At 36.8% G+C, this 72089-nt stretch overlaps 1 protein-coding gene across 1 annotated transcript; it reads left to right on the top strand.

Moving 5' to 3' along the window:
* The first annotated feature begins 20083 nt into the window (after nt 1–20083).
* On the top strand, nt 20084–52505 carry GPR174 (G protein-coupled receptor 174). The gene is made up of 3 exons (XM_058536246.1): nt 20084–20513; nt 32512–32604; nt 48524–52505. Exon 3 carries the CDS (start codon nt 49076–49078, stop codon nt 50075–50077), a length of 1002 nt encoding a protein of 333 aa, XP_058392229.1. The 5' UTR covers nt 20084–20513; nt 32512–32604; nt 48524–49075; the 3' UTR covers nt 50078–52505.
* Nucleotides 52506–72089: the final 19584 nt, after the last annotated feature.

Consider the following 72089-nt stretch of genomic DNA (forward strand, 5'->3'; position numbering starts at 1 on the left):
TATACGTGAGGCTTTCATCCTCCAAAGAGTGTAAATCCTGAAGTGGAAAGAAAGGGCCTATGAGGACTTGAAAGAGTGGAGAAAGACAGCAGCTCACAGCTGTGGGAGAAATGCAGGGTTATGCCTCAAGCTTGGAATTTCACAGCTCTGGGGCCAAATTTGCAGAGGCTGTGGCCCAAACTGGGTGATGGGAATGGAGCATGGGGAATGTATACCTTGGGCTCTTTGTGCTGTTGGAAAAATCCCCCTCCCGTCTGGTAGGAAGCCCTTCCAAAGCAAACCAACCCAGAGAACACACCTGGAAAAAAACCTCAAAGATTTAGTAGATTTCAGAAATTGGTGGAGCTGGAAGTGGCCTCAGAAATCATCTAATCTAACACTTTCTTTTTATAGAGGAAGAAACAGGCTTGGGTAGATGGAGGCAGGGGTAACTAGGTTACACACTGAGTTAGTGGGAGAGCCGGGGCAAGAGCCCAGCTCAGCACTCCTTGTCTGTAGTTTTTTCCATTTTACCCTACTTCCAAGTCAGCTATAGTCTTGTAGCAAGAAAACAGCCGTCTGAGTAGAGACACTTTGCAGTTAAAGAAGGAAGACTCCATTATAAAAGACTACTGTCTGATTTCAGCTTTACAGATTACCTAAAAAAAAAAAAATAGGGTTCCCTACTCTCCAGTTGCCTGGAGAGCCTGAAAAGTGAATGACCTAGGTGTGCCTGTGTGCAGAGGGGATTTAGTCATGGACAGAGTACAAATACCTAGGAGGAAGACAAGAGAGCTTTCCATAGCAAGGGAAACAGCAGTGCACAGCTGTGGGATAAGAGAAGAGTTACAGATCATGCTTGGAATTTCACAGCTTTAGGGCCAAATTTGCAAAAGCTGTATCCCATCCAGGGAACAGTGAGTGGAGCATGGGAAACATGTACCCCCGTGTGCCTGGAGCTCCAAGGAGAAGAGGGCTATGAGCTTGCTGGGGGACACCTTCTAAAAAGCTAATAAATATCTGCTTCTGCAGTGTTTGATATATTACCAGTTAGGTAATTAAAAATGTGCATTTTTCGTGTAAATTGCCTGAAGGGAGGAAGCATAATGTTGAAAATATAGAAGTCAGCAAGCAAGAGTGATTCAAACTGTATCAAGGGAACCTGGGTGCATGTACCTCTCAACACCTTTTTAGCACTTCAGTGAATCTTCTCTTCCATCACTCTACTCACACTCTATATCCTCATTTTGCCCTTTTACTACTCAAAATTCCCTTCTTCAGTCCTCTATCCAGGTCTTCCCTCCTCTAAAATCCTCAGAATCCCTAGGTATTTCTCAGATCATAGGCACCAGCTCCCAAATTGGAATTCCCATTCCCTAAGAGCAGCTGATCATACTAATTTATAACATGATTTGGATCACTGGTCAACCCAGCTATACCACCCACCCCCACAGCCCTCTGAGATAGTTTGCATCTTAAAAGAGAAGGCTGATTGACTCAAAGGAATGTCTATTTCAGTAAGGGGTTGGCAAACTTCTGTAAAGGGCCATATAGTAAATACTTTAGGCTTTGCAGGCCATGTGATCTCTGTTGCAACTACTCAACTCTGCCTTTTAGTTCAAAAGCAGGCATACATACATACATTCATGAATGAGTTCATACATAAATGAGCATAGCTGTATTAAAATAAAACTTTATAAAAACAGGCTGGTAGTGTGAGGAACTCAGAAGACTTTCTCACTAGAGCAAAAAGCATTTAACTGGTGAAATTATAGAAAACAACCATTTAAATTATGTGAAAATTGATCTAAGAAGCACACAGGAAATGGTGAAACATTTATCCAAGAAAATCTACTAAATCTAGTAAATCTCAGCAATAAAAGTCAGAATCTGTGGCATTTGAGCGATGAACATCTCCCATTCTCTGCCCTACTCAGCTCTGTGTTATGGAAGCTTTACTCTGGGAACTCTACAGTTTCACCTGATGGGGTCAGGGTATATGCTTATCTCATGCCTTCCCCCAGATCTGTGTTGCTCAAGATATATTCCCAGAAGACATGGCTGAGAGGTCTGGAGGTCCTTCCTGACACCCAACTCCTACTCATATGGCTAGGACTTTGCCCCAGCAGTCACAGAAAATACTGGTGCCTGATTGGCCCCAGCCCAGTTTGATCATAGAGCAGAGGATCCATTCCAGGAAAAGCAAGCTGAAAAATTTTGGGGCTACTGTACTTCTCCCCTACTCCCCAGACACCACTGCTAGAGCAGGGATGTACTCCAAGAGAAGCAGTATGTTGTCTCCACCGTTGGCTACTGTGCAATGGCATAGAAGATTTGCCCAAGAGAAGAGGCAAGCCGCAAAGACAGCTCTACCTGAGGAGACTGACTTTTTTGGAATAGAGAGTGGAGAATTCCATGTCTAAGGGCCTTGTCAAAACAATGGAGATTTTGGTGGAGATAATTAAGAGGCAGCCATTAGCTCTGATATAAGCAAAACAACAGAGCAGCCAGAAGTTTAGTAGAGATAATTAGAGAAAGAGATGCCCAAGAAGAACTCTCCTGGGAATACAGTCAACCCTGGGTATTGGAAAGCCTGTGTGCATTTACCACTCATGAGCAGTCAGAGCAGGACATGGGGTAGACTTGAAAGCATTCCCCAAGTCAATCATCAAAAGGTGGAAGCCTTATTGGCTCAAGGGGCTTAAACACAACCTCTGACAAAACACTGGCAAAATAATAAACTATTCTGACCCCAGAGTGACTCCTAAGAATCTAGGCAAAAAAATAAGATCACATTCAGCTCTGGTGGTCTGGAAGACTGCACACACCCAAGGTTGTGTGACCAAGGAGGGAATTTCTCTCAGGGGCAACCATAGAAGGAACTTCTGAGCTACTCGTCCCAGGCTGAAAGTGAAGCAAAATCCAAGTTCTCTGAACTGTAATAACAGTCTACCAGCCAAACACACATCCAATAGTAAAGGGAGAAAATCTAACTGGCTTAATGAGCTTGAACACAATCTTTGACCAATAAGTGACTTATGATGCACCAGGGGTGAACCAGAGGATCCGGAATGTAATTGAAAAAGGGGTGGGGGGGGGAATAATCTGAGAAGGAACATCAGAGGCTACACAATACAGGATAAATAGACTTCACAGAAGTAGTCCAGCCAAGTCATCAAACAAATAAACAACAAAAACAATAAGCCCTAGCAAGGGAAGGGGCTCAGTGTCCCGTTTTCAATTAGAATGCAAGATATGTAGAGAAACAGGAAAATTTGACCTATACACAGGAAAAAAAGCAAGCAATAGAAAGGACCTTTGAGATGGCCCAGATGTCGGACTTAGCAGACAAAGATGTCAAAGCAGCTATTAAAATACATACAAAAAACTAAATGAAACCATGTTTAACAAGTTAAAGGAAAGCATGAAAATGATATATCATCAAATAAATAATATCAATAGAGATGATAAAAAATAGAAATTCTGAAGATGAAAAATACAATAAGCAAAGTGAAAAATTCAATGGAAAGGCTCTAAAGTACACAGTTTTCAGAATAAAGAATGAGTAAATTTGAATATAGATCAATAGAGATTATGCAATCTGAAGAACAGAAAGGAAAAGGACTGGAGAAAATGAACAGAGTCTCAGAGAAAAGTGGGACAAGATGAAGCAGAGTAACATATGCATAATGGAAATACCAGAAGAAGAGGAAAGGAATAAAGGGTCAGAGAAAATATTTAAAGAAGTGATGGTCACAAACTTTATCAGTTTGGTGAAAAACACTAATCTTAATATCCAAGAAATTTAAAAAAAATGTCAAAATCAGATTAACACAAAGAAGTCTACAACCAGACACATAGTCAAAATACTGAAAGCCAAAGATAAAATCATGAAGGTGGCAAAGGAAAAACAATGATGTACTGGGAGCCACAATAAGATTAACAACTGACTTCACACCAGGAACAATGAAAACCACAAAGCTCTGAGATGATATATTCGAAGTGTTGAAAGGAAAGAAAATATCTATTAGCCAAGAATTCTGAATCCAGAAGTAATATGTTTCGAAAACGAAAGAGAAATTAAGACATTCTCAGATAAACTAAAGCAGAGATTTTCTTGCTGGCACACATGCCTTGCAAGAAATAATAAATGAAGTTCTGTATGCTGAAAGGAAGTGATACTACAGTATAATTTAAATCCACATGAAAAACCAAAGAATTCAAGTAAAGATAATTATTGAAGTAATTATAAAAGACAGCATAATTACTTGTATATTTCCCTTTCTCCTCTAAAGAAATTTAAAAAGCAAGTGCATAAAACAATATGCATACAATTGTATTTTAGAGATTATAACATATATTTATTTAACATATTGATAATAATATTACAGTAAGAAAATTACACTAGGTGGTAATTTGAATCCACAGGAAGAAATGAAAAGACTCAGAAATGATAAAAATGGAAGTTAATTTATCTGTGCTCTCCTTTCTTCTAGTTTCTTTAGAATAAATAAGATTTTATAAAGTAATTTTAACAGAGTATTGTTGATTGTTCATATATATATATATATAATCTTATTTCTTCTAAAGAACCTAGGAGATATGTATATCTCCTATATATTTTGTGCTAATATATATATTAGCAAAATATAAAAATGAGAGAGAAAATGGAGCTATATAGGAATAAAGTTCCTTTATATTACTGCAATTAAATTTGTATAAATCTGAAGCAGATTTTGATAATTTAAAATATGTTTTTTAAGCCTGAGAACTACCACTAAGATAACAACTAAAACTACAGGTAAAAATCCTTAAAGGAATGAAAATGGTATATTGGAAAATATTCACTTGGGTACAAAAACCAGTAGTAAAAGGAAGGAGAAAGGAATGCAAATTCAGAAGACACATAGAAAGAAAAAAAATGCAGACAAATATTCAAATATGTCAATAATAAAATTAAATTTAAATTAAATTTAAATCTAATCAAAAGGATTGACAGATTTAAAGAAATAGAAAGAATATCCAACTATATGCTGTCTACAGGAGACACACTTTGGATTCAAAGCTACCAAAAGGTTGAACGTAAAAGGATGGAAAAAGGTATACCATACAAACAGTAACCAAAAGAGAGCTGGGGTGGCTATACTAAGATCAAACAAAATAAACATTATTACAAACACTGTTACTAGAGATAAAGAGAGACATTTATAATGATAAAAGTGTCATTTCATTAGTAAAATAGAACAATTATAAACATGTTTGTACCAAACAAGTGAGCTCCAAAATACATGTAGCATGAACTGATGGAACTGAAGGGAGAATTAGACTATTCGACAATAATTGACGGAGATGTCAATACCCCACTTTTAATAATGAATAGAATGATTAGGCAGAATATCAACAGGGAAATATAAGATGTTAACACTATAATAGACATTTACAGAAAAATCCATCAAACAATAACAGCACACACATTCTTTTCAGGTAGACATGGAATATTCTTCAGGATAAACCTATGCTTGGCCATAAAATAAGCATTAACAAACTTGAAATGATTGAAGCTATACAAAGTATGTACTTTGACCACAATTAAATTAAATTAGAAATGAACAACAGAGACAATTTTGTAAATAACAGATATGTATAAATTAAGCAACAGATCTGTAAACAACCAATGGGTCAAAGAGAAAAACATGGGAAAGAAATTAAAAAATACTTTGAGTTGAATAAGAAAAACAACCCACAACACACCAAAGCTTATGAGATGGAGCTAAAGCAGTGCTTAGAGGGAAAATTTTATCCATAAGCAACTATATTAAAAAGGAAATTTCTCAAATCAATAACCTAACTTTCCACCTTAAGACATTAAAAGAGCAAGGTAAACCCAAAGAAAGCATAGGGAGGAAAATAATAAGGATTAGAGTGGAAATTAATGAAACAGACAATAGAAAAGTAGAGAAAATTCATGTAAACAATAGCTGGTTCTTTGAAAAGATCAACAAAATTGACAAACTTTTAGCCAAACTAGTCAAGAAAACAAAAGAGAGAAGACTCACATTACTAAAAATCAGGAATGAAACAGGGATCATTGCTACTCAATTACACAAATAAAGAAGATTGTATAGGAATACTATGATATACCTTTATGCCAACACATTACAGGATGTCAACAAATTAGATTACTTAGATGAAATGGACCAATTCTTAGAAAGACAAACTACGGCACTGACTTTGGAAGAAATAGAAAATTTGAATGGACTTATGTAACAAATTTAAAGATTGAATTAATAATAATAATAAATAACTTCCCAAAAAGAAGAGCTCAGGATCAAATTCTTCCAAAAAATAGAAGAGGTGAAAATACTTCCCAACTCATTCTATGAAGCCAGTAGTACCCTACAAGCAAAGTCAGAAAAAGACATCACAAGAAATGAAAACAACAGGCCAATATCCCTTATGAATATAGATGCAAAATTCTTCAAGAAAACACTAGCAAACTGAATCGAGTAAAATATAAAATATATTATATACCATTAACAATTAGGACTTATCTCAGGATGCAAGGCTGTTTAAACATCCAAAAATCAATGTTATACATTGCATTAATTAAAAGAGAAAATACATGATTATTTTAACAGAAGAATCATTTGATGAAATCCAACACCCTACCATAATAAAAATGTTCAACAAACTAAGAAGAGAAGGGAATTTCCCAAATCTGTTAAAGGACATCTATCAAAACCCAAAACTGGGGGCTGGCCTCATGGCTTAGCGGTTAAGTGCATGCACTCCACTACTGGCAGCCTGGGTTCAGATCCCAGGTGCACACCGACGCACAGCTTGTCCATCCATGCTGGGGTGGCATCTCACATGCAGCAACTAGAAGGATGTGCAACTATGGCATACAACTATCTACTGGGGCTTTGGGGAGAAAAAGGGAAAAAGAGGAGGATTGGCAATAGATGTTAGCTCAGGACTGGTCTTCCTCAGCAAAAAGAGGAGGATTGGCATGGATGCTAGCTCAGGGCTGATCTTCCTCAAAAAAATAAAACAAAACAAAACTAACATCATATGCATGGTGAAAGTGTGAAAATGTAAATGGTTACCCCCAATATTGGGAACAAGACATGGATGTCCACTCTCACCACTTCTATTTAACATTGTACTAGCCAGCGCAAATAGACAAGAAAAAGAAATAAAACTCATCTAAATTAGAAAGGAGGAAGCAAGCTATCTATATTCAGAGATGAGATAACCTTGTGTAAAGAAAATCTTAAGAAATGTACTAAAAGACTATTAGAACAAATATTAGAACTAATTGCTCTAATAGTTAAAACTAAGAAACAAGTTCATCAAGGTTACAGCATACAAGATCAATATACAAAAATCAATTCTATTTCTATACCCTAAGAATGGACAACCTGAAAATGAAATTAAGAATATAATTTCATTTATAATAATTAACATTAATATAAAAATAAACAAATTTAATGAAGTGTAAAACTTGTGCACTGAAAACTAAAACATATCATTGAAATAAATTAAAGATGATCTAAATAATGAAAAGACATCCATGTTCTTGAAAATAAAGAACAAATTTGGAGGAGTGACAATTCCCAATTTCAAAACTTAATACAAAGCAACAGTAATCAATATAGTGTGGCACTGGCATAAGGGTAGACATATTGATGAATGGAATAGATTTGAGAGTTCAAATATAAACCCATATATTTATGGTCAAGAACTGGAAAAAGAATAGTCTTTTTTAACAAATAGTGCTAGGAGAACTGGATATTCACATGCAAAATAATGAAATTGGACCCTTACTTCAAACCATATGCACAAATTAACTCAAAATAGACCATATACCTAAATGTAAGAGCTAACACTATAAAATTTTCAGCACAAAACATAGCAATAAACCTTCATGACTTTAATTTAGGCAATTTATTTTTGATTATAACAAAAAATGTATAAACGATAAAAGAAAAGATTGACAAGTTGGACTTTATCAAAATTAAGAATTTTTGTGTTTCAAGAGACACAATAAGGAAAGTGAAAAGACAATCCATACACTTTGAGAACACATTTGTAAATTATATATCTGCTTAACATCTTGTATCCAGAATATATAAAGAGCCCACATAAATCAATAAAAAGACAAATAAACCAATAAAAAATGAGCAAAATATCTTAACAGACATTTCTCCAAATTAGATACACAAGTAGGCAATAAGCACATGAAAAGATGTTCAACATCACTGGCCACTAGGGAAATGAAACTCAAGACCACAATGAGATACCACTTCATACCCACTAGGATGGCTATAATAAAAAATGACAATAATAAGTGTTGACAAGGATTTGGAGTAATAGTTGCAACACTTATATATTGTTGGTGAGATTGTGAAATGGTGTAGTTTGGAAAACAGTTTTGTTGTTCCTCAAGAGGTTAAACACAGAGGTACCACCAGATCTTGCAATTGTATCCCTACATAGTTGCTCAAGAGAAATGAAAACTTACACGTATATAAAAACTTGTACACAAATGTTCATAGAAGCGTTATTCATGATAGTTCAAAAGTCAAAACAATCCAAGTTTTTATGAACTGATGAATGAATAAACAAAATGTGATATACCCACACAAGGAAATATTACTTGGCAATAAAAAAATATTGAAGTACTGATACATACTACAACACAGATGAATCTGGAAAACATTATGTAAATTGAAAGAAGCCAGTCACAAAAGGCCACATATTTTATGATTCTATTGACATAGAATGTTCAAGATAGACAAATCTGTAAAGACAGAAAGTGTGTTAGTGATTGCCTAGGGCTGGAGGCATGAGGGGAATGGGGAGTAACTGCTAATGGTTTCTTTTGGGGGTTCTGGAAATGTTCTAAAGTGTTCTAAAATGTGATTATAGTGATAGTGTACCACTCTGTAAATACTCTAAACAGATGAAGTTAATGGCACATAAAAGTTGGATTTGACCTGCATGCCATACTTTTCCAATTCTTGGTTTAAGTGGTGGAATTCCAATTTGTGGGGCAGGGAAGAATGGTAGGAAGGGATGAGGCAATGTTTTTGAAAAGCCAATTTTTTAGTCCTTTTCTAACACACATCACACAGGAAAATCTATACATATTTGGAAAGGGAGTGAGGACAGGCAAATTTTCTTATTTTTCCCCAATAAATATACATCCAGCATTACACTTACTACCTGTTTTTTTTAGTTCCTTTACAGTCCTGAGCTGTTGAAATACAAGCCCTTCCTTGTCAAAGGAAGATGATGAGATCTCTGTATATGGCAGCATACTATTATACTAGTGTTGGATACCTGAAGAACGAGAAATTTTGTAGCCACACTTTGAGAGTGAACTTTGATCTTCTTATAAACTATTATGGCAGCTTTTCATATAATAATGTTAACAATAATAGGTAACATATATTGAAAGCTTGCTAAGTGCTTTGATTATATTAACTTGTTCATAACTCACAACATCCCCATATAGTAGGTTCTATTATCTGCATTTTACAAACGAGGAAATTGAGGCACTGAGAGGTTAAATTTCACGTCCAAGGTTAAGGAGATAGTGAGTAGCAGAACCAAGTTTATAACCCAGGTGGAACTCTAGAGACTTTGCTTTTAATGATTGTGCTATATGGCATTTGATCTCAAGTTTGGAAAGGATAGGAAAGATTAATGGGTTCAACCATTTTTTCCAAATATTTTTAAAGCATTCAAACTATTTATCAAATGAACTTTTACAAAGGAATTCTATATTAAAAATATTTTAACATGGAACATTTTGAGTTGTGTGCCTGGAGTCCTGCCTTTGCAGATCCTCCAGGGCTTTTTCAAATAATTTTAGAATCTTTGGTGTAGCCTAAGTCTTCTTCCTTTGCTTAAATCTCTTCTGCAACATCCCTGTCTTAGTCTGCTTGGGCTGCCATAACAGAGGACCATAGACTGGGTGGCTTAAACAACAGAAATTGATTTTCTAATATTTCTGGTGGCTGGAAAGTTCCAGATCCAGATTCCAGCAGGATTCAGTTTCTGATAAGAGCTTTCTTCCTGGCTTACAGATAGCTGCCTTCTCACTGTGTTCTCACATAGGGGAACGAGAGAGAGAGAGAAAGAGAAAGAGAGAGAGAGCACTCTGGTTTCTCTTCCTCTTCTTATAAGGGCACGTGCTCTATTGAATTAAAGCCCTATTCTTATGACTTCATTTAACTTTATCACCTCCTCACAGGCGTCATCTCCAAATATGCTTACATTGGGGATTAAGCCTTCAACATACAAATTTGGGGGAGGACACAATTCAGTCCAGAGCAATGCCCATCATGAATAGTCAAGCTTCTGGTTTCATAATTCCACGGGGACAGGGAACTCATTTGCTTGCCTAGGTTGTCTTTTTTAACTATTGACATCAACAATTGCTTGAATGTTTTTTCTTACATTCAGCAAGCATATGTCTCTTGGGAGTTCATATCTACTGCTTCCAGTTCTCCCTTCAGGATTATGTTGATATATCTGCTCATGTAAAGGGCTTGGTTCTGTAGCTGGTGCACAGTAATTACTGAATAAGATTTTGTTATTATTTTGTATAACAGCTACTGAGTTATCTAAAGGTAGAGATTATGTCCTCCGTTCCAAACTCCCAGATTCTGCACACTAAACATTCTCAGTTCTTTCAACTGCTTTATCTTGTAAATACCTTTTTATCACATTAGAAGCTCTCTTCTCATTGTATTCTCTCCTCAAGTGTGACTGCCTGAACTTCACAAACTATTTTAGGAGTGCTCTGACTAAGCTCAGAGTACACTAAAATTATCACCTTCATCATTCTAGATAGTTTATTTCCATTAATTCAGCCTAAGATGACGTATATTTTTTGTTGTTGGTAGTGATTATTGCCCAGTGTTCACTGAGCTTGAGCTAACTGTCAGCTGAAATGCATCAATCTTTTCTATGTGTGATGCTACTTAGCCACATCGCTCCTGTTCTCTAAGTTGCTGATTGCATTTTATAAGAGTAAGGCAAGGCATTTTTCCTATTTAACACCCATCTTATTAGAGCCAGCCCTGTTTAAGCACCTGTTGGATCTGCAATGATGAAACTTTCCAAAGCTCTGTCACAGTTCCAAGTTTTCCAGTAGGCATCTCATGCAGCACAGAGAAATCCTGAGTCAAAAATGAGAGATATATATGGTGTGGTAGAGGTACAATGTCAGGTTAGATCTGTCTACAGCTGGTTACTTCAGCAACAACTGGAGTAAAATATAGGTCTGAAAGGATGTGAGGTGTCTGATACCGTCACCTACCTATTTGCTATGTGACCCTGAGCAATCCTTTCATGTATTTAAATCTTCTGTGTTTCATTTTCCTCATGTATAAGAAGAGTGTTAAAATGCCTCTCTACTTATCTTGCAAAACTGTTGGGAGTACAGCTTATCACCACTTGTGAAAAGCCTACCGAAGAATTAAGCCAAGCCAGAGGAAATAAGAGACAAGATATTACAAGAAACATATTTCTGCTTCCACTGTCTGAGAACCTAGCTCCAGCAATGCTTGAAGTCCTGGAAACTTCAGGCACATGAGCTAACACTTTTTTTTTTTTTTTCTAAATCAAGTTTGAATTCGGTTTCAGTCACTTGCATGTGAAAGAGTCCTGCTTAAAACATCTAGGGTAGGGCAGAGGATGACTTGGTTAATGTGATAATAATTCCTGAGGATTAAAATGCCTACACTTCTTTCTCTTACCCAGGTCATATGGAAGACAGAGGGAAAGGAACAGTAATGAGACACAAGGGAGAGGCTCCAAAAAAGGGCAGATGGCTTGGAAACTGCCTATTGCATATTTGATTAATTACTTGGGAGAGAACATGGCCTTTCAGGATGGTGGACCAGGGACTCAGCTACTCCCTACATAGCAGCAAAGTGAGCAGTTTAGTCACTACTACATCACTTGCATCTTGCTGGCCTAATAGAGAACTGAGTTGATGTTATTCCTGTTAACAGTTCAGTTGATGCTTATGGTAAGCTGGAGATATGACCTTTTTTTAATAAGTGATGGCAAGCAAAAATAAAAAGGCAATGGCTGATAAATGCTTTCAAGTACCTTTGATCTGACACGAATTAAAAAGCAAGTCAACATTAAAGACTCCATTTGTTGCTGAGTATAATTTCTAAAGCTAAACAACTGGGAAAATGGGATCAAAACATGTAGACACATTCCAGATTGGAGATAGATGGTGTGGCACGTGAAATCTGCACAGCCTAATTAAGAAGAAATAGAAATAACCCACCTGAGTGTGGATATTCTGCTCTGATAGATGGTTTCAAATTAATTTCCTGTTCCTCAATCAGAAGGAGCTTCATCAAACCCTTGAGATTAGAAGGGAGTGATGGAACCAAATTAGTTCAGTTCCCTAAGCCAAGGAAAAATTGCTCCCTACTGATCATTCTTGCTTTTCTACTGTATATGAGTAATCTAGAAGATTACACCTACAAAAGACTTCTCCTCCACATGTCCCAGAAAAGAAAAACATCTTCGTAATCTACCAGCCTCTGCCCCTTTAAGTCAGAGCCGAGGTACTGGGCAGGAAAATCAATATACTGTGGCCTCCAGCTGGCTTCACCTCTTTGGTCCCCGAAGACTACTGTATCCTTCCAGAATTCAGCACAGACAGAGAATCTTGCTTACGGACTGCTCATACTTCACGTTAGTTGAAACATGTCTCTTCACTACCTCTATCTTTAATCCATCTTTCATTCTTCCTTTCCTCTCAACTATCATCAGTCCCTTTGTTTTCCCTCTATACCTAGCACACAATTATCTATCCCCATTCCATTTATTTTAATTTTAATTTAATTTGTTTTTACCTCACTGTGCTCTTTAATCAAGACCAGGCATTCCTGAGTTGGCAGGGTCCCACTCCTTAGTTCCTTCAAACTCCTGATATAGTCAATTCTCTACAGGAACATGCAGAAGCCCAGACAACTCCTAAAACAGGCATTCCAGTTTAAGTACTGCAGACATGGCTTTAGGGTATTTTACCTTTTTGAATATTTATCTTCTTAATGTCATTTGGCTTAAACTCAAATTCCAAAGAGTATCACACCAATTCACTATGAAGTTAAATGGTTTAGGAGTATCCTAAGGGGTCTCAACACGTCAGTTTTGATTTTAAATTTTTCCTCGAGTAACTTTTATTTTCCCACCAATCCTAGCCTCCTTTGCGTACTATGATATAAAATAGTTTACCAATCTTACCTTCTATGGAAGATGTTCTATTTGGGTCACCCAATACCCATTCCAGCTCTTTTCTTGTTTGGTTTCCTGTACTATTAAGTCTGGAACACTACAATCTACATTGCATGTATGCATACATACACATACATATATTTTTTAAATTAATTTTTTTGGCAGCTGGTGTACAGGCACGTGACCCGGGCTTGGTTAAGCAGATGAAACTTCATGGTACTCGGAAGTAAAAGAAAGCAATATGAGGCTAGGGCCATAAGGAGGGGTGTGTCTTCTGGAAATCATTATGGCAGAGGCATCTGATTCTTTGAGAGAATCTGGGCAAAGTGTCACATCCAGTCCCTAATGTCATAAGTACTGAGTGGTGGATGGTGGCTGTACTGGTGTTTCTGCTAGAATATTTTCATGGTGTGACTGGGCATTGCTCTTGGCTGAACTGTCCTTGGCTGTGTGGTATCTAAGCCTCATTCATTGTCTCTCCTGGAGATCCAGTGATTTATCTAATAATCTTTAATAAATTTAATTCTATCTAAATTAAGTAGAGTCAATTTTAGAGTGTCTATAACAAAAAAAGTAACCTATGTATCTTAGACTTCTTACCCTAACCACGGTGGCTAGATCCATGTGAAAATACATTGTTTGAATGATTTAGGGCTCAGAAGACTTCTTTGCACTCGTTTAAAAAGCTCTCTCTGTATTGGGTCTACAGTGTCACTGGTCTTGAGTATATCTGATCAGGTCTTTCCCATAGGTATTAAACAGGTGAAAGACAAAAATGCATCTTATTTAGAAAGATAAGGTGGTGAAGAAAGAGATTGCTTGGGGGCAGTGCAAAAAACACTGAACCAAAGTTGAGAGATTGGGTTCTAGACTTAGCTTTTCTACTTCATAGCTATGAGAGCATGTGCAAGTCCCTTACCCTCTCTGGGCCTTAATTGCCTTAACTGAAAAAATGAGGTCAGTGATTTTTAACTTTTTTGGGGGTCACGGAAAGCTTCTTAAGAACCTTATGAAAACTATAGAACGTTTGCAAGTAAAATACACACACATACATACACTCACACAAAAAATTTCATATAATTACAGAGATTCTCTGGGCTGAAGAACTTGTGCTTTAAAATTTCATCAAATATTATGGTAATAGCCCTGGTATTAAACATTTCCCATTTTAGCATCTCTCCTCTTCTTCCATCACTCAGATCTGAAAATACTAGCATAAGTCTGTATCCAACACACTAAGCACCCTCTTTTCCACCCACAGTGACCCTCAGAAAAGAAACATCAAGGAAAATAGAGAGAAGATAAGAGAGATCATCTCTTATTAGACTCAAAATAATTTCCACTGAGCTCATCCCGATTATACTATATTGGACAAGATTTGTAACTCTCTGGGCTTCAATTTTCTCACCTGTAAAATGGGGAACTTGAACATATCAGCAGTTTGTAACCATTTGGGAGATTACTATCTGAAAAACCTCATTTGCTGGACCTTTCCTGCCAGGTTTCACTTCCTGATAGCAGAGAGAATCTGAGGTGGCAATGCTCATTAGTTCAGTGGTTCTTAATATTTTTTGGTCCCAGTTCCTTTCAAGCATTAGATTAAAATATGGACCTTCTTCCCCCCCAAAATGGCACATATGAGTGCACACAGAAAATTTCATAAATGCTTTCAGAGATTCCAGGGCCTTCTGAAGTCCATGCATGGCTCACCAGTAAAAACTCATGCACAGGAAGCTGTCTAAGAGTCTTTTTACTTCCAATACTCTGTGAGTCTCTTATGTGGTCAGCATATTTGACCCAAGGCAAAACTGTGTGGTGGCTACTTCCCCACATCCTTCCCATTCCTCTTCAGCATTCCTTTCCTGTTAATTGTCCCAAAATGGCCGAAACTGCCGGGGTCTCTACTGAGAGTAGATTTACCTGATAAACTTACACTAAGTAAGGAATTTGAGGCTATACAAGTCACGCGTCTCAACAGAGTTTATTTTTGCAAAAAGGACACAGAAGGGGAAGAACCAAAAAGAACACACCCGAAATACTGACTTTTCAGATCTGGCAGCAGGTATGTGAATGGGCTTTTGGTGGGTATAACACTTGCATTGAGTATTGTATCGTGTGGGATAAGTGACCTTGTAGTCTGTCTATGGATAAGGGTGTTTCTTTCTCTGTAGGGCTTTGTCAACATGTGTATATCTGAATACAGACTGTATAAAGTGACCTTTGCGGGCTCCAGTTGAATCTCCTATCACCAAGGATTTAATACAGTAGATACTCTCACTAACTACTTATTGATAATTATAAAGACTTAAAATCAATAACAATAAAATCAGTCTTTCCTTGGATTCTCGTCCGAGCATACAGATCCAAATAGCACCACTTTGCTCTTTTCCCTTGAGTGCTATTTTTGGGAAATCCAAGGTTCATTTGTACTTACACTGTGACTTTTAGTATAATGTTCTCTGGACATTTTTGAAATGACAAATTAGGCCTCCTTCAGGACCCGACCTTGTCCCAATACATAACACCATTATTTCTTATTTTGCACACTGTATTCCAGACCACCTATTTTTTCTTTTAGTTTCTAGATGAAGAATAAAAATTCAATGAACAAATTAAACTTTACTATATTGGTTTTGCAAATGAGCATGGGCTTGAGTAAACCGGCTCTTTGCATTTGGCCACTGGGCTATTTGTCTGGAATAGAAACAACTTTTCACAAATTCCCCTTCACTTTTTTCTAGATTCAGTGAATTTCTGTAAAGTGAATTCTGTTTTCCCACCTTCTTCCATGATCAAGTCAGAAACTCTCTCCCAAGAAAAAACAAAACACACAGGTATCAAATATAACTGAAAACTTTGGCAAAGAAGGAAGGAGTCGAGCAAGTAATCTACCCTGGGATTGCATGAAATTTTGGTACTGAGAGATATTTAGAGATATTTGCAGTCTATTTAGGACTATGTGGGAGTTCCCTAAATACAGAATCTCTCTTATGCCATTATCTCATAGTCTCAATGCTGTTAGAATTTTTCTCTTGGACCTGTGCATCTCCTCAATTTATATTTATAAGTTTTTCTTTTACTGTCTGTATATTTATAATGATTAATAGAATTTGGTTGCAATATTATACTTTACTAATAGTTACCACCTTAGCCTGAGAATTGGCAATGATATTCTCTGTCTTGAAATCTTAATTTCAGCACTCCAAATCAATTCTCACCATATGTTGACTATCAAAGCTGTGTAACTTGGGAAAGTTACTTAACATCTCTGACCCTGTATTTTCAACTATAAAATGGGGACAATTAGTACCTAAACATAGGATTATTTGGAGGATAAATAAATAAGATAATGAATGTATAACCGGTAGCACGTCTGGCACACTGCCAACTCTCAGACCATAAAATACCCTCCCCTTCCTCAAAAGAAAGTGTTTTACTTAAACAAGTAATGAGCATAATTAGTACTTTAATGGTAACTCCCCAAAGAAAGTAATTTAGGTAACCTATTTTTTAAAACATATTTTAATCTGTTAAGCATAGCACTCTGATGTTTAGTGATGATGTTGTGTTAATTCTGTTCAGTTACATAACAAGGCATAAAGCACTTTGCAGATTATAGAGTGCTAAACAAATGTTAGTCATGATTAAATCACAACCAATAAAACTTTAAACTATAAAAAATTCTTGGAAAGGGAGAACTCCTGGAATTTAAAATCACAGGCCTGATGGTATGAACATGTTTAGTAAAACTATGTTAATGATAATCTATATTATATCATGTAATATTTATGTACAACACAACAAAGAAGCTAAGTTGAAACTTAGTAATTTTAGAATCATGAGGTAAACATTAGATGATGAGACATTTATTGAAAAGAAAATTCTCTCCTCAAACCAGTAATAAAAGCTCAAACCTTTCCTTTATTTCCACTTTAATATATTTTGTATTTCAGAATTACGCTATCGAGAAAGGATAAAGGAATTGTCTTGGTCTGTATCCTTCATTAGAGTGGGCTCGACCATGTTTTATTTTAAGTAGATCTAAGTGAGTCAAAATGTCCACCCTTTTATGTATAAAGGCAGAGCCATAGAACTTAGCTTTTGAGTCTATTTGATATTTGACATTTCCTCTGTAACTAAACAAGACAAAGCCTTGCCACAGATGATACAACTGCAAATAAATCACCCATTTCATACATGCCATGAGACATTGGCCAGATGGAAATGACTTGGATGGGGACATTGTCTTAAAAGAATGAAGAAAGAAAGAAGGAAAAAAAAAAAGAAAGCTGTGTTTAGGTCCCAATTTTACTATTAATTCACTGTGAAACATGGACAGGGTTCCTTCTCTCTTACCTTCTTCATCTTTGAAATGAGAGCTTAGACTAAATTATTGCTCATCCCATTCAGCTCTAATATACTATTATTGTTTGACCAATTTGGAGTGGAATTTGACAATGTTCTTATAGGAGTATTCCTTTGATTCTAATCAGGCTAAAGTTCCTTGACCTAAATAGGAAAGGTAAGTGCAGTCTAGCTCAGGAAATTTCATCACTGTGTGTTTTATTTCAAAATACATGAAGATTGGCTCCTATGAGTTCTATCTGAGGCAGCAAGCTGAAAACTCAAGGAGACTGATATGCCTGCACCCAAAGCTTATTTGGTGGAAGCAAACAGGAGGAAAATGAGGAAACTAAAAGGTGAGCCTGTACAAAGCAGCAAAATTTATGAGTTTTTAGAAATCTGAATAATATCTTTCTGTTCTTTACCTGCTGAAACCCTGCCATTCTTTTTTTTTTTGTGTGTGTGAGGAAGATTGGCCATAAGATAACATCCATTGCCAGTCTTCCTCTTTTTGCTTGAGGAAGCTTGGCCCTGAGCTAACATTCATGCCAATCTTCCTTTATTTTGTATGTAGGTTGCTGCCACAGCATGGCTTGATGAGTGGTGTAGGTCCGTGCCCAGGATCTGAACCCATGGACCTGGGCTGCTGAAGCTGAATGTGCCAAACTTAACTACTACACCACTGGGCTGGCTCCAAAATCCTGCCATTCTTAAATGGCCCAGCCCAAACTCTCTTTCTCCGGGAAAACTTGCCTGACTTCCATCTTGAAATTCCATTTCTTACCCCAGCCCTCTGGGATCCCTGACTTCCTATGTGAAACTTTACAGCACTATATATGACATTCTTAGGCCCTCATTATGTATATGTCAACTTATATTTGAGGTAATTGCATAATGTCTTAGGTGCTTAACTAGATTCTAAAAAGCTGCTGGGAGGTGGCACCCTTTCCTTTACCATTATCCCCCTTCCACTCTTATTCATTCTCTCCTCCCCAACTGTATTTGATCCACTGGTCTGTATTTAGCAGTTATTCAATAGATGTTTGCTGAATAGAGCTAAGGCCGTGTGAGGGGAGAGAGAGCATCACAATAAACTCTAGACACACCAAAAGCAAGTAGGAAAAGTTTCTTTAAATAAACAAACAATACATTACCCTTATATTCTGCCAGAGTACAGAATAAAAAGACAAAGTAGGGGCAATATATTTTGGGTTGTGGTCAACATATCTGACCTAATGCAAATTTACATTAATTTACCCTTTTTCCTTTTATATTTTCCCCCACTTGTTCAGGACTAGTCTCACCATAGCTAGCCTAGTAAAAAATCATTAAAGATTGCTTTTGGCAGTTCAGGTTTCCTGTCCTGGGATCTCTTCAGTTTCCCTTTATATCCTGCTCCCACCACCTACTCCCATCTTTCCAATTCTGATAAACTCATTCACAGCAAGGTTTTCAAGTGAGTATATTTCTAGGAGCATCAGGATTAGAAAATCAAGACTTCAGGAAGAAGAGAATGCTTACCTCCAAAGGCCTGGTGTTTTAGGCATTAGTGAAGGAAGTAGTTTGAGGCAGAGAGTCTTACACGTGCTCCCTATAATACACCACAGAGGTATGTTCTGGCATGAGACCAGACCTGCACTAACATACTTCTTTCTCCCATGACCTATGTGAAAAATTCTCTTGCTCTGATCTAGAAATACTACTAAAGTCTTGGAGATTGCCTTTAGCTGCCTCTCATTCCAGTAGTGCTGGTAGTGGTAGTGGTGGTGGGGTGTTAGGTGTCTAATACAGTGTAGCGCTGGGCTCTGGGGTTCTGAGGCTCCTTGGAACACCATCTTCAAGAGGCTGTGGCAATGGGTCCAGGCTACAGGAAACCAGCCTCTTTTCACCCAATCCTCTCTAACCACTGAGAGGAAATTGGGGCTTATCTGCACTTCCTGGTCACAGGGACTCTGAAGGGAACAGGGAGTGTGTGGGTGGACAGGAAGTGGGAGGTGAGTTAAGTATCTCCAAATTCCTCTTAAGGAGTAGGGTAGTATTTATTTCAATGCCAGGAGTTCAGAGGTTTGTACATCCAAGAATATCCTAAGGAGAGGTTATCCCCACCTTGACCTCTCCTACTGGGAGCTACCTAAGGGACATCCTCAGGAAGTGTCCACTTTGGTACCTGAACACAACAACTGTGAGGGGCTGAGAGAAAGGATCACAGTGAAGATTGTAGTGGTCCACTATCTATGGGAGGGGCCAGAGGGCACCTAGCTTCAGTGAATTGTTCCATAAACAAATAGGCTGTGTATTATCATAAACTCAAAGCTGAGTGCAACCACAGGATTGGAAGACAATGCACTGAGGCCCTATAAATAGAAACGAGAGTTTCTTTGCTAAATGTGAAGCTTTGCAGGCTCTATGTACAGCTCATAGCGTAGTCCTGCATCATTAATCAGAGAGAGAGAGAGAGAGAGAGAGAGAAAGAGCAAGAGAGAGAGCAAGCTAGCTCGAGCTGCCCCCTGGAAAACGGAAATGTTCAATGTGCACAGAGTGGCTTGCATATTTCACTCTGACATTTCACTACCATGTTTTCCAACATGGTAGTGGTTAGGTAATGATGAGAATTTTGTTTCTTTTTTTTGTTTGTTTTTTGTTTTGCTTTCTTCATTTTTCTTTTGGCTTTCTTTTATTTTGTTTTCTTTTTACTCTTTCCTCCCTCCTTCTTTTCTTTATTTCTTTTTCTCTCCTTTCCTTTTCTCTTTCTTTCTTTCCTTTTTTTTTTTTTTTTGATAGTGAAGGAGGATTGGATTGGTCGTTCTCAGAACAAGGAGCTGGAATTGATGCACAGATCAGTAGTGTCCTTGTTGGAGTGGCTGTGGCATGAATTCCTTGGAGATCTCTGGAGAAAACAGAAAGAAACTGAAACGGTAGGCTCCAGTTTTTTAATGCATAATTAGCTCTTATTTGTTCCTTTTGCCCTTGATATCTAGAATTGGCCTCTTCACACAAGGTTCTGGGTAACCTGTCAGATCTAAGGGTGGTATGGATATAATGAACCTGGAAGATCCCGGTATGTCATTTCCTAGGTATTTACACAAGCAAAATTAATTATATGGTTGGCTGCCTGAGGTGGGAGGGGGTAGGTAACTTTAAACTTGGAGAAATGTAAGGTTGGCATGGAGAAGTTTTTCATAATGTGTTTCACTCAATTGATATTGAATAAAATAGCCCTGTAAACATTTGTAATTTAACCAACTCTGTATTAAGTAGAGTTACTTGTATGAATGTGCAGGATGGTTTTTATCTATGCTTTGCTATAACTCTTTGGAGATGCTATTTTTATCTGCTGAATGATTAAAATGGTTAAATTTGTGTTATTTTCAAAATGAGCTATGATTAAAAAAATAAGAGAGCTGTAATATCTTAGGACCTTTACCGACATGAATTCATGTTCCTATCAGCTTGTATCAGTTACATATTTTCACTGTAAAAGTGAATCATAATTAATGTTATCTGTAGAGATTCTGCTTTCAAAGAAAGTACTCCAGAAAAAAAAACGTTTATAATGAGAGAGAGGGGAAATAAGAAAGACAACAGGCATAGTTGCTCTGTTTCTCATAGATAAGTTGTATCTATCAGAATAAATAATCAGTACATTAAAAAATCAACAATGGATAAAATGATTTTGGATTAAATTTACATTTTTAGTTACACATAATTGACTTAACTTGTTTTAACAAAATGTACGTGAAATTGTTTCCTGGTTTCCATGTTGTTTCTCTTTTGGACTCAAAGAAAAGATATTAAGGAAGATACTTTCTAACTTTAAACCAAATGATGAGGCTATCAATGGCATGAAACTGCTAGGAGCTGCATTCAGAGATTAAAAGAAAGGAAAAGATGGATTTCCATGGTGCAATGTTACCCAAGATTAAATCTCAAATGACTTTCCTGCTCCTTTCTCTGCTGTCGACAGTGGTGTGCATGGACCTCATTTTATACTGCTCTGATCTTTCCAGGAAGAAAAAAGTTATAATTTTACCCAATTAGCAGAGCTACATTTGTGAGAGAGCTTTGGATCATTCAGCAAAGAGTATTTCTTTTCTGCAGCTGTTGTAAATCTCAGGTATGGTGGCAAAGGCATCAATTTTATAGATGGGATTCAAGTTTTTTAGCCTGGGGAAAGATTTCACCAGCCACACTAGCAAATATTTGGATCATATAAAAATCATCCTCCAAGAAGTTTGTATCAGAGGGGGGATTAATTTTTTAATTTTTAAAATTTAATTTATTTATTTTTTAATTTGCGTTTGTGAACACATGTACTTTTCTACCTTGCTATATATTTGCAGTAATATTTCTGTGAGACAAGAACCATCTAGTGTATCTATTCTGTTGGGGCCAGTGTAATATGGTACTAAATATCGTAAAGGTGAATAAACAAAAAGTGAGGCATTGATTCCTCCATAAAACTCTCTGAATTTCCATTTAGAGACCCTTAGGAATGGATGAACTCAATTATCCCCCTTTGCATTAGGTAACTGAAATGAAAAGGAGAAAGAAGCATGCTTTCTACCTTCCTCTCATAGACACTTTTGGCACCAGTCAGATGCCCAGAATCAGAAAGGGAATTTAACTCCTTCTTCTGACCTCCATCTAATCCCGAGAGGAGGGACCACAGATAGTCCCATTTCCCTTGCCTATGAAAGTGACCTTCCAAAAATCTTCGTCTTGTGCCAAAGCTTTCAAGATCAGTCTCCAAACTCCTAGTCAAAAAATAAGAAGTTATCAGAAACAGATTCAAATCCTGTCACTCACAGGAGTGATGGCAAGCATCTGAGACTCTCTTGTGCTTTGAGAAGTGACGTAGATTGACAGTTTGCATTTTAAAATTGGAAAACCTGAGGCTCAGAGAGTTGAAGTGACTGGGCCAAGTACCTCTGTGAGTTTGTGACAGAGAAAAGGCTAGAACCTAGGTCTCTTGATGCCTCGTCCACTGCTAATTTCACTTCTCCTTACTGCTTAATAAGGCTTAAGGATTAAGAGACACATGCATTATTCATTGGGAAATGTTAAAAGATGTCATTTTGAAATCACTCAAGAACCTCTCAATACCAGGGGCACACTTCAGGCTTCTCCCAAGGGCCCTAATAATGTAGCAAACCTTGATTTGCTGGGCTCTACCACTGTTTCCTTGCAAGAATAGGAGAGAATTATTCCTACTGTGCCCACAGAAAAAAAATCTCAAATTGCAAATCGATACACACTAAGTGCTGTAATACACAGACCTGCCCATGTAATGGAAGGTTATGTGCTATATCAAGTGTCAGAGCAACAGTTTGGCCAAACTATAAGATAAGAGAGAGTATTTAGGAAGTCCTGAGGTCTAGGAGATTCCAAGTTTGAGAAGGGAGTCAAGATTACAGGATATCTTCCTGGCAAAAACAGGCATACGGGACTTAGGATAAAGAAGTGTGAGGAAGCTAAATATTATAATTGGTGGTATGTGAATCCCGAAGAGGATGCAGTAGTTAGTGGCTTGACTATTACTAATGTTTATCATATAACAGGGTGATATCTGGGATTTGAAAATTAAAGTGGGATCTCTTGGTATAGTCATTGGGAGACAAGAGTGTGCTTCAGAGGCATCACTTTCATTTGCAGCAATGGCTGCATTAGCATCAGCCAGGAATCAAAATGCAGTCAGAGTTCTTGAGAGATAATCAGAAGTGCAGGATATTAAACAAAATCAAGTCTGCATAGACTCTGGAGACTTGGGTATGGGCCAGGCACTTCACTAACTCTAATTACCTAGTGAGGAATCCAAAGTTTAAACCGTTGGCCATGATCAGTATGTGGGTCACATAGAAGCATGTCTTGTGCCCAGGGCGTGAGCCAAGGCTGCCCATTCAGGCTCAGTTGTATCTCGGACAGCATAATTACTCTCTCACTAGGTACTTAAAATATATGCAAATATCTGCCAAGAAATCAAAAGCCTCTCAACTCCTTCCTTACTTCTTGACAATACATTTGTTTCTTCCAAAAGCGTTTGCTCAATGCCACACTATATTCTTTTCATTCTTAATTTCATTGATATGGCAGACAATGGCAAGGTTTTTCCACATTCTCAGCAACAGAAGAAAGACTTTAATATTGTTATAATTACTTAGCTATTTTCAGCTTTTCTTTGCATATTAGATTCAGGTATTTCTTATAAGCTAATAACGTATTACCAGATATTTCTTATAAGTAATATAATAAAAAATGACTTATTTTTATATGGTAAAATAATTCTTAACAAGTTATGTATAGGGTAATAGTAATGATAATGATTTACTCTTTGGAGTATTTAATCTTTTTTAGGTGACATGCAGTAACCTATGATTTGGTTCTTTAAAACTAAAATTTTGTTATCCTGGCTGGCTACTCTGTTTTAAAGTGTCAGTCTTAGTGGTGTGCTGGAAAATGAATTACATGTAGAAGATAGACTGATTTATTATTTATCAGATTTTTTTAAAAAAAGCCATTCAATTCCAAAACTGCAAAAGGAAATGTTTTCTTGATATTTGTGATTAATGTCACATCAATGGATATAATAAAGTCACCTTGATTACAGAGGCGAATAAAGTAGTAAGACAGTGGCTCCAAACTACAGAAAAAAAATTTGTTCTAAATTAGCTATAAAATGTTGAAGAGCTATTTCTCTTATTCCAGGAAAATTGAAGTTGTTGAAACTAATGCACATTTGGCAACTTGCCATATATTGTGCATATTAAAGAATGAAGGACATGTACTAAACATATTTGTAAGGAGTCTAAAACAAAAGCCTGATCTTATCTGTAAACATAAAAATATGACAAAGTTGGATAAGTTTTACTAAAAATTCTATCAGATGTGCTCTAAGATATGAAGTTATGTTTACACATGCTTCTCACAGTGGAAAGTTAAATGATTGTCCAAATAATTCAGTTAACGTAGATAGAGGAAGAGCATTACCCAGGTCCAATAAACAAACTTTTCTTCAGTAGGCACAGTGTTGTTCTCTTATTGTTTTGTCCAATTTACCTGCATAGTTTAAATTTGTAAGTGCAGAAATAATTTAATAATTTCTATTTTTTTTTTCTTTTTTGCTTTGGTGGTAGGGACCTGTAGAAGAAATTTTTCAATGTATATTTTCCTGGCCCTTATTAATTTTATGCCAAAGATTTTACTCATTTAATATTCTAAAGATGTATTTCTTTGCTTTTTGTCCCCACATTCCCATAATAATAATAGTATCCTGCTTCTATCTTCTTGTATCCACTTTTGATTGGGACGTGATTTTTTTGTTGTCATTATTTAATCTTTTTTCCCCTTCTTCCTAACATTTTTTAATTCTGAAGGTATCAGCGGAAGTCTCTTTTTTCTAAGGATACTAGAGTTAAAACTAGGTGGTACTGATTTTTAATACTTAATAAAACTAATTCAATATAACAAAGACAAGTTTAGTCACTTGACCTGGCATTATTCTCTCTGAGGAAGAACCACTGACAATAGAACTACCTGGTTTATTATCAAGAGCAGGCACAGTCCATATCAAGGAATCTGGTACAGTACACAATGCCTTTCCCTTTGAAAGTTTATGACCTCCAAAAGCTTATCAGGACTAAAAAGAAAAATGATTTGTGATTAATTTTACATCAAGGGATATAACAAAGCCATCCCAATGATGATCTACCTTGCTGAGGCAGAGTATAAATATGACAGACTGTGAAGTGGCTAGTCTAGATAACCAATCCAGATTAATTAGGAAAAGTAGATTTGAGGCCTGAGTTATCCAGAGTGGATGATCATCCATTGGATTTTGGGAAACTCAGTTTTGCTCTAGCCACTTGCTGAAAGTGGCTTTTTGGTCACGGAGAATAGAGTAAACTTCTCTCAATTTTGGACCATGAAATTTGATTAAGCAAAGCACTATAAAGACATTTTGCAATCTGCAGAGAGAACAGTGCTGTTTCTCAGAATTCACAGAGTATGACCTGGATCATATTTGATATAGAATTATTTGTTAATAATCATCTTGGTTCTAAATTACAATTGTAAGAATTGAACATTGAGAAATATTATCTGTGTATCTGTTTGAGTCTTTCTTAGGGGAAAAATCACTTAGGAAATTTAAAACTGCCTGACCTCCGGGAAGAAGTAAATTTGAAAATTCCTGTGACATGGTCCAATAAGGAAGAGATATTAAGGTTGACTACCCTGGGTCATTGATACTTGAGCCAAACATATAAAGCCGAAGTAAAAACCTAGGCTAAACCGATATCTGGAGTATATGGGCATGATGATTAATCATGCTGGCTCCTCCCCAAATGCTATGGGATCTCCAACATGTAGGCTGCTTTAATACACTGCATAGAGATGCAATCTTTTTCCCAGCCTTTTTATTTAGTGACACATTTGGGAAATTGTTGGAAATATTTTGTATACGAATAAAACGAACATTAATGCTGAATCACCCTAATACACTCCCCTCCAAAGACTGTATGATGTTCCTTTGGAAATTTTAAGTCTAATTTAGTAATGTTTTCATGCATTAGCCCCCTTATCATATTGGGCCAAAGAATATGAAGTACTTCTAAGAAGTAGTGATCAGTTCATTATCTTTTTATGTAAAATTTCAGTATATTTATTAAAAAGATGGAATTGATTTCTTTTCATATATAAAAATTTGTCTTCAAAATAAAGTTTTATTTTCGCATAGCCCTTTTGCGGGTATGGAATTATTTTTAGGTTTTGAAAATTCATTTTGGAATGTAAATTAGTTTTTATTTGCTTAGTCTCACTCCTAAGCATGCTGACTTAATTTTCTTAATGGAGAATTCTGAGCCTTTGGTCTTGTTCTAGTCTCACAGCTCTGGAAGGCAAGTCTGGTTTTTATAGCAAAGGGGAAATAACCAGAATTCTCCAATGTGATTTAGGGGTTTAGAGGTACATTTAGTGGTTCCCAAATACTCCTCAAAACTCAAGGTGTGAACTTCAAAGCAGGGCCAAAGTCCTCACCGTGGACTAAGGATCAACATCAGATTTAGGCCATCCCTGAGCTATTGATTTTCTCCCCAAAAAACATGCCCTATTCTAAATCAAGTATCTTCCTAGTAATGACTCCAGAAGAAGCTATTAAACATTTAAGCAGCTCCCTAAAGTCTAGGATTTACCAGGTTGTTGGAGGCTATCTACCACTTGCTCTAACTTTGATTTTGGGTTCTCTACCATCAAAAATAATGATTCTTATTCATTGAGCACTTAAGATATACTAAGCATTGGGCAAGATTTCTTAAATTTTGACAATAACTCTATTATTTTCTTCTTTTATAGATGAGGAAATCAATGTTTAAGAAATTGAATAACTTGCCCAACGTTGTGCAACTGTCTTGGCTGAGTTTCAAAGCCCTTTCCATTATACTATGCTGTCTCTATATAATAAAGTCACATCTCACTATTTTGTCCCTTTCCATTTGAGAATCAAGAGTTCACAATAGAGAGAGTCAAGATGTACTAATTTCAAAATAGATTGTTCTTTTATTAGATTTAGTCTGGTTGAACTAGGAAGTGGCAGGGAGATAGAACACATAAAATAGGGAAAGAAATGGATAAAAAATGGGGATAATAGAAAGCATATATGAAATACTTTAATTCTCTTTAATTTTAATGGTTTGTTTACTATTTTTCTAGTATAGCATGGGTAATAATAGGAGTCATATAAGATGTAGCCCTTGCCCTCATGGAGCTTATTTACTTGAGGAGGAAAAAGTAGCACATATTAAATCTAACTATACAAAGGGGATTTAGAAAAAGGTAGGTGATTTCATGACATATTTTGCCTTAAACAGAGAGTCACCATCCCCATTCACACTTAAGCTGATGTGATGCAAAAAGAAAATCATATCAGAGCTTTTGCAAAAGATTTGCTTTCTTATCCCTAACCTAAGCTGTGTCATGCTAAGGTTAAAACAAAGGTTCTGAATTCCAGATATAAGGCTATATCAGAGACTAAGACAGAATATGGTTTTCGATGCAAGTTAAAATCAACAAAAGGGAAGGGCTCAGAAAAAAATTGTGCATAGAGACTCTCCTAAACACGTCTAAGGGAATAGATTTATTTATATGCGTACTTGTTTGCTGGCCTCCTACTACACTCTATATTGGCTATAGGGCATCAAAATTGGAGCTAAAACATGAAATCTTTCATATACAAAATTGATGCTACACACCAACCATTAGAAGAGAGGGTAGAGCTATATTAATATTTGTGAGTCATTTTTTCCCTTAGGACCCAGAACTTGGAGTTACAGGATACCCGTCCCAGGCTCAGAGCGCAATCTATGGCTATGTTACAGAAAGAATTAACTGGAATCTAACTCACATACTTAAGTTTAGGAGCTCAGTGTTGGAACCATCTGACCCAAGTAGCTACAGAATTCTGGATAAAAAGCAAAAAACAAAAACACAGGAAACACAGGACAAGGTTTTAGGATAGTCTGTCTCCTGATAATGTTGGTTATTCCCTATATCCTCCTGCTCTCTTCAGTTCCCACCCCCATGTCTATGCTTCCTATCCAAGAGGAAGTAGAGGAAGGGCCTTGGGACATCCATCCATGAACTCTTTTCTAAATCATACTTATAGCAGGCACCAATCACAAGCTTGAGCTTGAAATTGTGCTCCTACAGGAGTGGCTAGGGGTATAAACCTGAACAAGGCAGTAAGCTTCATTTTCAGTTTCTCTATCTGTGAAAACGGTGTGATTGAGGGCACCTCTCTCTCAAGGGTATGGATCACTATGCTAATGCCTAATGGGTACTTTGTATTCTTTTGGTCAGAGTTCCTCTGTACAATTTGCAGAATGCCATGTGCAACTGAATTGAAATCACACTGGAAAAATTCAGTTGCACCTGCCTTTTACCCGACAGATTTCCTTCAGCACATGGGAGCACTATGCTTGGTCAAGCTTGTAGCTTGAAATGCTTATGAGGAACAGAATAGTGATAAGTCTTGCAGCTGAATAAATGAGAAAGAGAAGTATGAGTTTTATGGATTAGTAAAATCACTGTTTTTAGAAATGACATAGGGAATGACCCAACCACATTAAAGACTATTATGGGTTTGTACCCTAAATATATGGAAGCTTTCTATAGAGCTTAGCATTGGACTAGCTCAATTTAGCAATTGATTTTACTCATTTCTCTCTGTTTTGTCTGTTCTGTCACCGCTGCCAGCCTACAAGTTTTCAAGGAGAGAGCCATGTCTCTCATTTCTTTTTATCTCCAGTGACATCTAGCATGGTGACTTTATTTACAACAAAGTATTGCTCATATCATTTTATTCCTTTGTCGTAGATTGATAATTTAGCAAACTGTAGCAGCAGGAAAGAAGTGAAAGAGGAAAAAAGAACATTTGTCCCATTTTGGTTACTTTCTTCCAGTCTTGCATGTCAGCAGAAATGGATGTCTGCGTGTCTGTGTTCTATACGTGTGGGAGGGTGTAGGGAGAGAAATGGAGAAGAGGGAGGAATAGGTGGTGATTTTTTCTGCACATAATTAAGAACACTGGTTTCCATGCCAATGCAGGAAAACAAAAAAATGAAGCACACTTGTTTCTGGTGATTTGTACACTGCTGTTGATTTAGAAAATTGACAGCCCTTAATAACATAAATAAAGCTTACATCCAAATGATCTGACTATATGAGGGGAAGAGAAATATTCATACATGTGTTAGAGAATGTGTAGTTGGAAGGAAGTGTCATGTTGATAAAGGAACACAAGGCTTTTGAGTTAAAACTTAGGTTCTAGTCCTGGGTCTGCCATTAACTTGCTATGTAATTAAGGACAAATCCCTTATTTTCTCTAGCCCTCAGTTATCTTGTTTGTAAAGACTAAAACATCAATAGAGATTAATAGGTTATTAATAAAGATTTTATAAGTATTAATAAAGTCTAGCATTTATTTAAAATGCTAAATCAGTTATACCAGCAGTTGAAAAATTGTAAGGTTCATTGAATCATTACCTATGTCAACTTTGGGCTTATCAGTGAAAACAGCATGCTGCCCGAGGTGTTCAATAAATATGTGCTGACTGAACTTGTTGAATTACTTACTCCATGTGTAGGCTACTGAGCAGGCTTCAGTGTATGATATGAGGGGTCCAACCTGTTTAAAACTTCTCCCCTACTCTCCTCCCATGGTATTGTGCTCCTTTCGCTTGGGATTTCAATTGTTTCCATGAATTATTTAAAAGAAAGCTACTGGAAAAATGTCTGCATGTTCTCTGTGAAGGTCCTGGATAGTGTTCTGGTTCTCTGTCATTAATGCATTAGCTTAAATCCACTTATGAAATCTCAGCGGTTTTGAGCTTAAAAGTAGAGACACTGGCCCTAAGGAATGATTTGATGGGGAGCAGTCCATGACAAGAACAAGCCTGTGCCAACAAGGAAAGGCTGCCTAAGAGTATAGGTCTTGGATTGGATATGTAATCCAGGCAGTTAGGGTTGTGGTGTGAGGACTCTTGGTCAGACCTGAGGTAAGGAAGCACTGGAAAGGAAGGACACAGGATTTCTTCAATTCTTCCCCAGTTTTTATGTCGAGTTGCGCCTATCTGCCAAATTAAACTTTCTACTAGACTTAGACTGTCAGAACTCAAAGGAACCTTAGAAATAACTTAGTCCAACTCTTTCATTTTACAGATGAAAGACTGAGGCCCAGAGATAGAAGGCACTTTATGCCAAGGCCACACCACTAACTAGCGATAAGGCCAAGACTAGAAGCCAGGTATCTTATGTCTCTGTCAAGTGCTCTTTCCCCTACACTCGGCTTTCTCTCAGCTTAAGTGGCCTGTCTTAGGAGTTGGAAAATCCAGCAAGTAAAACCGAATAGTTTTAGGGTATATGCTGTTCTAGAAGAAACTGATGAAGTGACCTCCAAACCAAAACCCATTTTTTGATATCTTGCTGGACTCCTGTCCATGAAATATAATAAATTAAATGACTTAAAAAAAAGGCACCTAAGAATATTCACCATTTCAATGGAATCTGCTTCTAGCCAGCTGGATTTGTCTGGTGGTGTTTATGATTAATATGTGACCCTGATCGGTCACTGAATTCTCTCCCTGTGGACTGTTGCTCTGATTTATCCTCACATATATGCCCCACTCAGGTGGTACTTGGATAGCTCTGGTTCTGCCTTCACACACAACAAACTACCGGTAGAGATCATAACTTTTTCAGTTTGTAACTTCCTATCTGGACTTTCTTTCCTAGACCCCATGACAGACTGCTGTGGAACCTGGGGCCTCTGGGGATGCCTTTTGGTTACTCATCCTTTTCTCAGGTCTGCTTCTTCCACATTGGTACCTTCTTTTATTTATTTATTTATTTATTTTTGGTTTATAACATTGTATAAATTTCAGGTGTACATCATTATACTTCTATTTCTGCATAGATTACATCATTTTCACCAAAAGATAAAGGAATTTAGAAAGTACTTTAGTCTGTTTTATCCTCACCACTAATTTTTCTTTATCAGGTCCTTTTAAAACATTTATTTAGAAGTTCCTGTGTGTCTAGCATCCTATTTACCAAGTGTTAGAGGCAAAAATAAAAGGACAAATAACATGTATTGAGCATCTATTTTGTGCCAAGCACTGTCGTACTGCTTTTACCTGGGATACCTTATGTAATCTTAACAATACACACCAGGAGTAGGCATTGTTTATTATACTTATTTTACAAGAGGAAAAAAGTGAGGGGGAGAGAGATAGAGAGAGAAAGGGAAGGAAGTGTTTCAAGATTCCCCAACTGAAGCTGGCATTTGAACTCTTTGAAAGGATCCCTCTCTCCAAGGCTTGCAGCCTAGATGAGAAAATATTGTTAAAAGGACTAGCTTGAAGCAGATTTGTTTAAGTGACAGCTATTACATTCATTGCCTCCTTCTATCTTTCCTGCCCTCTCCTCCCATTTGTAGAATTCTCTGCCAACACTTACAATGCAATCTGGCTTCTCAGGTAATCCTACTATATTGCACCACCTAAGACTGTCCCCTTCTATGTTCCTTTACCTACCTTCTTCTACCAAATAAAATGTATCTTTATTTGTATTTCATCCCATCCACTTTCTAAGGTGAAAACTAACTTATCTGATTAATTATACAGTTAATAGTTTAATGTGAAAATCCCCCTTGTAGTATTTTGATTTTATTAGGAGATTCTTGGAGACAAAGTGCCTTAAAGGATTGAATCTATAATGGGATATTTCAGGTAAGGTTACAAGCCTGGGTAAGAGATCATTGGGTAAAGTGGAGTAGAGAGGAATGGGGTGTGGTTTTTGATGCTCTTAAATCACCCCACATAGGAAGCCATCTACAAGTATAGCAAGGGTACCTGTAAGGCAGTTTTGTGTAGAAGTTACTCTATCTCACCAGCTGTGCTGACAGCCCATGGCCAGCTGGGTCTCCCTCCATGTGTATCTACTAATCAGTGAAGCAGTTGCGATCATGAGAACTCAGAAAAGATCTCCAATGAGAAAAACTCAGTTTCTACTCTCCAACTGCATTATGAGTTTGACTAGAGGCCGTGGGATTTTTCTAGGCTAGTTCATCATAGTTAAGAGCTCCTTGTGAGCAGGGAGTGACCTGTGAACCCTTCCACTGATATTCCTACCTTCTCTCACCCTTTCCAAAGGCTGCCAAGTCAAAAAGAGATGTCAGATGGTAAAGATAGTCCCACTCATTCTAGTTTGCTACCATGAAGGGCTGAGTGTAACTGTCTGTATACTTTCCTTTGCCCATGGTAATCCATTTTGGGGGTCTCAGCATCCACCCGCTGAAATTTCCTAGTCCTCTGTGAGCATTTTCTTCATGCTACACTTGATCACTGCTCTTCTATGTTCTTTCAGGCATGAATGAATTAAACCAGCCAGATTTCCCATGGCTTCCTCAGGAGACCCTATTGCTCTGAATAAGATGTTCTACCAGCACTGGAGAAAAAAGTAGGTACTCAAATATGGTCTTGATTTCTGTTTTGAAATCATCCCTAAAAGAGTCCTGTCTCTGTGGACCCTGGGCAGGTACTTAGAGGCCTCATTAGCCACCTCTCCCACATTTGCTGATCCACTTGATAGATTACCAGTTAATGGCCATGTTCTACCAGGTTCAATGAATGTAATCTTACAGAATATTAAAGGCTGTGGTTTCTGGAGTATTTGGTAGAATGTGATCTTTTTAATAGTGCCCTGTTGAGTCATATTGGATCCTGAGGGAAAAGGAAAAATCAGTCATACTGATCTTGTCTTTATTTACTATTTTGATATTATTTTCACCATGGAATTGCATTTATTTTTATTTTTTAAAAAATTTTGCACTAAAATATTGCATATCTTGAGTTCTGAGTTCTTTAGCAACCCCTTAAATTTTGTGTCCAAGGAGTCTTTCACTCACCTCACCCTAGTCCTGGTCCTATTTTTTATGGGCTGCTTAATCTGTTTCATAGGCTTCAAAAGGGGAAACCAGGTTACCCAGTCTTTATTATCCTTTTGAAAGTAAGTCTATGTACAAATTACACAAATGCTTTCAATGATAAACTTTCAGGATATATATATCACTCAGCACATATTGGCCACTCTAGTCATATAGCAGAGAGTAATGTGTGTGTGTTGAGGAAGGGGATGCTGTTTGCTGAGAGGGAAGATTACAGTAGTTGTAAGTGAATCACGTGAATATTAGGCAGTGGTCTATTTACTGATTGGTAAGCTTAAAAGTCAATGAGTCTTCTGTTAAGAACTGATTTGGAATATGCAGATTTCGGAGGCAGGGAGTGTTTGTTATGTTTGCTTTTGGCTCCTTTGTCTGGATGCCTATTCTTAGAAGAAGTATATTACCGAAGTACTAGCCTAACTGTCTAACCATTATAAGGGGACATGTCTAATACTTAAGCTCAGTTTAAAAAAAAATCATGAGCAAAATGAGTGCATAGATCACTTAAACATGGAGAAAAAATACCCTAAACATGGTTGCATTCAATTATATGCCAAACCAGTAGGTCAGGGTTTCAATAACTAATACAACTCCTTATAATGCACATATCCCTGTATGTGAATATGTGCATGTTTAACTTAAGTATCTAATGTATCAATTTATGGATATCTGGAAGCCAAATTGAAGCCACTCTATCCTTTCTTTCTAGTTGTGCTTTCTTGTAAAAGGGGCAAGAGCCTCTGTTTAACACCACTTGAGATTATTTTTCCTTGATGTAATCAGGATGAGTATAGTTGGAGAGCTCAGTGAAACAGGGAGAAAAAAATCCGGCACCTGTCCGAAGCATATTATGTTTGTAATACTCATGAATTAGTGATTAATAATAGGTGGAGGTAATGGCATACTTCTATTGTCAAAAGTAATTATCCGTTGGATCAAGTGAAGTACTATACCTCCATTGGAGGTATTAACAAATGAAAGTGCTGGTTGAGCCTGAATCCCTGTTGTGATATGAAATTCAAATTAACTGGGAAAAATTCTAATGCATTTTCATTTATTAATAGCCATGAAAGTCCCTAATCAAGACACAACCTCAGGCTTGAGAGAAAGTGTACTCAACCACTAGTACTAGCAAACAAAGAAAAAAACAAAACAAAACAAACAACAATAAAACATTTTTATTAATAGGTATGTAAAGATATCTATGTAATTTTTTAAAATTATTTCCTCCTGGAGACATTAGCCAGCAGTCAGTCTTTGGCCACAGCATTTAGGTATGTATATAGTTATTTTATATTGTTTAAAATGCTAAAAATTTGTTCATTTTACTTATTATGTGTAATATAGGGAATATTAACCTGATATTAACTCACAGAAATATTAACTAAAAATATTAAATACTCATAGAGTTAGGTAGGTACTGTTACTATCTCATTTTACAAATGAAGCAATTGAGACACAGAAATGTTTAAGTAAATTGCCCAAGGTCACACAGTGGTAGAGCCTGAATTTGAATCCGGGAAGACTGGCTCCAGAGTACATGCTCTTGCCCACTACAAATAATGCCCCATTATTTATAAAATATTTGCATATTATGCAATAATTAAATGTGCAGGCACACGAAAACATATATATGACATGGAATACCAGGGCTATTTAAAACCCAGAAGTAAAATGACAAAATATTAGAGCTAGAAGTGCCCTTAAAAGTTATTTGGTTTAACCTACATATTTCAAAGAAGAAATGGTGTCCCAGAGAAATTGACCTGCCCAAAATCATACAGACATTCAATGGAAGAGGTGGAACAAGAACTCAAGACTTCTCACTCTCAATCTAATATTTTCATTACACTAAGTTGCCTTTGTTATAACTAATTTAAATATAAATACATCACAATTTATATTTTCAAATGAATGTTACCTTCAAATTGTCACTTTGCAAAGCTGTATACTGACACTAGTCATGTTGTGTTTGACCTAATATTCTCATAACTTGTTCTTTGAAATTATCTTTGATACTGGTTTGAGCTAATCATTAAAAATGAGTCTTAACACAGTATGTCCATACCTTATCATACCTTGCTTTTGACCATAAATGGCATTTTTAACTCGAACCTTAACTTCATCTTTCAGACTTGGTTCTGAATGGCTTTTGACTATTTCCCAAAATTCAACTACCCTTAAAAGACAAAGATTTGTCACCCCGGGATTATTCTAAAGTATGTAATGCAGAAACTGAGTGCAATTCTAAAGGAGAATTCCAAAATTTTCCTGAAGAGTAGGAGTGTAATTGGGATCATATGTAGCCTTTCAAAGTGACAGCTTAGGAAAGGCAAATTCATTTAGATGCTTGCTTTCTGATAAGTTTATTTTTTAAAAATTATTATCACTGTGAGGAATCCCATGTTCTAAAAGTTTCAACTCATTAATGGAGTCCAAAGAGGTAATGTGTGTGTGTGTGTGTGTGTGTGTGTGTGTGTGTGTGTTGTGTTGTGTTTCTTGGGTAACTTTTCCTAGATATACAGGTTCTAAATGGAGAGTACCATTCATCCTCCCAGGCAAAGGAGATTTCTTGGGGATGAATACCTTAGTGTGGTATGTAGGATATGTTGATGGCATAGTTGGAGAGGTTGTGAGAATAATTTTTTGAAAGTCAGATAGACAGAGCTAGGACTAAGGCAAAAACAAGGTAGATCAGAACAATGTTGCAGCGAAGGTCAGATGAACCCAGTAGCATTCTAAATAAGAGGCAGAGAAGAGAAGCTGCGGTGGCAGGGGGAGGAACAAGATTAAAGAAGACTTTAAAGTTGAAACTTTGAGTTATTAGTGACATCAGTGATGTTTCCAATATTGAGAAGGACAGGGAAAGAACGGGTCTCAGTTTTAGATAAATTTGTTCTTAGGATTGCTAGCCATTTGTTTTAAACTTCCTCTTATCTTGTCTATGAAGCCTTGTCTAAATGACTGATAGATGGATGGATAGGTAGACAGAGAGATAGATAGATAGATAGATAGATAGATAGATAGATAGATAGATAAGAGACCAATCACCTAACAAATAATGGAAGCACATAACCATTTGATGGCCATTTTAAAATAAAAATTACCAGAATTCACATATTTGCAATTACTCTGTCACTGATGTCAATCGCTGAAACAAACGATTGGCCCTCCAAACTGTCAAAGAGTTATTTCTCCAATCTCTTTGCACCTGACATATACTTAAGTTGGTAAGTACGGGAGTCATCTGACTTCAGGTCATTTGCCATCTCTTACAGCTAAATGTCATTGCTCTAACACTTGTCAAAAATGTTACAAAGAAAACAGGTGGAAAATGCAGTGAACTCAATCTAAATAAAATCTCAAGAAGTGGCTAGTTGCTTCGTTTTCATTCTATCGAAATAAAGAGTCATCAAAATCCAACCAAATATTGCAAATAATGCCATTCACTGAAAAAAGATCCTTGTATTTATTGTCACTAGTTTTGATTTAGAAACACTGTCTCTCTTTAGCCTTTCACAAGATGCATTTAAGTGAAAGGAATTAGAAATAAATAAATAGGAAGCTGATGCCTAAATGAATTCTAAACTCACTCTAGGCCAAATTAATTCCCTAGGCCTACCGACATCCAGAAGTACAGCTTTACTCTGAGTAGATAATGACATAGAGTGGTAAGCAATTGGCCTATGTCATAAATAAAAGTGAGCAAACCAACAAGTAAACTTACTAAGAAAAAAAATATTATCTTTTCTCAACTGCAGATTTTGGAGACCAGTGCCTGTTCAATACACTTTCGTGTGCTGAGTGAGTCCCCTGGCTATGGTAGGGAGGGACTGTCATTTCCTGCCATAAGAAGGCAGCAGGCTGTGGTAGAGAAAGTAAAAATAGCACCACATTGCCACAAACAACTGTGCTCTACTCCATTTTGGGGTGTGTGTGTGTGGTAGGGAGGTGCTACTTTTTAAATTTGACTTGCTTTTATTTGTACTTCCTTTGATCGTAATACAATGTGGCTGCTTAAATGGATATTCTCAGAAGTTGGGATTTTTAAAAAAGGCAATGAGTGTGTTTTGAGTTCTGTACTCTGCCTTAGCTTATAGCTTGCAGATAAAGATGATAAATTTGTATTTGGATGATTTTTTTAAATGTTAAATGGACATGGAGTTTGTGGGGGCCAGTGCTGCTGTGAAGGAGGTGTTTTCTTTTTGATGGTTTCTGAAGTTTCTTCAATTTGATTCTCAAACACTTAAGTGAACACATTGTAATTATTTTGGGGAAACCATGGAGAAAATCCTAATCAGTTCAATAGGATGGCATTCAGAACATTTATTTTATCCTTTGGCAGATGATCAATAAGGAAGAGCAAATTTTCCTGTTGGGACAAAAAAAAAAAAAAGACAATTCTTTACAGAAAAAAAATCAGATGTAGTTCTCAGTAAATAAAAAAGGAAAGTTTTTAAAAAGTGGCTTTTGTAATCTCCTAATGCTTTGCAATGGCCGATAGCAATGATTAAAATAATAGCTTGACATTATTAAATATGTTTTCAGATTTTATAACTTTATGATACTTTAAATAACGTACTGCAAAAATTATACAAGCTGGATAGTTGAAAAAATGGTTTTACAAACGGGTAGGGACATTTGTATTATCCATTCAACAGACATTTCTGAAAGGTCTGCTAATAGACGTTTATTTAGCACAGGTCTATTCTAAGTGTTCTGTGATCTATTCTGGTCTATTCTGGTCTATTCTGACCAGACCTGAATAGATCTATTCAGGTCTATTCTGATCATCTGTGATCATCTAATCACAGATGATTAGGACAGAGTCCTTACTCGCAAAGAGCTTACAATCTAGTGGTTATATAGACAACTAACCATACCATCTAATAGGATGAAACACATCAGGCTATAATAGAGATACAAGCAATATACTGTGTGAAGTCAAAGGAAGGAAAGCTAATTCCAATTCAAATGACTCAAGGAAGTCTTGGAGGAGGAAATGCGATTATTAAAATTCTCCTTTCTATCAAGTATTTTCCTATCAATGTGGGAAGGTGGGGATTAGGGACTGGAATATAAGGACAATTCAGGCTAAATTAAAAAGTCAGAGACATCAAGGTACATGATGTATTCAAGGACAGCCTGGCATGATGGAAACCTAGGGCATTTGGAAGAGTATAATAAGAGATTAGGCTAAAAAGAGAAAATAGAGCTTTAACTGTCAGATTATTAGGCCATCACAGTGTGGACACTTGAAGGATTTTGTACAAGTGCATGATATGCTTCAACTTGTATATGATAAAGACATCTGCATAAATATGTCAGTCTAAAAGAAAAAAGTTATGCTATTTAACATAATAAAAAGAAAGTAGGGCTATTGCTCACGTCAAAATGTTGTAAACAGAGATAAAATATGATTGTTGGTTCCTCCTCCTGAAACATTGCTGAGTGTTACTGATACTGTGCTGGAAAGGTACAAAAAGTTGCATTTGCCAGTGGGGAGTCCTTATTTGCTTGCCTATTCATTTTAGGTAGAAGATGCCACTTTCTCCTTTGAATCAACCCAGAATAAAAGCTCATAGTCCTTCCGTAAGAACATCTGCTAAAGATTTTGGAATAAGGGATTTTCTTGGCTTCTTAGGTACTTGTCAACTCACACTACATACTGCAAGAAAAGAATGGATAATGTATTTCTGCTTTTAAAGCCAAAGAACATCATACAACATTGGCCTCTCCAGTCGTCCTTCATTATGTCCCAGTCTTGTAATACTTTTCACTCCAGTGAATTAAGTAGTCATCAAAAATGAAGCAAATATTGCAAATAATGCCCCTCACTGAAAAATTACTTTATTTAGTAATAGAGCATTATGCAATGAACACAGGTTGGAAAATTCCAGTCAAATATTGCCCATGCACCATGCTCCAAGGGCTGACGTGATCCCAGGCTTGACTTGGGATGGGTTCTGTGATCCATCAGGACACCTCAGCCCCGTCCTAAAGAGGAGGAAAATTTCTTGGTTTTTGTGAATTTAGTACCTAAAAGATTGGTGTGGAAAGATGAGAGAGTGTCATATGAAAGGGCCTCATCTGAGTGAATTTTCACTACATCCTTTCAATCAATTTATGATGCCATCTCACACAAATGTGACAACAGTTCTGATGAGGATCTACAGTATAATTTGAGGTTTGATGTTTTATACCTGGTGCATCCTTATTCCAGACTTGGGCTAGAGTGACCTCCAAGTGAATATGTCATTACCTGGGTTCTTAGATCATGGGTACAGTAGATTTGGCACTAACCTTTGAGGTTAGTCTAAGACTCTCCCCACCTCACCCCTGTAACGCTCCCTTTGGAGGCAGATCCAGGCCAGCAGATACCTACACCTATAACACTTTACGGTTATAACTCTTTTCTAAAATGTGGTGGCTTACAAAGGAAAAAGAGTCTGAACAGGAGATGCATTAGCAATGATGTGCCACCGTCTCTGCTGCTACCTAAGCCAGGGTGCATGTACCTATCACAGAGTTCCCATCACTGGTGGAAGATTAGTCAAGGAATTCAGCCATCTTCTTTTTCAATGACACTTCAGTGTCAGTAACGTGAAAGATGCCTCTAGGAGCCAAGAGTTTCCAGAAGACTCAGTTTGCTTCTACTAATCAGGGGAGTTGTGCTGCTGGAAGGAGAAGTGTAGGAACACCGTAATGGTTCCCGGCATGTGGTCACTCCTTGAACATGACTCAAGGAGTTTGGAGGCCTATTTTTTGAAGTGAGAGACAAAGTAAACTCTTTTAAAGTCTTGCCTAATTTATAGGATCCATTTTCCAAGCATAGAAAACAGGGTAGAAGATAAAGAAGTAACCACCCATCATCCTGTTCAGTTGGAGTAGCACAGGAGACATGCTACAAAGAGCCAGAAAATAAGATAGGTCCAGCAAAAACAAAACTGCCACTAGCTTATCTTCAATCATTTGAGATAACAGTGTTCAGTGTCTTATACTCCTCTCCCAATCCTCCCTCAAAGCCTTATCTAAGCATAGGATCTATCTGTCATTTAAAATCTAAAAATGAGATCTCCATATTTTAGATTAATTGCCTTGCTCTTGGGAAATCAAATGTTCCATGGGCATATTTTAGAGTAATTACTGAGGGCTCTATGGGTAGTTTCTAGGGTAATTACTGAGGGCTAAACAATTCCTTTTTTGCCACTTACACTTTTAGTATTTAAAACCTTAAATTTTAAATAATTTTCCATCAGGACTCTTTATGCAGTGGGATTCTGAAGATCCCAGTGTCTTCTGAGAGGCTTCCATATTACTGTTTTGCTCTTTAAAACAAAATACTATAGATTTTGGATAATATAGTGTGGAGAAAATGGCCCCAAAATGTAAGTAAAACAAAAGTAATTATGGGAGGAAAAACTACTAAGCACCAAGACCAGAAAAAGCTGATACACTAACTGACCTGAAAGGCAAAGGATACAAAAGCTCTGGGATCTATTACACATGATCCAGAAATTCTGAGTTTGTGTCGGGTGCTGACAATCCCTCAGGAAAAGTTGCCAGGTTTATGTTCCTGGACTCCATCTTTAAAGCGGGGAGTCTGGCATTCCAAGCCTAAACTCCTTCTATGGGCAAAAGTCTTATCCTTAAGGAAAAGGAGTTTGGGCCCCAGTCAACAAGTGGGAAAGAATTTTTCCTTTCTTTTTTCTTAAAGGAGGGCTTTTTGGCAACCCTTGAAATTACACCACATTAGGTAACCACCTACACCCAAAATCAAGGCCAACTCTGGGGTGAGTCCCTGGAGACTGGTTTAATTTTCCATTCCACCCTTGCTTTTTCTACCAGACCCTATAAGGTGGGTTTACTCCTCCACTTTCGCAGCCTATTAATCCTGAGAAGCACTGGATAGGGCACATTCTCAAAGAGAAAATTGCAAGAAAAGCCCTGCAAAAAAGTGAAAAGGGCCAGAAGGACCTGATTATCTTGGACCTTAGCTTATTTTATGTAAGCTTGGAAGCTTATACCTTTCCTTAAAAAAAATCTCCCTTCTTGTCCAAATGCTCGCGTCTGGTCTGAGACACAAGATGAACATTCAGAAAAGCTGAGGAAAATCCCCACAGCCATGTCGGCACTGAGAACAGGAAATACATACAGTTTTCCCACTGTAATATAACTTGTGATCTTCTCATCACTTCTACAAAGTGAAAACATTTGAAATTTAACATGTAAAATGGAACTTGGTAAAATGGTAACTTACATTTTAAATAGAGAGTTAGGATACACACACCCAGAGTGGTAAAAAAAAACAGAAGACACTGATAGTCACATATTTCGCGACGTGTAATTCTAAACTATCTGCTCAGTGTTTTATAGTACCTATCAGAAGTGATTTACTACTTTCTCTATTATTTTAACCATGTATAAATAAATATTTGAGATCCACTATGAATCACAAACTAAACAATAGTCAACAAAATGGAGCTATATTCAAACTGTTTACAAAAGAATGTAGCATATATGAGACATAAAAGGATCATCCCATTATATTAAGCTCTGGTCTAGATGTTCAATAAACTTAGTTGAATCTAATTGAGTTCCTACTACATGCAAAGTAGCTGGGCACTTTAGGGATGGAGGATTATAAAGGTCAATAAAACATGGTTTTTGCTGGTAAGGAGCTCAAAATTTTGTGGAATGGATAAGAAGGAAGCATATTTCTAATACAAACAAAGTGCTAAGGGAGTTTACAGGTGAGTATGATCACAACCAGGTAGAAGATATTGAAAGCCTTCAAGAAGAAGGTAGCATTTTTTTTATAGTGGTCTTGGAGGACAGGCAGGATTTCAAAAGGAAAAGGTGGGATAGAGCAGTTTAAGCAGAGGGAAAATCAAGAACAAAGGCAATGGAGACAGGAAAGCACAGTAAATGCCTGTAAGAACCTAGTTTGGCTATAGAGCTTAACAAAATGACAGAATTGATATTGTTATTGCCTTTTATCACTCAAGGAAGACTCTCAGATTTGAAGGCTCTCAGATTTGGTTCTCTGGAATGCTTGCTAAAATGTAAATACCTTGGTGCCATCCTTTGACAATTAAGATTCAGTCCATCTGGGAATATTCATTTTTAACATGCACTCCACTTAACCCAGGGACCACATTTTGAGAAACCCTGCTTAATAAAAAGGGAAAGAATAAAAACAGACACATATGAATCACGTGGATAAGAGCAAGACCCTGAGAGGTGGCAGCTGTGTAAGAACAAACTAACATTTTTTAATGGATGGTAGGAGCAAGGAAGTAAACAGTGGCTAAAGTACTTATTAATTATCAGTACAGATTTCAATAGCCTCTGGAGTCACTCACCCCTAATACCAATTGGTGTACCCTGGTCCCCAGGATATGAAATTATTGCAAACTAGGATATCTGACAAAAGGCAACATGACTGGGCATTATTCACTAGTGATGTGAGGCTGAGTGATGACCTTCTTGCTGTTTCCAAGTAATTAAAAGAGTACTACTCAGAGCAGCGGAACAAGATGCACTATCTGCTGAAGAGGAAATGGGCTTCAGATCTCAGAAGAGACGTTTAGACTTAGCTAAGTGAAAGAACTTCCTGGGAAAATGGCAATGGTCACAATAACTGCATTGTCCACACATAGGTATTTCCTCCTTTCATGAAGTTGGCCTATAGGGGAGTCATAGAAGGTGTTAAAGATAAGAGAACTTGGGAGCCTGACTGGATGTGACATCCAGGCAGAACACCCTCTTTAAAATAAAAATTCTGGTGGAATATATAATACGGCAGAACTGTTAAATTCCCTAGGAGAATTAGCCAGGCAAAGACTTTCCTTAGTATTTACTTACTGCATTGTAGTCAGCTCTTCACCTAGATGCAGTTGCTAGACAGGTTTCCTGGAAAGATTGTAAGCTATTTGACTCTAAAGATTTTCAAAAGTGAAAAAGAAGCCCTGAGATTTGCTATGTGTGCTGATTAGAATCAGAAAGAAACTGTTCCGCTCTTTTCTATCCAATATTTGTGATTACTCAGATATCATAATGGTACAATTGCCTCCCACACACATGTACACACCTTGTTCAGCCACACATCATTTGCAGTCACTTGCAGCACTAGCTCTGCTTTTTCTTGGCTTACTAAAGTGTATATGTAACCAGAACTCTAAAATAAACTTGGCTTTTCAGCAATTGGTTGCCTATGATGTGTCATTGGATGGTTGCCAGGCAAGGCTCCACACTCCAAAATATAGCCTTAACTTTCCACTAATATGTCTCGAAGACCACCACTAAAAATTAGGTCATTTGATGATCTAGTATTTTTTTTGTGTGTGTGAGGAAGATCAGCCCTGAGCTAACATCCATGCTAATCCTCCTCTTTTTGCTGAGGAAGACCAGCTCTGAGCTAACATCTATAGCCAATCCTCCTCCTTTTTTTTCCCCCAAAGCCCCAGTAGATAGTTGTATGTCATAGTTGCACATCCTTCTAGTTGCTGTATGTGGGATGCGGCCTCAGCATGGCCAGACAAGCAGTGCTTCAGTGCACGCCCGGGATCCGAACCCAGGCCACCAGTAGCAGAGCGTGCACACTTAACCGCTAAGCCACGGGGCCGGCCCGATCTAGTATTTTTAATAATTTACTTTCCTTTATTAAAATACAGAAACACATTTTGATGGGGGAAAGTCTAACATCTTCATAGACAATAACTTGCTCAGAGGAAGTCTCAGTTAAAATGACACAGAAAGCTATCTCTGATATTCATTTGAACCAGGTTATCCCTGGATAAGCAACCAAAGATATAATATTGCTGGAACATACTCTTGAACCATATCATGAGTAAAATTTAGTGAAGCTTCAGTTTCGGATAAACATAAATAAACATTAAAAAACATAAAGTTAATGAAATAAACATATATAAATAACATAATAAAATAAACATAAATAAAGATAACTTCCCACGAGACCTCCATATGACATAGTTTCTAACCTATAGATTTCTGGAAATCAGGCTAAATTCAGACTATCAGTTTCATTTTTTCTCTTCTTTTTTCCTCTTCCCAAGAAAGTAAGCAAAATTAAGGAAGAATAGGCTTGCAAAGCAAGAAAAAATTTGCTCAAGGGGTCTGGGTCATTGCTCAAGGGGTCCTTCAAATAAATATCTATTCAAACTTGGAGACTGTCCCAATGTCTGTTACAATATGAATTTTTTTCCTGAGAAAGGAAAATCTCAAAAAATAGTGGTATGCTCTGAAAAAATGCCTCCTTCATCTTTTGTCTCATCACTCTTAAATAAAGGAGTATATGTATTTATTATAGCACAGCTAACTAGCGGTTTTTCCATGTTTGAAAGCCTTTTCAATCATCCCAGGCAACTTTTCCCCACTAGAAAATAATGTTATCATAACAAAGGGAAAGAACCATCAGGTCTCCCAGGAGGAAGCCAGAGAAATCTTAAGGGAGCTGCACTATTCAGAAGCATTTCAAGGTTACAGGCTGGGATATACAGATGAAAATGCATTAATATGTGGCTAATGAGGGAATGACCAATAGGAAAAGTACAGCTTTCAGGAGGGTAGTCTTGACTTTAAGTTCAGTTCACTTAAAGAAATACGTCCTTAATATTTTAGTGGGTTCCCCTCTTTTGTGCTTATACAGTACACTGTACATTGCCTATGACCACATTTTTCATATTTTGTGGCATTCTCCATCACTAGACTATAAGGTCCAAGAAGACAGCGATCATGTGCCTTTTTCCACAGTCTATAACCCCAGTACCAAGCATGGTGCCTGGCAAATGGTAGATGCTGAATAAATATTCGCTGAATAAATATTGGATGAACCCACCACATTCCAAACATGGTTCTAGGCGCTCCAGGGGATATAGAGGTATATGATACCCAGCACCTGACTTCAAGGAGTTTCTGGCCTAGCTTTGGTAGGGTGGGGTGGGCAGGGGAGCAGGGTCACAAATAAGACACAGCCACAAATTACTAACCAAAAAGCAGAGGAAGGTAGGTGCTTTAAGAGAGGTATAAATGGGGATTTAAAAAGGGGGCTAGCATAACAGTGTTGAGTTAACCACAAAAGTTTTCGTGAAGAACAGGAAATTTTAGAAAGGCCTTTACAAATAGGTAGGACTGATCTGCAAAGAGAAGATATTCCAAGCTGAAGTAGCAGAATGAGCAAAAGCTGTCTGTGAAAAAACAAAACAGGTCAGTTTGAATAGTAAGGAGCTCAGTTTAGCTACAGTGCTGGGCATGTTAGGGGAGTAGTGGGAGACAAAGCTCTAAAGGTGGATGGCACTGTATTTAAGGAAGCCATTGACTTCCAAACTATGTGCTTTGTGATTTGTTGGGCAATAGGGAGCCATTAATGCTTTTTAAAGAGCTCACCTTAGGAAAAAAAAAAAATATCTGACAGCATTATGTAGAATGGAGTAGGAAAAGATAAGGGATGGGGAGACAAATTAAGTAATAAGGGCCTGAACTAGAGTAGAAACAATGCAAATTTTAAAAATGAGACGGTTATCAGAAACAATGCAGTTGCAGAAAATGGTAATAATATCAGTTATAATAACTGTTTATTGAGCACTTATTATATACCAGACACTATGCTAAATGGATTACATACAGCAGCTCATTTAATTCTCACACTGACTCTGTAAGTTAGGTACTATGATGATTATTACCAAAGAGAAAATTAAGAATCAGAGAGGTTTAGTGATATATCCAAAGTCACATAGCTATTAATTGAAAGAGCAAGAATTTAAACCCAGGTCATTCTGATTTCTAAACATACATTATTTCCTCCCCATAGTATGCTATCTCCCCCTTAGGAACTTGTGTGTAAGTGGAGAATTAGTGACAAAGAGTCAGTGTTTCCAAGACTTTGAGACAACCTGGGAAAATATTGGTGAACTTAATAGCAATAAGGAAGTCTAGAGCGGAATATGGTTTGAAGTTTTGAGAAATGATATTTGTTTGAAATATGTTGATTTTTAAAGTCAAATAATTTATTTTTAATTATTTTATTGAGGTCATATTGGCTTACAACATTGTGTAAATTTCAGGGAGATATTACTATATTTCAGTTTCTGTGTAGACTGCATTGTATTCACTACTAACAGTCCAATTTTTATCCAGCATCATACATATGTTACTAAAATTATTTCATTCAACAAATACAGAGCACTTACTTTGTGTCTTGTACAGTCCTTGGTTCTGGTATAGAGCAAGTAAACAAAACACACAAGAATCCCTGTCTTCATGGACTTTACATTCTAGTAGGGAAAATACATAAAAACAAAATGAATAAGTAAAAAATCATAGACTATGTTAGTTATGATTGATAATGGATAAAATAAATACTGAAGGGAGATGGAGATTGTAGGAAGAGAGCTACAGTTTTAAATAGGAAGATCAGGGAAAGCCTCATGAAAAGGTGACATTTTGGTAAAGATCTGAAGGAGGTGAGGAAGTGAAACAAGTAAATAACTGGGAAGTGAAACAAGTGAAAAAGAAAAGCATTCTCCGCACAGGTAACTGCCAATTCAAAGGCTTTGAGGCAGGAGTGTGCATGGTTTGTTCACCTAACAGAAAGAAAATGGAAAAGTGGCTCGAGCAGAATGCAAGGGGAGAGTCTTAGGAGGTGAACTCAGAAGAGTTAACTGGGGATCATGTAGTATGTACATGGGGATTATCCAGTATGTAATTGGATCATGTAGTATGATGTAGGCGATTGTAAGAACTTTGATATTTCCTCTGAGTGAGATGAAAAGTCATTAGGAGATTTTTATAAAGAGATAACATGATTTGACAAGATGTGACATAATTTAATAAAATACAAAAGATGACTTCACTTTCACATGCTGAATTTTGAGGTGATGATGAAACATTCAAGAGAAGAGGTCTTATATATAGTTGGAAAGAGAGCCACAGCTCGGATGAGACATAGATTTAAGAGTTATTGGCTGTGACAGGAGAGGTGAATATTCAGTAGAGGTTGATTGGACGTATATTTGTAAAATTCTAATGTCTAATCACTGACATTAGCAAGCAATGATTTTTATATAAATAGCTAAGAGGAAGTGGAAAACCCAGGGCTTTTGACTTTTTGGTCTGCCACCTCATTTTGCCTGTCACCTAATCAAAATCACTACCTGTTAAAATATTTCAAAGATGTATTTCAGTTTGGGAGCTGAACAACCTCTAATTTTAACCACTCTTTCAATATCGATGTTATTCTTTACAGATTTGCTTCCCTGTATTTTATAACACCATCTCTCTACTTCTTCCTTATCTGAGAAATCTCAAGTATTTAGCCTCTTCAGTCTGAATCCATAGTTCATATCATTCATCAGGGCTTTTAATTAAAGTGAGCACCGTATCTCTGAACAAAACTATTTGTAAGTAAAAAACATACTATTTTACTTACAGGGCAATTGAGGCAAAATAATAACAAGAACAATTCCTTCAGGGGCTGAATCAAGCACACTTCAAACCCACGTGGATTTGATAATCCACGTGGATTTGATAATCCAAAGCAGTATGTTTCATAATTTCTATTTCATTTTTGTTCTTTCCACATATCTTTAAAGTCAGTTAAGTCCTCCTGGATTTCAGCAGCCTTGAGGCAACTATCCAGGTCCCTAAGCAAAAATTTGTTTACCTCAGAACCAAAGGTTATGGACCTAGCTGAGTCAACTTTCTGAGGATTTTGATTCTCTGTACCCGTGCTATGGTCTGTTGTCTTGGATAATTGAGAGGTGACTAAATGACCCATGTAAATAGAAGTATTTAAAGAGAGGCTGGTTGCCACTTATTTTCAGACATCTGGGAAGTATTTGGACCAAATTGTGGCCCCTAAATGATGGTTCAAGGACGAATGCTGGGTTGGCTATATCTGAATCATATGGGGAGATTTAAAAAAAAACAAATTTCGGGCCCTACATGCTGAATCAGAATCTCTGGAGGAGATACTGGGAAAGCTATGGAAAGATGTGGGTTTTTTTTAAACTTCTCCAGATGACTCTGACAATCCATGAGGTCTGTGAAGCAATGATCTAAATCAGAGCCTCTCAAATGTTAATATGCATAAGAATCACCTGTGGTTCTTGTTAAACTGCAGATTGTGATTCAGCAGGTCCCAGGTGGGGCATGAGATTCTTCTGCATTTCTAACAAGCTCTCAAGTAATGCTGGTTCAGGGATCACATTTGGAGGAGCAAGGGGCTAGCTTACCCCTCAGGTTCCTTCTAGCTATATGTTCCTATGATTCTAAAGTTTCTTATAGAAACTGCGGCTTATCACCCTCACTCACATCAGAACTTTCCATTCATACTAATAGATTTTTCTACACATAGGCTTTTTATTTTTGCAAAAAGTGCCAGATAATAATTGGCTTATTTTTTTTCACTTGCAGCTCTGCCTTTGTTTTCCACTTTTTAGCTTTCAACATAACTGAAAGAGTTCCCCAAACGCTGATCTAAGTTAATCATCTCTGAAGAGTTGCGGACCCACTAAGTACTAAAACAAACCTTTCTTCTATGTGAGCCAAAAAAAGAAAAACAGCTTGCCAAACACCTGTAAAGAGATGGCTATCGTCACATGGGAATTTGAGGAGCTGCTATATGGCACATTCACGATCCAAATGGGAGAGGATCAACTGTTGTGACGTCCCAGAAGGCCTTATAACAGAGTAAACAAGAGGAAAAAATTTTAACAGCTTGTCATCTGTGCTTGCACACTAGATTTGCATGTAGTTACTATAAACAAATCCCAAGCAAGCAGGCAGATAGTTCTTTGAAAAACCTCCAAATCATGTGTAGAGGCTCAGATCGATGCAGTAACAAGGTTATTTTATACTCAGTTTCTCCAACCTATCGATGATCAGTCTTTTAGAAAGAGCAGCATTTGATTGTGAATTTAGGTTCTGAATCACCATTTGGCAAAGACAGTTTCCCCAGAAATAAATATGCCTGCTAATGACACATGTGCTGGGCCAGATGGAGACAATACAGATTTTCGATACTTTATCTATGCAGTGACATACACTGTTATTCTTGTGCCAGGTCTCATAGGGAACATATTAGCCTTGTGGGTATTTTATGGCTATATGAAAGAAACCAAACGGGCTGTGATATTCATGATAAACTTAGCCATTGCTGACTTACTACAAGTTCTCTCCCTGCCACTAAGGATCTTTTACTACTTGAATCATGACTGGCCATTTGGGCCTGGCCTGTGCATGTTCTGTTTCTACCTGAAGTATGTCAACATGTATGCAAGCATCTACTTCTTGGTCTGCATCAGTGTGCGACGATTTTGGTTTCTCATGTACCCCTTTCGCTTCAATGACTGCAAACAGAAATATGACCTATACGTCAGCATTGCTGGCTGGCTGATTATCTGCCTTGCCTGTCTGCTCTTTCCTCTCCTCAGAACCAGTGATGACACTCCAGGCAACAGAACCAAATGCTTCGTAGATCTTCCTACCAGGAATGTCAATCTGGCCCAGTCTGTTGCCATGATGACCATTGGCGAGTTGATTGGGTTTGTCACTCCTCTTCTGATTGTCCTATATTGTACCTGGAAGACAGTTTTATCACTGCAAGATAAATATCCTGTGACTCAAGACCTTGGAGAGAAAAAGAAAGCCTTGAAGATGATTCTAACCTGTGCGGGAGTATTCCTAATTTGCTTTGCACCTTATCACTTCAGTTTTCCTTTAGATTTCTTGGTCAAGTCCAATGAAATTAAAAGCTGCCTAGCCAGAAAGGTGATTCTAATATTTCATTCTGTTGCCCTGTGTCTTGCTAGTCTGAATTCCTGCCTTGACCCAGTTATATACTACTTCACCACTAATGAGTTCAGAAGACGGCTTTCAAGACAAGATTTGCATGATAGCATCCAACTCCATGCAAAATCCTTTGTGAGCAACCATACCACTTCCACCCTGACAACTGAGTTATGCTAAAAAATAAAAATAACTGAATGTGGTCGAAATGCAAGTATATCAGAACACATTTGCAATACCCCAAGCCACTGGGAAGTAATCACAGGAAGTATTCACAGCTTTTCAGTTATGCTCTATGTTATCTATATAAGGAATTCACTTCTTCATAACAGAACCAATTTAGAGCATTATACTTCACCATCATTGATGTTGACTCGTACATGTAGTAATTTGTCATCAAGTATTTAAGACAAACTATAAAATTTCAGTGACATCCTATAGACATATGCTCTCAAATAAAATCTGCAGTTTTATCTGTGAACCTAAGACACAGAGAGACTGTTAGCTTGGGGTCATAATAAGGGCTTAGTTTTGTTACAATGGACACTGAGTCTCTTTGTATTTTAGAGGCAATGTAGGTGTCTATTTATACTAGTAATCACAGTTTACATTGCAATATCATATTTTTGGTTGTAATTTAAGTAGGATGGACAATATATTATTCTGGGGAAACAAAAGTGTTATAAACATGGGACCATTTTTACGTCTCACGTGTGATTACACTCTCGGGTTTGAAGACTCAAATAGCTATTTCCTTCATTTCAATGTCAATATGAAGCATCATCTGTCAAGCCTATTCCTAGAATAAAAATCTGAGCTCGAGCCTCTTGTATGTTTAAAGTGAGAACAAGAGACAGATTCACATACAATAACTCTCTGTGATTATATAAGATGCCATATTGAATCTACCCAGGGCAGTTAGCTTGTCAAAGTCCATACAATGTGACCCGAATTGCCTGTATAAGTCCAGGAGACAGCAGATAGGAGACAATCACCATTCTCATTTTTTTAAACTATTTCCAAAGAACACCCCTGGAGATGTATGGACCTGCCTAGAAGAGGAAGTTTCCACCATGCTTCTAGAGTGACGTTGAGGTACCTCTGGCAGGTTACTGCACTTTCTGAGCCTATGGAAGAAGTAGTGCACTAATTAATTATTAAGCTTAGGCCAGAGTGGAAAGATGAAGTAGAGTTGGATACACCTCTTAAAAGCCCTGTCACATTGTATTTCTTACTTCAAGTTAGGTGGCAACTGTCAAGCCACCTTCGTAAGCCAGAGTAGGGTTTGGAGGCAGCCACGCATGTGGACCCTGGAGTCTTTAGTAATTTTTTTGGTCCAGCTTTGCCCCAGTCATACCATTCTGTGGCTTGCACGGTCTACCTCCCAGCAGCTGGGGAAGGTAATTCTTTCACCTTTGGAGAAAAGTGCAGAAGATTAATTTTGGCAGCATTGGACTGCCTTACAATGCCTTGCCTGCTATCTGTTTGCTACTAGTATGCAGGAAACAGACCGAGGTTATGAGTAGTAATTAAGCCTGAGGTCTTAAATATTAGAATACTTTGAAACATGTTTTACCAAAAAGCTCTAACTTGAAAAAAAATGCTCTATTTAAAATCTGTGTGCTATATGATGAAGACACATGCTACTTGTCATCTGGAAGGAATGTGAAAATCAACCAAAGGCTCCATCATATTTAGAGGAAGGGAGTTGTTTTAGGCACATAGTTATGATACTAATATGTTTGGGGGAAACTGGTGAAATCAAAATTAATTCTAATGTCTAAGATGAATGGAAATTTTTTCAAATGTTTTCTCTGGACAAGTGTTGATTTTGTTTGTACTTTGTTGTTAAAATAATGCCCTATTAGAAGACTGATTTTGTGCTGCTAGCAATAGTATATCTATTTATCTCCTAATTATACATTGTAAGGTACATATTTTGATGTATTAAATGAATGTTAAATTGTGTTTTAAAAAGGGTAACTGTAACTGTGTCTGGTCTGTTTTCTTTGAAGTTGTGTTTGAATATAATTTAGTGTTGTAATGGGATCACAAGTAACAATTTTGTGGGTACTTGGAAGGGTCTTGTCTGTATTATATGTGTTTACTATTTTTAGATTAGCATGAATTACACTTCTTAGGGGTCGTTTTGAGAGCCCAGTGATTTATTTTTATTAGCATATTAATTTCACTTTAAACATATTTTTTTTAAAGGGGAGATGATATATTTTCAGGAGATTACTGAACTTCTTAGAAGAATGGCTGAGGTTAAAGCCCATTTATTAGGCAGTCCAGAAGCCCTTGCAGATCATTTACATCATTCAAAGAGACAACAAGTGTCCACTATTCTTATGCTGCTTAGCTAGGACCACCCCTTCTCCTCAAGGCTGCCCATCTAGGTTTGTATTCAGTACTGTGATTTACTTTATCTACCCCTCCTCATCACCAATATGTTTTGTTTTCTGTCCTATTCCCTTGTTCTTCTAGTCAGTAATCTGACCAATTTATTCACACTAAGGTGCTAATGACTAATGTTAGCTTAAAATTAATTTGCTAGGGATATCTGAAATCTAGGCTTTAGGGATAAGCCTTAACTCAAAATGTTAATCCTTCACTTTTAATGGAAGGATTAAAGACACTGAAGCAGACTGGAGGGGAAGATGTTTTGAAGAAAGTGGGTTTTACAGCAGTGCCTTTCAGATTACATATAGTAAATGATCACCTACTTTGCTTACCATAATGGGGATGCTAAATTCTAAGGAATATATCCACAAGTTTGGCTATCAGTTTCTAAGATCTCTGCTCGTTTTCTTTTTATTTTTGAATTTTCTTCTTCCAACTCTGGACCTAATTGCCAGAGAAAAGTCTAAACTAGGCAAGAAGTACTGCTGCAGCTGCCATCCAGACAGCAGCCTCCTCTCTGAGCTTCTCCTTTCCTTGGAAAATATCTCCAAACCTCCTATTTATCACTCTCTGGGTTCAATGAAATCAGGGTGCAAAAAGCAAACACTCTCAACTACAGCAATATACAATTCAAGATAAATAAATTTACATTTCCTATATAAAGTTATTTGAGTTCTGATTCCAAAATATACACATAATTATTCCAACGAGAGAGATTTTGAATTTGGAGTGATTTCCATGTTATTGTCATTATCATTATTGTTATTATCGTTATACTCAAATAGTTTATATGTTTTCATTGTCATTCAGTTAAGCAGCTAATTCTATTAACCTGTAATTCTGTGAAAAGGAGCCATCTGCCCTAGGAACAACAGGTCAAGCTACCTTGGTCTGAAATGGTGCATAAGTGGAACTCTTGTGCAACTTCATTTTTATGTCATCTTTTTGTTTTCACTTCCAAAACACTGTTAAAATGTTGCACTTGGAATTTATTTACATCTATAATTTATAAGATGCATTTTAATAATAAATATGGTCTCTGTAATTACACGGAAATTTTCTGCCTCCAGAACTCAATGTATATTTAGTCATTTTTTCAGCAAACTGATATACTTGAGGATCTTTGTCAGTGTTCTCACACACATGGATAAAAGTCCCATGATGCTCTACTCTCCCTGGAGGCGTGCATTCTATTGTCAAATGGAAAGATGAGCCATTTCCCCCATCCTACACCACCCCTGCTATCTACTACTCCCATAAATAGATTCTTTACTATCCTCACCCTACTAAGATTATTCCCCATCCTCACTTGTTGACCTAGTTTATCTGAATGATTTAAAGCCCTATATTTGCTAGAGTATAGTCTGTGGACAGAAAAGGAGATGAGGTGACAAACGGGATGTTTCCTCTTTAGTCTTAAGGGTTGTTAAGATCTGACAGTCTGATTTTTCCTGTTGATTGGCAAGGAAAAATCCCATCCTCCACTGTCTCCCTCTGCTCTTCCTAAAACATCTACTTAAAAAAATATGAAGTCAGGACAATTGTCTCTGACCCTCCTCTCATCCTAGTTCTCTTTCTTCCACTTTAGCAACTCCCTCCTCATCTCACCTACATCCCTAGTAATTTCAGGAAGCCCAGGTATCTTCTGTAATAACCCAGTTGTTAGGAATTATGCATTTTGGCTGTTGCAGAAAGATTTTCCTAGGACGTGGTAAAGGCTTTCCTAAGGGGAAATTTCTGATGTTTTGGTAGACCTAAAGAAAATAATGGGATATAAATACGGATCTGCCCCATGCTTCAAATGTCCTCAAATCATGTATCTGCCTCCCCTGTACCTTCCTGAAACCAGCCCAGAAGGAACTTCATTGCCTTCACTACCATATTTTGAGGGAGAGAGGAGTGAGAGATAAACTGTCAAGTAAATGTGGCTCTTTTAATTTACTCATTCCTCAGTTATTAAAGGATGTGATGTGTATTTGGGGGGCAGGCAGTGAGTTGTAATTTTGTTGAACTTCACAGACAATTTCCTCAGCAGAACTTCCTCAGTCTTAACCATGTATTTGATTTTGCCAAGACCATATTTCTTTTTCTATTGTTTGTTGACTAAGTTCTCTACATATAACTCCTTATTGCACATCTGCTGACTCATCTATAGGCAAAGCCCTTATTTAAAGCCTTACATTTGCCTTATTCGATCTGTTCAAAGAATAATAGAGCAACTGCTCCTTGGTGAGGGGTGAGGGGGAGACTATCATTAGGCCTATGGCCCTGACCCCAGTGTCTTCTTTTTTGGGGAAGCTTCAGAAGCAGTGCTGAGAGGCCCACCTAAGATCTTTGCTTTTCAAGTTTGATTCCAGCCCACATTGGAGAGCTTTTTTTCAGCCTTTTCTAAACAATGTTGAATATCTACAACTTATACAAAGACCAGTATCATTCATACCTTTTAAAATGCTAATCTAATAATAAGAAAAAAATATAAATAAAAACAGCTTGAAACAATAATCGTCCAAGTTTTGGGCTCAGGGAATAAAAGCATGAAGGAAGTGGTTTTACTATAAACTCTCCACATCATGCTTGCCTAAAGTAAAACATGTAATACTGGGTTAAAAATGATGTGAAGTCATATTACTGCCTTATGTCATTAAATAAGTTTAACTTTTTCATTCAGATTCATATAAGAACTTTTACTATGGAAAAGTTCAAATGTATTCAAAAGAAGAGCAATTAGTATAATGAACCCTCATGTACCAATTATTCAACTTCAACCAACATCAATACATGGCTTATCTTCTTTCCCCTATGCCTGCACCCACTCTCCTTACCGTAGATTATATTAAAGTACATTTCATACATTGTATAATTCCATCTTTATGTAGTTTAATAAGTTATAGTACCATTTAAATGAACTATTCAATATATGATCAAGAGAAGGTAAGAAATAAGAACTGATTTTAGATGTTTTTCAGTAATGACATCAAACACAAAATCCCAACAACTATAAAAATTCTCTTTCGATAAATCTGAACAAGTTCCAACTTAGATAAAAACATCTATATACCTGACTCTGTTTTTCTTAGATGAGCCTTCCTTCTACTGCAGAAGTGTGATGGAGACTAATGTTGAATTCAGGTCAGGGATTCCGTGGTCCAAATTTATTATGGCTCCCATGGGAAAGAGTCCAGTACATTTAGCTCCACTAAATGTAAAAATACCACTGCTGACAGCTTGAATTTCTACATTTTGGTCAAAATGCTCCACTAAACAATACTCCTAGAGCAGTATTAGAATGCATCTACATAAATGTACACTTTGAAATTTTTCTGAGACCTATGTCAAAGTTATGTGAACCTTATGAATACTGTTCATAGTTAGATGGCTATATTTCTCTAAAATGTCCCTTGAAAATTTCACATTTTCTTCCTTTGAATCTACGCTGACAAGCCATATTAGTTAGGCTATGGGTTCAGCTGTGACTAATAGAACTGTGGCTTAAACTAGATAGAAATGTATTTCTCTTTCATGTAAAAGTCTTAGCCAGTTGGTGGCTATTTTGGCAAGATATTTGGATATCCAGGCTCTTGTCTTGTAACTCCAACATTTCTTGGGTGTTTCCCTCATCTGAATGGTGTCAAGTTTCTTATCACATTCACATTATAGCTAGTAGGATTGGGGAAATGGAGAAAGGGAAAACATGCCTTTTCCTTTTAAGGGGATGACTGGAAATTGTGAAATCCTTTCTGCTTGCAACTCATTGGCTAGAAATCAGCTACATGGCCCTGCCAAGCTGCAAGGGAGACTAGAAAATGTAATCATTATTCCGTGTTGCCACAAACTAAGCTAAAAATTCTTTTATTATGGAAAACATGGAAAACAAATATGGGATAACATGTATTCTCTATCATTCTGTGGATATCAGAAGTACTAGTGATGTCATTTTGCACTGAGGATTCCATATATACCATAAACCCCATCAATCTCTTGCATGCTCATTCCATTTTATAAAACTACCACCTCCCTCTAATGGAGCAGTAACTTCTCTTCCCCTTTGGGGTTATCTAAACCATCAATGGCACCTATACCTATAGCAAAAGGGGCATCAGCCTCTAGAAAAAAGTTGTGGTGGTGCCCTGGGAGTGTATGGACAAAGCTTAATGCCTGCAACATGTGGAATCAAACAGGAGGATATGGGAAGGGATTGCACTGGTCAGTGTCCCATCTATACTTTCTTTACCTTGTTCCCAGAGAGGAAACAACACTTCTGTTTTCTAACCTCCCGTCAATGAACCAACCCAGGTGCAGAGCATAGGCTTGCCCTCAAACTTGATTTGACCAAAGAATTAAAATCACTTCAAAAAGTGCTTTGCAGGGGCTGGCCCGGTTGCTTAGTGGTTAAGTTCATGTGCTCCACTTCAGTGGCCCAGAGTTCACGGGTTTGGATCCCAGGCACGGACCTACACACTGCTCATCAAGCCATGCTGTGGTGGCATCGCACACACAAAGTAGAGGAAGATGGGCACAGTTGTTAGCTCACGGCCACTCTTCTTCAAGCAAAAAGAGGAAGATTGGCAATATATGTTAGCTCAGGGCCAATCTTCCTCACCAAAAAATAAAAAATTTAAAAAAAGTGCTTTGCAGTATCTGTTCCTTCTGCCTAGAATGTTCTTTCAACAGCTATCTTGTCCCTTCCTTCAGTTAAAATCCTTCAGTTCTCAAAGTTGACCACTCAGCTAAGAGCTTCCCACTCCTCCAGACACAAGTTCATTTCTAATGTTACTTTGATTTTTTCCTCATGGCTCCTTATAATTTGTAATTATCCTGTTTATTTGTTTATTGTATGTTTGGCCTACTTGAATATAAGATTTGTTCACTTTTATGTCTGTAATGCCTACCTCACTACCTGCAACAGAGTAGAAGCTCAACAAATACGTTGGGAGAGTGACATCAGCAACATGGCAGCATGATGTTCCTCCTTTTTATCTTCCTTTTTAATCAACAAATTAGACATCCATACACCAACAGGAGCTCCTTTGTGGGATTTTCCAAACTTTGTACTTCACTCCAAAGCACCCAAGAGGAATTTCGTTCACCAGTGCAGATGGTAGGAGATAAATAAACCTCCATATGGATTGCAGAGCCAGCAGAGCCAGCACAACTGCCTGGACTCCTCTTGCTGCTGTCAGGCAAGAACTAGGTGAGTGTTGAATTGGGCACTCTCCAATAAGAGAGAACATGCAGAAGTAAGTCCAGCCTTCTGAAGTGAGAATCCAATACAACTTTGGAGAAAATTTAAAAAATATATATGAGTTTGGTCACAGCAGAGGTGGTAAGAGAAACTTTCCCGGTGCTGCCCCACCCCCGAGAAGGCACAGATCAGGGGTTATTTATCTGGTAAAGGTGACCTCTCCCATGGAGAAAGAGGAGGGCAATGAGAGAGGGCCCAGCTACCCCAGCTGAGTGGGATGCTGATGGGGAAACCAATTTCTCTCCACTAGCACCTAGAATACTAAGGTGGGAGCTCTGCAACTGGGAGGAGAGAGCATACTGAGAAAGAGACAGATTTGAATTAAACAGGGCTTTGAAGAAATTGCACTCAACAGAAAGTCCACCCATGTGTCTCTGGTAGTGCCACCCTTAGGGATTTACCTACTGGTTCTAAAGGTGCCCCAAATGCACCAAGTGCTATACCCAGATCTCCCTCCTCTCTGCTGCTGGATCCTTGTGCATGCTTCCAAGTGCTTCAGAGAGAGCCAGCTCTGGTTCACAGAGAGCATGCTCAGAAGATAGGCAACTGTTGGGAGCAAGGAAGAAACCACAAACTTTGGGTATAGCACCACCTTCTAGAATACAAAAGAAAGGTTTCTAATAGCCAGCCTGATGAATTCCAAGTACAAAAGAAGACATAAAAGCTAGGTTAAGGAGATATCTGCTACTTCAAATGTGAAAGCAGAAACACATATGTACACACAATAAAAAAAATCAAGAAAATATGGCATCAAAAAAACAAAATGATAATTCCCCAGCAACTGAACTCAAAGGCACAGAATATTATTATCTAACTAATAAAGAATTCAAAATGGCTGTTATGAAGAAATTCAACAAGCTACAAGAAAACTCAGAAAGAATTCAATAAAGGGCCGGCCCCGTGGCTTAGCGGTTAAGTGCGCGCACTCTGCTACTGGCGGCCCAAGTTCGGATCCTGGGCATGCACTGACACACTGCTTATCTGGCCATGCTGAGGCCGCATCCCACATACAGCAACTAGAAGGATGTGCAGCTATGACATACAACTATCTACTGGGGCTTTGGGGAAAAGAAGGAGGAGGATTGGCAATAGATGTTAGCTCAGAGTCGGTCTTCCTCAGCAAAAAAAAAAAAAAGAGGAGGATTAGCATGGAGGTTAGCTCAGGGCTGATCTTCCTCACACAAAAAAAAGAATTCAATAAAGTCAGGAATAAATTAATGAACAGAAGGAGTTCTTTACCAAAAAGATTGAAATTATAAAAAATGAACAAACAGAAATTATGGAGCTGGAGAATTCAGTGAATAAGATGAAGAATCCAATAGAGAGGATCTGTAGCAGGGCAGACCAGAGGAAAGAAAGAATAAGTGAATTGGAGGATAGGAATATAGAAATAATACAGTTAGAATAGGAGAGGGCATTAAGATTTAAAAAGAGTGAAGAATGCCTACATGAGCTATGGGATTCAACAACAAAAGCAAATATTAGAATAATTGGGCTTCAAGAAGGAAAAAAGAGATAGAAGGAGGAAGAGAGTTTATTTAAAAAATAATAGTTGAGAACTTCTCAAACCTGGGTAAGGACTTGGACATACAAGTCAATGAAGCTAATAGGACACCCTAAAATCTCAATAAAAATGACCTTTTCCAAGACACATTTTAATGAAAGTGTCAAAAATCAACGATAAAGAATGAATCTTAAAGGCAGCCAGGGAAAAAAAAGACAGTAACATACAAAGAAAACCCCATTAGGCTATTAGCAAATTTCTGAGCAGAAACTCTACAAGCTAGGAAAGAGTAAAATGACATATTTAAAGTGTTGAAAGATAAAAATTGTCAGTCAAGAAAACTTTATCTGGCAATGGTATCCTTCAGATATGAAGGAGAAATAAAGGTTTTTCCAGACAAACAAATGTTGAGCGAGTTCACCACCATTAGACCTGCCTTGCAATAAATGTTGAAAGTTTGCCTTGCAATAAATGTTGAAATTTCTTCAAGTTGAAATGAAAAGACACTAATCAGTGACAGGAAAACATACGAAAGTACACAACATACTGGTAAAGTTGAAAAATAGTCAGACTTAGAAAACTGCAACTCTATATTAGGATGGTGTGTTAACCACTCAACTACAATAAAAAAAGTTAAGGAGGAAGAGTAGTAAAAATAACTATAGCTACAATAAATTGTTAACAAATACATGACATAAAAAGAGGCAAATTGTAACCTCAATAATATAAAGAAAGAACTAAAAGGATGAAGCCTTCATGGGCATTCAAAGATAAGTTATCAGCCTAAAATGGACAGTTTTATCTATAAAATATTTTATGTAATTCACAAGGTAACCACAAAGCAGAAACCTAAATATGATCCACAAAAGACAAGAAAGGGGAAATGGAGAAAACCACCACGGAAATTAACCAATTTATGAAAGTACACAGAGACAGAAGGAAAAAGAAACAATGGAAATATAAAACAACCAGAAAGTAATTAATAACATGGCATTAGTAAGTCCTTACATATCGATAATTATTCTAAATATAAATGGACTGAACTCACCAATTACCAATGAAAAGGCACACAGTGGCTGGATGGATAAAGACAAGACCCTGGCTAAAAGAGGCCCATTTCAGATTTGATGACACACATAAAGTTAAAGTGAAGGGATGGAAAAAGATACGCCATGAAAAGGGAAACCAAAAGAAAGCAGGGGTAGCTACACTTATATCAGACAAAATAGACTTTAAGCCAAAAATGTTAAGAAGAGACAAGGAAGGTCATTATATAACAACAAAGGGATCAATACATCAAGAAGATATAAGAATCATAAATATTTATACACCCAACATTGGAGCACCTAAATATATTAAGCAAATACTAACAGACTTGAAAGGAGAAATTGACAACACAAAATAGGAGTAGGGGACTTCAGTACCCCACTTTCAACAATGGATAAATCATCCAGACAGAAAATTGACAAGGAAACAATGGACTTGAACCATACATTAGACCAAATGGACTTAACAGACATCTATAGAACATCCTATCCAACAGTAGCAGAATACACATTCTTCTCAAGTGCACACAGAACGTTCTCAAGGATAGATAATATGATAAGGCACAAAACAAGTCTTAGCAAATGTAAAAAGATTGAAATCATACCAAGTATCTTTCTGACCACAATAATATGAAACTAGAAATCAAAAACATGAGGAAAGCTGGAAAATTTACAAATAAGTGGAAATTAAGCAATACACTCCTGAACAACCAATGGGTCAAAGAAGAAATCAAAATGGAAATCAAGGAATATCTAGAAACAAATGAAAATAGAAACACAACTTACCAAAACATATGGGACTCTGTAAAAGCAGTTCTGAGAGAGAAGTTTATAGTGATAAATACGTATATTAAGAAATTAGAGGAGCCAGCCTGAGGTATAGTGGTTAAGTTCATGCACTCTGCTTCGGTGGCCCAGGGTTCGCAAGGTCAGATCCCAGGGAAGGACCTACCCACTGCTCATCAAGCCAGGCTGTGGTGGCATCCCACATACAAAATAAAGGAAGATTGGCACAGATATTAGCTCAGGGACAATCTTCCTCATCAAAAATAAATAAATTAATAAATTAGAAAGATCACAAATAAACAACTTAAATTTACACTTCAAGGAACTAAAAAAAGGAGAAAATTAAGCCCAAAGTTAGGAGAAGGAAGGAAATAATAAAGATCAGAGTGGAAATAAATGAAATAGAGATCAAAAATAAAGAGAAAAGATCAATGAAACTAAGAGCTGGTTATAAATAAAATTGACAAACCTTTAGTGAGATTAACTAAGAAAAAAAGACAGAAGACTCAAATAAAGAATATTAGAAATAAAAGAGGAGAAATAATAACTAACACTACAGAAAAACTCAGGATCATAAGAGCTTACTATGAAAACTTATACACCAACAAATCAGATAACCTAGAAGAAATGAATAATTTCCTTGAATCATACAATCTATGAAGACTGAACCAAAAAGAAATAAAAAGTCTGAACTGACCAATAATGAGTAAGGAGATTGAATCAGTAATAAAAACCTCCCAACACAGAAAAGCCCAGGACCAGACGGCTTCGCAGGTGAATTCTACCAATCATTTAGGGAAGAATTAATGCCAATCTTTCACAAAATCTTCCAAAAACTTGAAGATGAGGGAACACATTCAAACTCATTTTATAGGTCCAGTATTACCCTGATAACAAGCCAGATAACGAGATTATAATAAAAGAAAACTATAGACCAATATCTGTGATGACATAGACACAAAACTTCTCAACAAAATATTAGCAAACCAAATTTAAGAACTCAGTAAGAGGATTATACACCTTGAAAAGTGGGATTTACCCTGGGATACAAGGATGGTTCCACATACTCAAATCAATAAATGTGATACACCACATTAATAGAATGAAAGGTAAAATTCATTTGATCATCTCAATAGATGCCTAAAAAGGATTTAACAAAATACAGCATCTCCTAATAATAAAAACTCTCAACAGATTGGGTATAGAAAGAACATACCTCAACATAACAAAGGCCATATATGCCAAACCCATAGCTGACATTATACTCAATGGAGAAAAATTGAAAGCGTTTCCTCTAAGATCAGGAACACAACATGGGTGCCCACTTTCTCCATTCTTATTCAACATAGTGCTGGAAGTCCTAGCTAGAGCAATCAGGCAAGACACAGAAATAAAAGCCATCTGAATTGGAAAAGAAGAAGTAAAATTATCACTATTTGCTGATGATGTGATCTTATATATTGAAGATCCCAAAGACTCAGCTATAAAACTGTTGAATCTAATCAATGGATTCCACAAAGTTGCAGGATATAAAATCAATACACAAAAATCAGGTGTTTTTCTATACACTAATAATGAAACATCTGAAAAAGAAATAAAGAAAAATATCCCATTCACAATAGCATCAAAAACAATAAAATACCTAGGAATAAATTTACCCAAAGAAGTGCAAGATCTGCACAATGAAAAGTATTAAGACTTTGCTGAAAGAAATTGAAGACACAGAAAAATGGAAGGACATCCTGTTTTCATGGATTGGAAGAGTTAATATTGTCAAAATGTCCATGCTACCCAAAGCCATCTATAGATTCAATACAATCTCTATCAAAATTCCAATGGCAATTTTTATAGAAATAGGAAAAAAAACCTAAAATTTTTTATGGAATCCCAAAAGACCTTGAGTAGCCAAAGCAATCTTGAAAAGAATAACAAAACTGGGGGCTTCACACTTCCTGATTTCAAACTATATTACAAAGCTATAGTAATTAAAATCATATGGTACAGGAAGAAAAATGGACACATAGACCAATGGAACAGAAGAGCCCAGAATTAAACCCCTGCACATATAGTCAACTAATATTTGATAAGGGAGCAGGGAACATCCAGTGGGGAAAGGATAGTCTTTTCAAGAAATGGTATTGGGAAAACTGGATAACCACATGCAGAAAAATGAGATTGAGCCCCTATCTTATATCCCTCACAAAAATTAACCTGAAATGGATCAAAGACTTAAACATAAGACCTGAAACTGTAAAACCCCTAGGAAAAAAACCTGGGGAAGAAGCTCCTTGACATTGGTCTTTTTATGTGCTTACAGGACATTTTCATATCTTTGGAGAAGTGTTTATTCAAGTTCTTTGCCCATTTTTAATTGGATTGTTTTGCTGTTGTTACCGTTGTTGAATTGTAGGAGTTATTTATATATTCTGAATACTAATGGCTTACCAAGTACATAATACACAAATATTTTCTCCCCCTCACATTTAATGTTTTTGAAATCACAACTTTTTTTATTATGTATCCATTAACAAATTAATTTGCTTATACCCATTCTTAATATTTTTTACATTAAACTTTATGCTAGAGTTACATGGGTAACACCACCACTATATTACAGTATTAGAATATTGTGAATGTGACTATATACTCACTTTTAATACTGTGTTGTATATTTTCATATGATTTCATGTTACTAATTAGTGTCTTTTCATTTCAGCTTGAAGAATTCCTTTTAACATTTCTTGTAAGGCAGGCCTAGGGGTGATGAACTCCCTCAGCATTTGTTTGGGAAAGTCTTTATTTTGCCTTCCTTTCTGAATAACAACTCTACTGGGTAAAGAATTCTTTATTGGCAGTTTCTTTCTATCAGCACTTTGAATATGTCGTTCCACTCTGTCCTGCAAAGTTTCTGCTGAAAAATCCAATGATAGCCTTGTGGGGGTTCTCTTGTATGAGAACTTATTTATCACTGCTTTTAAAATTCTGTTTTTGTCCTTGAATTTAGATATTTTATTTTAATGTGTGTTGGAGAAGATTGTTCTGGTTTGAAAATTTGAGGTGACCTCTTATCTTCATGAACTTGGATATCAAAATCTCACCCCAGGTTTGAGGAGTTTTCAGGTATTATTTCTTTAAATAAGCTTTCAACCCCTTGCTACCTCACTTCTTCTGGGACTCCAATGATTCACACATTGTTTCTGTTAAAAGTATCCCCTTAGTCCCATAGACTTTCTTCACTCCTTTTCATTCTTTTTTCTTTTTGTTCTCTGGATAATTTCAATTGATCTGTCTTCAAGTTCAGGGATTCTTTCTTCTTCTTGGTCAAGTCTGCCATTGAGCTCTCCACTGAATTCTTTAGTTCAGTCATTTTATTCTTCAGCTCCAAAATTTCTGTTTGATTCTTATGTTTGCTATTTATTTGTTGTACTTCTCATTTTGTTCTTGTATTGTTTTACTGATTTTGTTAAATTTCTTACCTGCATTCTCTTGTAGCTCTCTGACCATCTTTAGAACAATTATTTTGAATTATTTGTCAAGCAATTCATGGATATTCATTTCTTTGGGTTCAGTTACTGGAGGTATACTGTGTTCTTTTGGTGGTGTTATGTTTCCCTGATTCTTCTTGATTCCTGTAGCCTTGCCTCGGTACCTGCACATTTGAGGAAACAGTCACCTCTTCCTGCCTTGATGGACTGATTTGGGTAAGAAAAAACCTTAACCTGCAGTTTGGGGCATGCTAGAGTATGCTATGACTCAAGGTCTAGTGGTGCAGGGCACCAAGTGTGGGGGTATGTGGTAGCTCCAGGTCCAGGATAGGGGTGACTTCTCTTCTCTTAGACCACTGGGACCCACATCATTGGCAACTTCATGGTCCTTGGCTAGCACTGTGGGGGATCTTCAGCGGCTGAAAGGGCTGTTCCAGTCCTCAGCAGCACCTCAGGTTCCAGTAGCCAGAGACCAGGGCAGGCAGAAGTGGTGGCTAAAGCCAGTGGTGTGTGCATACTCAGCTGCAGGGGCCAGCTGCAGATGCCTGTGTAGTGGCAGGGGCCAGTTACAGACTCACATGTACTGGTTGGGTCCAGGGCAAGCAGCAAGTTGGCTGGAGCCAACTTTGGGCACACTGACAGCTATAGGGGCTCTGGATGTTGATGTGCTCTATCATGGCTACTGAGTCTTGCCAAGCGTGGAGGACAGTGTTGGGAGTCAGGCCAGGGGCATGCAAGTTCACAACTAGAGGGGCTAGCTGCAAGTGAGTCCTGTGGTTCCAGCCAGTGAGAGAACACGGGGCTGGGTCAAGGCCCACAAGCAACTGTGGTGGCCATGGCTGTGGGGGTGCACTCCTGTGTGTGTACGGTTTCCCTACAGGCACTTGGCAGTAGAGGCCAGTGACAGATGATGTGCTGATGCAACGCTAGAGGGGCTAGCTCTGAGTGCACGCACTTTGGTAGGGTACAGTCACAGGAGTCTAGGCTGGTATCTGGCACTCCTGAAGTCACAGAGTCCTGTGTTGGTTCCCACTGTGGGTCACAGCTCCAGTGGAAGGGGATAGTAGGGGAAGCCAGGAGGGTCTCAGGTGGCTGGCTTCTGTAAATGCTAATACCTGTGAAGTGAAACCAGGTGAAATCTGCAGGGGGTCCATGGTTGCTTCTGGCTGTTGGTTTCTTCAGTGGCCTGCAGAGCAGGTCACCGGGAACTGTGGTTGTCCCTGCTATGTGGCTGATATCAGTAGCTCCTGCTTTTCTTCCTTGTTGCTAGCCATTTCTATATGTCTCAGCCTTGCTAGTCTCTGGGTGAAGTAAAATCAAAGTGAGTCCTTCATGCGGTGCCCTGAAAGGCTGGGAAAGCTGGTCCCTCACTCTGCTTTCCCTTTCTCCATGAGGGGATCTCTTTCTAGCTGAGGAGGCTTTTTTGGTGCTGACCAATTACATTCTGGGGAATGGCATGATGCAGGCAAAATGAAGCTGTTTTGCTTCCCTTTTTGTGTGGTTATTCTCCAGTTTTTTGTCCCACTGTGTTGCTGAAGTTTCTTGAGTGGACTCCAGATCTCTCCCAGAGCTGTTTTTGTTTGTTGATAGCTAATTGTTGGACTTTGTGGAGAAATAAAGTCTGTCTCCTACACCACCATTTTGGTGACATTACTTAGGTTATTTGTTTTTTTATTGTTGATTTGTAAGAGATTTTTATATATTCCAGATATTAACTATTAATCAGATATATGATTTGCAAATAGTTTTTCCTTATTTTGTAATTTGCCTTTTCAGTATGTTGATTGTTTCCTTCAATTCATAGAAGTTTTAAAGTTTGATATCATCCCACTTGTCTATTTATGCTTGTATTGCGTGTGTTTTTCATGTCATATCCAACAAATAATCATCAAATCCAATGTCATGAAGATTTTCCCCTTTGTTTTCTTCCAGGAGTTTTAAAGTTTTGAGTCTTACATTTAGGTCTTTAAGCCATTTTGAGTTGATTTTTGTGTACGGTGTAAAACAAGAATCTAACTTCATTCTTTTGAATGTGGATATCTATTTTTAATAACAGCATTTGTTGAAAAGACTGTCCTTTCCCCATTGAGTGGTCTTGGCACCCTGGTTGAAAATCATTTGACCATATATATGAGGCTTTATTTCTGGGCTCTCTATTCTTTTCCCTTGGTCTATATATACGTGTTTAACACAGTACCACAGTGTTTTGATTATTGTGGCTTTGTAATATGTTTTCAAATCAGGAAGAGTGAGATTTCTAACTTTGTTCTTTTTCAGAATTATTTTGGCTATTCAGGGTCCCTTGAGATCCCATAGGAGTTTTAGGATAGATTTTTCTATTTGTGCAAAAAAATAGGATTTTGATAGGAATTGTGCTGAATCTGTGCATTGCTTTGGGTTACAATGATTTAATTTTGTATGTTGAACTCTCATTGCCTTTCCACAATAAATTCCACTTGGTCATGGTGTATAATCCTTCTGCTATACTGCTAAAGTCATTTTGCTTATATTTTGTTGAGAAATTTTACATTGATACTCATAAGCATGATTGGTCAGTAGTTTTCTGTCCTGTAGTTTCTTTGTGTGGCTTTGGTACCAAGGTAATGATGGTCTCACAGAATGAGTGAGAAAGTGTTTCCCCTTTCTCTATTTTTTGGAAATGTTTCAGAAAGATTGGTGTTAATACTTTAAATTTTTGGTAGAATTCACCAGTGAAGCTATTGGTTCAGGGCTTTTCTTTGTTGGGAGGTGTTTACCAGCTCAATTTCCTTAATAGTTGTAGGTCTATCCAGATTATCTGATTCTTCATGATTTAATCTTGCAGGTTTTATGTTTCTAGAAATTTGTACATTTTATCTAAGTTGTATAATTTGTTGACTTACAATTGTTCATATTAGTCTCTTATAATCCATTTTATTTGTGTAAAATAGGTAGTAATGTTCCCACTTCTGTTTCTGATTTTAGTTGTTTTTTCTCTTTTTTTCTTGGTTAATATACCTAAAGGTTTATTAATTTTGTTAATATTTTTAAACAACCAACTTTTGGTTTTATTGATTTTCTCTATTGTTTTTCTATTCTCTATTTTATTTATCTCTACTATGATCTTTATTATTTACTTCCTTCTGCTAGATTTAAGTTTGATTTGTTCTTCCATTTCAACTTCCTTAATGTGTAAAGTAAGGTTGTTGATTTGATAACTTTCTTCTCTTTTAATATATGCATTTACAGCTATAAATTTCCCTGTTAGCACTGCTTTCTCTGCACCCATAAATTTTAGTATGTTGTGTTTCTGCATTCGTCTCAAGATATTTTGTAATTAATTAATTAATATTTTATTTAAGAATAAATGACACACACCATTATATTAGCTTCAGGTTTATGACATAATGATTCAGTATTTGTATATATTGCAAAATGATCACCATAATAAGTAAGTGTACTTAACAGCCATCACTGTACATAGGTACAGCATTATTTTTTCTTCTGATGAGAACTTTTAAGATTTACTCTCTTAGCAATTTTCAAATATGCAATGCAGTATTATTAACTATAGCTGCCATACTATACGTTACATCCTCATGACTCATTCATATTATAACTGGAAGTTTGTACCTTTTGAATCCCTTCACCCATTTCACCCACTCTCTATCTCTGGCTCTGGCAACCACCAATCTGTTCTCTGTATCTATGAGCTTGTTTGTTTGCTTATTTTATATTCCATATATAAGTGAGATCATATGGTAGTTGTCTTTCTCTGTCTGACTTACTTCACTTAGCATCATGCCCTCAAGTTCATCCATGTTATCACAAATGGCAAGATTTCATTCATTTTTATAGCTAAATAATATTCCATTGTGTATATAAATATATATATATATACCACATTGTTCTAGCTATTCATTTGTTGATGGACACCTAGATGGTTTCTATATCTTAGCTATTGTAAATAATGCTGCTATGAACATGGGGGTGCATATATTTTTTTGACTTAGTGTTCTCTTTTTATTCAGATAAATACCAAGAAGTGGAATTGCTGCAACACACGGTAGTTCTATTTCTAGTTTTTGAGGAATCTTCATACTTTTTCCATAGTGTCTACACAATTTACATTCCTAACACCAGTGCACAAGGTTTCCCTTTCCTCCACATATTTGCCAACACTTGTTATTGTTTGTCTTTTTGATGATAGCCATTCTACAGGTGTGAGGCGATATCTCATCGTGGTTTTCATTTGCATTTCCCTGATGATTAATGATGTTGAGCACCTTTTCATGCACCTGTTGACCATCTATATGTCTTCTTTGGAAAAATGTTTATTCAAATCCTCTGCCCATTATTTAATCAGATTGCTTGTCTTTTTTTCTCTTGAGATGTATGAATTCTTTATATATCTCAGATATTAAGCCCTTATGAGATATATGACTGGCAAATATTTTCTCCCATTCAGTAGGTTGCCTTTTCATTTTGTTCATGGTTTCTTTTGCTGTGAAGAAGCTTTTTAGTTTGCTGTAGTTCTACTTCTTTATTTTTGCTTTTGTTACCTTTCATTTTGGTGTCAAATACAAAAAATCATCACCAAGCCTGATGTCAAGGATCATACTGTCTATGTTTTTTCCTAGAAGTTTTATGGTTTCAGGACCTACATTCAAGTCTTTAATCCGTTTTCAGTTAATTTTTGTGTATGAAGTAAGATAGTGGTACGGTTTTATTCTTTTGCATGTGGCTGTCCAGTTCTCCCAATACCACTTATTGAAGAGACTTTCTTTTCTCCATTGTATATTCTTGGCTCCTTTGTCATAAATTAATTGAATATCTATTCATGGGATTATTTCTGGGCTCTTTATTCTGTCCCATTGATCGATGTATCTGTTGTCATGCTAATACCATGCTGTTTTTATTACTATAGCTTTGTGATATAGTTAGACATCAGGGAGTATGATGCCTTCAGCTTTGATTTTTTCTCAAGATTGCTTTGGCTATTCAGGGTCTTTTGTGGTTCCATACAAATTGTAGAATTATTTGTTCTATTTCTGTGAAAAATTTCATTGGCATTTTGATAGGGATTGCACTGAATCTGTAGATTGCTTTAGGTAGTATTGACATCTTAACAATATTAATTCTTCTAATCCACGAGCACAAAATATCTTTCCATTCATTTGTGTTTTCTTCAGTTTCTTTCATCAGTGTCTTATAGTTTTTAGAGTACAGGTCTTTCACCTCCTTGGTTAAATTTATTCCTAGGTTTTTACTCTTTTTGATGTAATTGCAAATGGGATTGACTTCGTAATTTCTCTTTCTGATAGTTCATTATTAGTATATAGATATGCAGCAGATTTTTGTATATTGATTTTGTATCCTACAACTTCACTGAATTCATTTCTTAGTTCTAATACTTTTTTGGTGGAGTCTGTAGGGTTCTCTCTATATAGTATTATTTCATCTGCAAATAGTGACAGTTTTACTTCTTCTTTTCCCACTTAGATGTTTTATTTCATTTTCTTGCCTAATGGTTCTGGCTAGGGCTCCCAATACTATATTGAATAAAAGTGGTGACAATCAGCATTCTTGTTTTTTTCCTGATATTAGAGGAAAAGCTTTCAGCTTTTGAATCTTGAGTATGATATTATCTGTGGGCTTGTCATATATGGCCTTTATTATGTTGAGGTACATTCTCTGCATACCCACTTTGTTGAGAGTTTTTATCACAAAAGGATGTTGAATTTCATCAAATGATTTTTCTGCATCTATTGAGAAGATCATATGATTTTTATCCTTCAATTTTTTTTAATGTGGTGTATTACATTGATTGATTTGAGGATGATGAGCCATCTTTGCATCCCTGGAATAAATCACATTTGACCGTGGTGCATGTTCCTTTTAATGTACCATTGAAATCACTATGCTAATATTTTGTAGAGGATATTTGCATGTATGTTCATCATGGATATTTGTCTTTAATTTTCTTTTCTTGGGCATCCTTGTTTGGTTTTGGTATCAGGGCAATGCTGATCTTGAAAAATGAGTTTCGAAGTGTTTCTTTTCTTATATTTTTTGTAAGAGTTTGAGAAGGATTGGTATTAATTCTTTTATAAATGTTTGGTAGAATTCACCAGTGAAGCTGTCTGTTCTTGTGCTTTAGTTTGTTGGGAGTTTTATGATAACTGATTCAGTCTCCTTACTAATCAGTCTATTCAGATTTTCTGTTACTTCATGATTCAGTCATGGTAAGTTGTATGTTTCTAAGAATTTTTCAATTTCTTCTAGGAGATGTGGTCAAAATCTTCCTAAGTCACTACCTTGAACCAGACCCTCAAGATATTTCCTAATTTCCTGTGTTATTTCTTCTTTGATCCATTGGTTGTTGAAGAGTATGTTGTTCAATTTTCACAAGGTTTTGAATTTTCCAGTTTTCTTTCAGCTATTAATTTTTAGATTCATTCCACTGCAATCAGAAAAGATATTTTATTGACTTCAATCTTTTAAAATTTATTAGATTTGTTTTGTGGCTTAACATATGCTCTATCCTGGAGAATGTTTTTTGCACTTCAGGGAAATGTGTATTCTGCTATTGTTGAGTGAAGTGTTCTCTATATATCTGTTAGGTCTAATTGGTTTATAGTTATTCAGGTTTTTTGTTTCCTTATTCATCTTCTATATGGTTGTTCTATTATTTAAAGTGGAGTATTCAAGTCTGCAGCTATTATTATAGAACTGACTATATCTCCCTTCAATTCTGTCAATTTTTGCTTTATATATTTTGGAGATCTAATGTTTGGTGTATATATGCTTATAATTGATATATCTTCTTGGTGAATTTACCCGTTTTTTCATTATAGAATATCCTTTGTCTCTTGTAACAGATTTTGACTTAAAGTTTATTTTGATTGATATTAGTATACCCATGCCAGCTATCTTTTGGTTAGTCTTTGCATGGAATATATTTTTCCATCCTTTCACTGTCAACTTATGCATATCCTTAGATCTAAATTGAGTCTCTTGAAGACAACATATATTTGGATCATGTTTATTTTTTCCATTACGCCAATCTATGTCTTTTGATTGGAGAATTCAATCCATTTATATTTAAAGTAATTACACACAGGGAAGGACTTATGTTTGTCATTTTGTTCTTTTATTTTTCTGTATGTCTTGTAGATTTGTATCTCATTTCCTCAGTTACTTCCTTATTTGTACTTAGTTTTTTTTTTTGCAGCGACACATTTTGATTCACATCTCATTTCCTTTTGTGTACATTTTAGATATTTTCTTATAGTTACCATGGGAATTACATATAGCATCCTGAAGTTGTAACAATCTATTTTGAATTGATACAAATTTAAATTCAATTGCATACAAACTCTTTTTCTTTATAGCTCCATCCTCTCACTTTACGTTATTGATTATCAAAATCACATCTTTATATTTTGTGCACCCAAGAGCATAGAGTTATAATTATTATTTATGAATTTGTCTTTTAAATCCTGTATAAAATAAAAGTGTAATTATAAACCAAAATTACAGTAATACTGATTTTTATCTTTGCCCATATATTTACATTTACTGGAGATATTTATATTTTCATATGACTTTGAGTTATCTAATATTTCTGAATGCTGAAAGGCACCCTTTAGCACATCTTGTAGGGCAAGTCTAATGGTAATGAACTACTTCAGCTTTTGTTTTTCTGGGAATGCCTTAATTTATCCCTAACTTTTGAAGGACATTT

Source organism: Diceros bicornis, chromosome X, assembly GCF_020826845.1.
Source record: "Diceros bicornis minor isolate mBicDic1 chromosome X, mDicBic1.mat.cur, whole genome shotgun sequence".
Taxonomy (NCBI): Eukaryota; Metazoa; Chordata; class Mammalia; order Perissodactyla; family Rhinocerotidae; genus Diceros; species Diceros bicornis.

What these genes read in the sequence shown, in the direction of transcription:
- GPR174 (XM_058536246.1), top strand. Translation starts at nt 49,076, where the DNA reads ATGCCTGCTAATGACACATGTGCTGGGCCAGATGGAGACAATACAGAT.